At 50.8% G+C, this 72,089-nt stretch overlaps 1 pseudogene; it reads left to right on the forward strand.

Moving 5' to 3' along the window:
* The first annotated feature begins 34,288 nt into the window (after positions 1-34,288).
* On the forward strand, positions 34,289-55,242 carry LOC144947459 (tripartite motif-containing protein 14-like; annotated as a pseudogene).
* The last annotated feature ends 16,847 nt before the right edge of the window (positions 55,243-72,089 follow it).

Here is a 72,089-nt window from a genome sequence, read left to right on the forward strand (position 1 = left end):
GCTGCGTTCTGCTCCCTTCATGATGCCTTGGTGCGGGCTCCCCCCTTGTGTTACCCCGATTTCACGCAACCGTTTTTGCTCGACACGGATGCCAGTAACACGGGTATCGGGGGAGTGCTCTCACAGGTGGTCGGGGGGGTCGAACGGGTGGTCGCCTATGGTAGCAGAGTTCTGTCACCTGCGGAACAACGCTACTGCGTAACACGTCATGAATTGCTGGCGATTGTTTTTTTTATACAGCAATTCAGGCCGTATCTTTACGGCCGTCATTTTACGGTTCGTACGGACCATGCGGCTCTCCAATACGCTATGCGGGTGGCGCAACCCTCCAGCCAATTGTCCCGATGGTTGGAGGTCCTTCAGGACTACCAATTCACGACGATTTACCGTAAGGGATTGCGCCACTCGAATGCGGATGCCTTGTCGCGATTGCCGCCACGCACGGAATGCGCTTGTCTGCTGGGATCGGCGCGGTGTAAACCCCCTGTCGCCATCCCCGCGGAAGTTTTTCTCGCCGCCACTGACACTACGGGGGTCGACGCTCCCACGGGGAGGGACTCGTTACTAGCGTTGCCTCTCATCGAGTGGGGCCGTCTCCAAATGGCCGACAGCTCTCTACTCACGCTACGTCGGAAGGTTGACGCTCCCGGGGAGGGGGAAACGCGGGTCGGATCCTGGGTGTGCAGACAGGGCCTCTTGATGAAGTGGGACAGCATGTCTCGGCGTCATGCACTCGTTGTGCCAGTTGCTATGCGGGGTAGGGTCGTTCTGGCTGCTCACGAACGACTCATGCATCTGGCTTTTCACAAAACGCTCGCCCTAATCCAGCGAGACTATTATTGGCCGAGGATGGGCAACGACGTGGCAAACATCCTTAAGGGATGTGTAGGGTGCGCCCAAAGGAAACCGCCACCAATAGCGGCTAATCCACCGCTACAATCCATTCAGGTTTCGCGCATAAACGAACTGGTTGCGCTCGACATCTTGGGGCCCTTTCCCGCTACACCTAGGGGTAATAAGTACCTGCTGGTTGGCGTACAGTACTTCACCCGTTGGCCCATGGCATGGCCACTCGCCAACCAGTCGGCGGCGGCAGTGGCGGACGCCTTTGTCCAAGGCTATGTTTTGGACAAGGGCGCCCCCGAACGCTCGCTGACGGACCAAGGGAAGAATTTTTCGAGCGTTTTGTTGCGCGAAGTGTGCGACCTGTTGGGTTCAAAGAAAGTGCGTACCTCCCCGTACCACCCGCAGACTGACGGAATGGTTGAACGTCTGAACAGGACGATTACGTCTATGCTGTGCCAACAGGTCTGTGACGATCAGGTTGATTGGGACTTACAGGTATCGGGGGTACTCGCGGCCTATCGAATGGCCCCTCACGCGGCTACGGGGTTTTCCCCATTTTTTCTTATGTATGGGCGGGAGGCCGATCCGGCCATGGACGTCCAACTGGGGATTTCCCAGCCACGTGCAAAATCTAAATTGGCAGACCACATCAAATTTAATATCGCCAAACTGGCTGAAGCGTGAGAGGCTGCGAGATTGAATTCGCGGTCTCGGCAGATCGCGAACGAAAGATTGCATGGACGAAGGGTGCATATGCACGATTGGAAACCAGGCGATAAGGCCTGGCTGCATTGTCCACATGCACCGTTGGCTACGTCCCCTAAATTGTTGAGACCATGGAGGGGACCAGTGGAAATTGTGCGTGTTGCACGACCCCAGAGTATACAGATTAAATGGGAAAAACGCCGTTGGTACGTGCACCCCTCCCGACTGAAACCCTTCGCGGCACCGCGTGACCCCACTTTGTGCCGTAACGACCGAGCGTGTGATGTGACCGTCGACTCGGGGAGGGATGTGTCGCAGGCTGATCCTCACGTGTCTCCACCTGACCCACCCCCAGGTGTCTCGGACCTGACGGCTGTTGACCGTCGGGAACCGGAACCTCGCGGCATGCGCGGATCTCCGATGCCTGGCCCGTGCCTTCCTGAACTGCCGGCACCACCGGACGGTCAACCGCGTCCGGTGCCGTACGACGGACCGGCAAGGCGGACTCGTGCCAGGATACAACACTTTTCGTGAAAAAAAAAAAAAAAATGTTTCAAACCCGAGCTCGCCGCCGCGTTCCCCCTCTGCCGGGGTAATGTCCCGTTCAAGGGGCGCTCGGAAAGAATGGGACGCTGCACGAGTCGGAATTTTTTTTTTTTTCCCTTGCATACATGTGTAGGGGTGTCAGGGGAAGGATTCCCACCAATAGATGGGTTAGGGGGAGGGGTGATCGAGGTGATATAAGGAGAGAACGGGCGGGAAAGAGGGGCCTTTGGCGGGAACGGGATTGGGACGGCTGGCGACAGGTGTGAATGGAAGGAAAGGAATAAAGGACGAGACCCCTGCAATCTCGTGTCGGCTCCTCTCTACATTTGGTGGCAGCGGTGGGATCCTAATGGCTACAAAGAAGAATCCTCGCGGGAGGGAGCCGAGGGAGGAGGAAGCAGGGGCCGGGGATCCTTCACATCCTGGGCAACAAGGGGGCCTGCTGTCAGAAGCAGCAGAAGGGGGCCCGGATCGCCTGGAGGATCGCATGGAGGACCGCATGGCCCGCGTGGAGAGGGCGCTCCAGGAGCTCTTGCAGAGGCTCCCTATGGGGGGCCCGCCGGCACCGGGACCCCCACCCCCACGCGTACTACGAGAGGAGAGGCCACGGGAACCGGACGCCGACCAGCCGGCCGGGCAGGAGCCGCAACCAACCTCGTCACGCCAGCCGCCGCCGCTCCCGCCAAAACCCCCAGGGCTAAACACCCAACACGGAGAGCAGGTGGCCGGACGGCCGCGTCGGCTGGGGCCCGTCGACAAGTTTGTGGCTGAGGAAGAAGATTGGGAGGAGTTTGTCCGCCGATTCGAGGCTGCCTTCCACGCTCTCGAGTGGACAGACGAAGAGGCCCTACGAGCGCTGCCATCTGTTCTGGGCAAAGAAGCACTCTCCTCTTACACCTCCCTTCCCTCGCACAGCAAGTCCACGCTACAGGCGGCCTACGAGGCTTTGGGGGAGATCTATTGCCCGGCGGAAGGAGCCTTTAAACGGTTCCAGGATCGCCAGCGAGGGGCTAAAGAATCCCCTTTAGCCTACAGGGGGGCGCTGCTCGTGTTGGCGAGGAGAGCTTTCCCTCGCCTGGCTGAAGAAGCGCTCGAGGACCTCGTGGTCGAGCACCTCATCGCCTACGCTTGCCGCGCCGGCGTTGTAATGCCCGTAGTGACGCCGGAAGAACGCACCTCGCTGTGGGCTGCCCGGACCATCCAAGCCCACGAGCAGGTCATGGGCCGGGCGCCACCCGTGGGCCCGGTGGCTGGCGCGGCGGGGGGGAACAGCCGAGCCGTTGCCGCGGCGCTACTTGGTCCAGCGACACTAACCGCCGAACCTGCACCGTCACCACAGGCTGCCGGTGGGGCATCTGGGGACGGACCGCCGACGTCTGAGACGGAGCCATCGCTGCGGGAGGTGTACGCGGCGATCCGGGGACTGGCGGAGCAGAGGGACCAGCCGCCGCGTCGCTGGCAGCCGCCTCTACAACATCGCGCCGAGCCCCCCCGACGCAACGCCCCGTGGGTCTGCCACCGTTGTGGTCGCGAGGGGCATGTGGCGAGGGGGTGCCGCACGGAGCCGGAGGCCGCCAACGTCACCTGGAACCTGCCGGGGCCGAACGCCGACAGGAGCCAGGCGAGTGACGCCGTCCCACCCGGCCTCTCGGGCGGGCCGGGTAATTACAATTCCGACGCCGCGAACTCACCGGGAGTCTCCTCGGGGTGGGCGCCGGTGGTGTCGTTTCCCGGTCCCCGCTGTTCTGGTCGGGGGAAGGGGATAGCGCCGGGGCCTGTGGTCGCATCGCGACCCGGAGTGGCGTCGCGAACGGACGTGACGTTGCGTCCGGAAGTGACGTCGCGGTCGGAAGTGGTGTCGCGGATCGCGCCGGGAATTGCGCCGGGGCCGTGGACCGCGCCTGGAATCGCGCCGGGGCCAGGGACCGCGTCGGGGATCGCGCCGAGGCCGGGGACCGCGCCGGGAGTCGCGCCGACGCCGGGAGGGACGTCGCGGACGGAGGTGACGTCGCGGGCGGAGGTGACGTCGCGGGCGGAAGTGACGTCGCGGCCGGCAGCGACGTCGATGCCGGGCGTGACGTCGCGCGCGGGCGGGGTTTCGCGGGCGGGCGTGACGTCGCGGGCGGGCGTGGTTTCGCGGGCGGGCGTGGGTTCGCGGGCGGGCGTGACGTCGCGGGTGGGCGTGGTTTCGCGGGCGGGCGGGGTTTCGCGGGCGGGCGTGACGTCGCGGGTGGGCGTGGTTTCGCGGGCGGGCGTGGGTTCGCGGGCGGGCGTGACGTCACCGGCGGGCGTGACGTCGCCGGCGGGCGTGACGTCACCAGTTACCTGCAACGCCGGCGAGTTGCCAGGGGCAACGGCCCGGGGGCGGAGGCAGCCCACACGATTGACATTGCGCCCTGGAGCAATTCCACGACCCGCCTCACCACCGCTTTGCGACAGAGCGAGACGGAACCAGGGGGACCACGCCCCCGTGACAAAGGAAAGGGAGGGGCTCACGGGAAGGCCCACCCCCCAGTCCCCACCGCCCCCTACAATGGGGGGGCCCCCCCACACCACAAGGGGGGCCCATCCTACGTCACCTAGGGGGGGCAATTTGCACTACATAGAGAGCCCAGCCCGCAACCCAGGGGTAAGCCCACACTATGTAACAAGGGCGTGTTCACCCTGCTGTGACGCACTCCAAAGGGAGGAACCCCATCTTCAGTCCATCCACACCCATCCCCCATCATTTCACCATGCACCACAGGATAACGAGACGCCGCCTGGTCAGTGGCCGGACTCAGCCACACAATGGAGGAAGCTGGCAAGGCGGGTGGTAGCGGCCACGTCAGGAACCTCGGTCCTGGTCGGTGAAATCGCGGGAGTGTCGGCACGTATCTTGGTCGATACGGGGGCATCAGCCACGATCATCTCGAGCACCATGCATGAGATGCTGCCGGATAAAATCCGACCTTTAGTCCCCGTCAAGACAACGTTCATTGCAGCAAATGGAGGCAGCATGGGCTTCCTGGGCCAGGTTGAAGCCCCGATACAGATTGGGCAGCTTTCGGTAGCAGGACCCATCCTTGTCTCCGCAACGTTGCCCGTACCCTGCCTGTTGGGGACGGACTTTCTGAGGCGGATGCCAATGAAAATCGATCTGGCCAATGGGCGGGTGGAAGTCCAGGGAACACATCTCCATTTCCTAAAGGCGGAGGGGGCCAGCCGGGGTGTACCCTACGTGCAGGCTCTGGTCAGTAAGTCTGTCTCCATTCCCCCGGCAGCCCAGATGCTGGTTCCGCTGCAATATCGGTCCCCCCTCGTGACAGCCCGACCAGACTCACCCATCCTGGTGTCTCCGGCGTCAGCGGCCATGGATCGTCATGCGCTGGTGGGGGCCGAAACTATTGTACAGAGGAACCAGCATCTGTTCATTCAGGTGCTGAACACCTCCGATAGAACAGCGACGGTGCAGGAGGGAACAGTTCTGGCCCACGTTAGTCCCTTGTCACTAGGAGCCCCAGGGACAGAGCCCGAGCTTGTAGGCAGCATCAGCCAGTCCGAGGACAGAGGGGCCAAATCGTGGATGGACCAGCTGGCGGGGCCTGAGCCGGGATTGCCGCCCGACCAGAAACAGCAGCTGCACTCGTTATTGCAGGAGTTCTCGGACGTGTTCAGCCGGGGACCGTTCGACCTAGGGCGCACAAATCTGTCACAGCACCACATCAACACGGGAGATGCCGCACCCCTGCGCCAAAACACATATAGAATGAGCCCAATGGGCATTGTATGGTTGTGGGGGGGGGTAAGGGCTGTCGTCACTGTCAGTGGTGGGAGGCATGGGGAGACTTAAATGGTCCATGGGGGAGGCAGAACCGAGGACGGTTATTTTTTCTCCGGGGGGGGGGGGGTGATGTAGGGGTGTCAGGGGAAGGATTCCCACCAATAGATGGGTTAGGGGGAGGGGTGATCGAGGTGATATAAGGAGAGAACGGGCGGGAAAGAGGGGCCTTTGGCGGGAACGGGATTGGGACGGCTGGCGACAGGTGTGAATGGAAGGAAAGGAATAAAGGACGAGACCCCTGCAATCTCGTGTCGGCTCCTCTCTACACATGTTTATTGTTGTCACTCGCAGGATTGTACATGTTGTTCTTGTTGTTGCAGTGGCATTTGCTGATTTTTGCGGATGGCGGTGTTCTTGTTGTGTTGTGTTGCGTTGTGTTGTTATGATTGTTGTTGTGTTACGGGGCACACATGGAAGGGGGGGAGTGATATCCTTTTATAGCAGCCGGGGTGGCTGCGAGCTATGTGGTAGGGGGTGATGTAGTGGTGGTGTTGACGTGCGCCGACAGTGATGGATCACGGGGCGGCACGGGGTGCGGGGTTGGGCACGCGATGTGGGCGTGCTGTGGACGCGCACGCCGGGAGTGAGAGAGCACGGGGCGGCGCGGCGTGGGTGGGGAGGCGCGCTGACACGAGGTGGGAAAAGAGGATCGTGGGCAGCGCGCAGGGATTGGTCAAATGGGATGGGTGCTCTCAGCGACGTCCGCAGGATGGACATAAAAGGGGGACGCGCGGGAGCACTCGGGGTTGTGGTTGTTAACCAGTTGAAGATCGAAGACGGAGTTGGAGAAGGAGTGCCCTGAGACCCCTAGTCCCGCTGTCCTTGTCAGGACCGGGGCCCTGTGTGGCTCGGAGGCGAGACTGTGGGACCCGTGGTCCGACGCCCATGTGGGTCGGGACTGTGGGACCCAGAGTCGAGACGGACACCCCGGCTGGGTGTGTTCCGAGAGGCTACGGGGCGTAAGAGCCCGTGTTGGTGTAGCCAGGAGAACCGTGTGGGTTAGGCTGGTGTTAGCCACCCGTGTAACTAAGTGGGTGTTAGTCACCCGAGTAACTAAGTGGGTGTTAGTCACCCGAGTAACTATAGTGGGTGTTAGTCACCCGTGTAACGAAGTTGGTGAATAAAAGAGTGTGCTACCCGTGAAGTCGTCTCCCGCCGAGTTACTACATTACACATCCAAGCACACCTACATTGCGATGAGGACACGACCATCGCTGCCTGCGCAGGCCCACCTGATGCACAAGCCTATGACGTGCATTCGGGGCCTCATCAGGTCTTCGCGGCAACAGAAAATCGCGGATCGTCCAACTTGCGATCCCAGCGAGATCACCACCAGCGGGACCGGCCAATCTCGCGCCAGGACGGGGCGTCCATCGTCTGCCACAACTGTGGCCTTCGGGGCCATGTGGCGTCCGGCTGCCGGGTCCCCCGACGCCTGACTTCAGGACCTCCGGCGCCTCGGCCACCACCATATCCTCGGCATACCCAGGCGAGTCACGACACCTCGCACTCTCGGCCCCCACTTACAACAAGCACACACCTTCACACCACACAGGGGGGTCATGCTTCGGAAGAGGGGGATTCGGGCCCATCATTGAACAACCGGGCGCTCGGACCAGGTCAATGGTCCGAGTTGGCCCATAGGGTCGTTGCCACGGCGGCAGGGTCCTCTGCCGTAGTGGGTTCCATCGAGGGCGTTGATGTTCGTATGTTGATCGATACGGGTGCATCGGCGACCATCATTTCAGACATAATTTATAACATTCTGCCCGATACATGCCGTCCCTTGCAGCCAGTTGACGTGCCATGCTATGCCGCAAATGGGGGTTCGTTGGGCATCACCGGACGGATCAATGCTCAGATCCGCATTGCTGACGTCCAATTAGTGGGGCCCATTTTGGTCTCATCAACCCTCACCGTTCCGTGCCTCCTCGGAACAGATTTATTGGAGAAGATGCCCATTAAAATTCTCATTAATAAAGGGTGTATTGAGCTCCCCTCCGGCCGACGCATGGCCTTCCTACCCACACCCACTCGGTTGCACTCCGCATCTACGACGGTGCAGGCGTTGGCGGCGTGCACAATTCACATTCCTCCCGGCTCTCAGATGTTAGTTCCCCTCCGGTTTCGTAAACCCCTTGATTACGACGCGTTCATGGGGGGTGCTGTGATCGGGCGTTCGCGTTCAGCTGAGCGGGTGTCGGACCTCGTGTGTGCACAAACACTCGTGCGAAGCGACCATGACCCCTTTATCCAGGTCCTTAACGCGGGATTGGAAATGGCCGTTATCTGTCAGGGAATGGTGCTTGCTCACGCGACGCCAGCCCCGCCAGAAGATGTGATCATGGGTCACGTAGGGGGCGAGTCCTCTTCCGTTGCCAAGCCAGGTCCTGACACAGGATGGCTCGACGCGCTTTGCTCCACTTCTGCCGATTTGTCACCATTACAGCATGCTAAATTACGCACGCTGCTGAGCGATTTCGCCGACGTTTTAAATCAAAGCAAATTCCACATTGGCTGCACTAAATTGCTAAGCCACCACATCGACACGGGTGATGCCGCTCCAATTCGTCAAAACCCATTCCGGTTGAGCCCGGCCGAAAAGGAACATGTACGGGTGGCTGTCAACGATATGTTGGCGGCCAATGTCATTGCGCCATCAAATAGCCCATGGGGGGCGCCGATCGTTCTTGTTAAGAAGCACGACGGGAGCCTCCGCTTTTGTGTTGACTTCAGGAAACTTAATAAGATTTCTGTGGCCGACGCCTACCCGCTTCCCAGGATGGACGAGTCGCTCGATGCCTTAGCAGGTGCGCACTACTTCTCCACCTTGGATCTCCTCTCGGGGTTTTGGCAGCTACCCCTCGATGATGCATCCAAACTAAAGACGGCCTTTCGCACGCCGCAGGGACTGTTCCAATTCAACAGACTTCCCATGGGTCTTCACTCGGCCCCGGTGACGTTCCAGCGCCTGAAGGAGCTGGTCCTCGCTAGGCTCCAGTGGGATTCTTGCCTAATCTACCTCGACGATGTAATCGTGTTCAGCAAAACTTTTGATGAACACCTCACGCGATTGAAGGCAGTTTTCCTTAAAATGCGAGCAGATAACCTCAAATTCAAACCACAAAAGTGTCACCTCATGAGGGATTCGGTTCGTTATTTGGGCCATATTGTCAGCCGCTCGGAAATTGCCACGGACCCCGAAAAGACAAATTGCGTGCGCCCATGGCCAACTCCTACCTCTGTTGGGGAGGTGCGGAGTTTTATCGGCTTCGCCTCATATTATCGACGATTTGTTGCGGGATTCGCATCCATCGCGAAGCCCCTCCATGCATTAACAGCCAAAGGGGTAAAATTCCGTTGGGGAGAGTTAGAACAGGCATCGTTCAATGCCATCCGAAAAGCACTGGTCGATGCTCCTACCCTGTCTTATCCAGATTTTACCACTCCATTCATTCTGGATACAGACGCCAGCAACACCGGAATTGGAGGGGTGCTGTCGCAAATTGTTAATGGAGTGGAGAGCGTCGTCGCCTATGGCAGCAGGGTGCTGTCGCCCGCGGAGCAACGTTACTGCATGACGCGCCGCGAATTGCTTGCTATCGTTTTTTTCATAAAGCAGTACAGGCCATATGTGTATGGCAGGCATTTCACAGTACGCTCCGACCACGTGGCGCTACAATACGCCTTGCGAGTGGACCAACCATCTGGACAGCTCTCGCGTTGGCTCGAGATCCTCCAGGACTTTGCGTTCACTGTCATTTACCGCAAGGGGATTCAACACGGGAACGCCGACGGGTTGTCGCAACTGCCGAACAATGGGCGCTGTGCTTGTTTTTTGGGTGCGGGGCGTTGTAGGCAGCCTGACGGGGTACCGCCCCCATCCCTTGCGGCCGCGGCCGAGGATGGGGTCGGGGACCACGGGGCTCCCTCGACGCAAGTTCTGCAGGACGCATTGCTGGGCCTCGGGTTGGACGACTGGGGACGTCTTCAGATGGAAGACGTCTCCCTCCTCAAATTGAGACGCCGCGCTAGGGATGCCGAGGGTCACAGGGGCCAGAGGTGCCCCGTATCATATGTCATCCGGGAAGGCGTCCTCATGCATTGGGATGGGGGGTCCCAATCCCACACATTGGTGGTGCCCACCTCCCTGCGGGGGCGACTTGTGTGGGAAACCCACAGTCGCCTATTGCACTTGGGTGTTCAGAAAACACTAGCTAAAATTCAATTGGAATTTTTCTGGCTGGGCATGTCAAACGATGCGGCTGACCTTGTGCAAGGTTGCACAGAATGTGCACGGCGGAAACCACCTGCTAGGCCGTCCTGCCCGCCGCTCCAATCCATTAAGGTTTCCCGGGTCAATGAGATCGTCGCATTGGATATTTTGGGTCCGTTTCCCGCTACTCCTCGGGGTAGTAAGTACCTTTTGGTTGGGGTCGAATATTTTACCCAAAGGGCCATGGCCTGGCCACGCCCCAACCAGTCTGCAGCAGCCATTACAGAAGCCTTTTTCCAGGGCTACGTCCTCGATAAGGGTGCTCCCGAACGCCTGCTGACCGACCAAGGGAAAAATTTCTCTTCCACCCTGTTGCGGGATGTGTGCAACCTGCTAGGGACACACAAAATTCGCACCTCGCCATATCACCCCCAGACTGACGGTATGGTCGAGCGATTACATAGGACACTTACCTCCATGCTAAGCCACCAGGTGTCTGAGTCACAGACTGATTGGGATCTCCACATACCTGTTGTCTTGGCCGCCTATAGAATGGCGCCCCATGCTGCCACGGGGTACTCGCCATTCTATCTTATGTATGGTAGGGAGGTTTGCCCCCCAATCGACGTACAATTGCACATTAAACAGCCCGCACCTAAGGCTAAGATTACCGACCACATCCGTGCTAATGTGCGTCGTCTCGTGGATGCCCGGGAGGCTGCTCAAAATAACTCAGAAGCCCGTCAGCTTGCCAACGAGCGGTTGCGGAATCTCCGCACGTCCCGCCACGTTTGGGTAGTAGGGGACCGCGCCTGGCTCCACTGCCCGCAAGTACCATTGCCTACTTCCTCAAAACTGCTTAAGCCTTGGAGAGGCCCGGTTGTTATTATTCGCGTTCTCCGCCCGCAGTGTGTCAGGATCCAGCATGGCAAGCGACGTTGGTTCGTGCACCCGTCACGTCTAAAACCTTACATTCAACCCTACACACCTCCTTCACTTCTCCGGGGCCGAGAGCGCGACATGTCTGACGAGCCGCGCCGCAATGATGCTGCTTCTAACTCTCGGGCAGGTCCCGCTGTCCCGCCCTCAGGTGCCTTGGGAATGAAACCCGCCACGGCCGACCCAGCGGGAACAAGCTTGCCCGCGGGATCAGCGACCCAGGACACAAGCGCAACAGCGGGTCGTCGGTCCCCTCCCGCCTCCGTCGCGACCGATGGACCTGCCACTCGGACTCGCTCAAAACTCAAACGATTTTCATGACCCCCGCCCACGAACTCTCATCCCAATGCGACGCCACTCACCTTGCCATCATGTATAGTGGGCGATTGGGGCGTGCGTTCATCCTGCATATATGTGTTTATACAGTGTTGTTCTGCATCGGTGACCACAGGAGGGGGAGAGGCGCTTTCTTCTAATTTTTTTTTCTTGATTTGTCACACACTCATTCTGATGGTTAACAAATAATTTATTGTACAATTGTATTTTTTTTGACAGCTGGGTCGGCTGGAGGCTACATAGAGGGGGGTAATGTAGTGACATAAGAAGGGAGGGGCTGCTGGGGGCTCTGGGTTCCCGGGCGGGTCCAGACGCTTAAGCCTCTGGGCGCCAGGCGTTGGGTTCCCAGGCGCTTAAGCCTTTTGGCGCCGCCAACGGGGGGGGGGGGGGGCTGTGTGTGCTCTGTGGGATGTCTGGTGGTGCACACGGCCCCACCCCTCGTTGGACTAGGCATAAAAAGGGGAGCTCCCTAGACGATCGGGGCCAGTTGTAACTCAAGACCCAAGACCCACGACCAACCATCTGAAGACCCTGGGATGTTGTGAGAGCGAGTGGTGGGACTCTGGAACTCCCGACTCTACGACCTTGTGAGGGCGAGTTCCAGAGCGTAGCCAGAGTAGAGTATCTAGGCTGTGTACCTAGGCTGTGTACCTAGTCTGTAACAGAGTATCAGGACTGTTGGAGTGTTGTGTTGTAATAAAGAAGTTACCTCTACAAGTGTATCTGGAACCCGTTACACATGTCAAGTGCTTCAGAAAATGCAGAGGTGTCCGGACTGTCTTAGATACAGGGCACTCTGAAGTATCCCAGTTGATTTTATTTAAAAAAACAACCCCAAAGGTCATATCAGTTTACCATTGTTAATAACGAGACGTAAGACATGTTATGTGTGTCCATGTGTCCTAAGCCGTGGTGGTGATATTATCTACCTCGCCTGATATGCAGGAGGTTGTGGGTTTGATCCCGACCCTGACGCCTGAATATTTAGAGTTTGCATGTTCTCCACGTGGTCGTGTGGCTTTTTCTCTGGGCTCTCCGGTGTGTGCCTCAAACATTTAGAAACATGCGTTTAGAGTAATTTGGCTGCTATAAATGTCTTCATGATGAGTCACCTCGTTGAGTTATCATTTGTGGATAGGTAGCTTCTGTAAAATATCTGCATAGCTTATTGGGCTTTACCTGGTAAAGTGAAAAGAGTTTTGTCATCGTTTTATGTTGCCACTTGTGTTGAGGACTGACTGTAAAAAAAGATTCCTGAGTGGCAGCCTCGGAATTAATTTCATCCCAAGAGAATGCCGGCCAAGGAGTTGAGATGAAATTAGTTCGTGTATAGCTCGGCGGATTATTACATTGCAAGTGTGTGAGAGTTGGCTGCTGATAAAATCGGGCTTCATCCAGCGGTAGATTAAACATCCGATGATAATGAATGTGAACTGAAAGCATATCTTCTTATCTTGTATTTATGAAGAGTGTATAGACATGAATTGCCTCAATCTTCCTTCTATTTAAAACGTGGTGACATAAGTGATGTAAATAATCTCACACGTTACAGTCGGTGTTCATTACGTGTGCTTAAATATATACGTGGAAGACTTAGAAATTAGAACTGAGCTAGGGTGAATTATATGCGAGAAATGTATTTGTAGAGTAAAAAATAACCGCAAAATTTAATATTAATCAATACTGTGTAAAGAAGCTCCTTGGAGACGTCCATTTGTAGAGGAGTAGAGGAGAGTGGTGGCGTCGTGTGCGCTGTCCGGTGCGGTGACATCACGGGACGTGGGGTCGCGCGCGCTGGGCAGTGCACGTGACGTCACCCCTCCTAGGGTATTTAAGGGAGACCCCGTGACGTAAGCGGGGTCACTGGAGAAACGGGGATAGTAGAAGGGGTAAAGAGGGAACCAGGGATAGTGATATGTGTTAATAAACCCTGGCGGAAGCCCCTAACTCACCTCCGTCTCTGAGTACCTCCGTCTACAACCACAACAACTACTTAACAACTGGTGTCAGAAGTTTACACCGTCGCCAACATGTCAAAAGCGGGCACACGGCGTAAGAACCCACCGGCACATGACTTGGAGGGTGCCGAAGGCGGAGAGGAGGCTCCAGCAGTGACCCCGGAGCCCGGGAACCCGGTGACGGTCCCCATGGAGACGAGCGGGCCGGAGCGGGAGGAGTCGGCTGCGGGGAGTGCCAGCTCACCGCTGCCGCCAGAGACGGAGAGCGGCCCCGCAGCTCTGCTGCACCAGCTCCTGCAGGCGGTAGGGCAGCTGACCGTCAGGTTGGCCGAGGTGGAGGCACGGACGCAGCCAACCGCCCCGCACTCGGGACGGAAGCAACTGTCAACTGACAACGTTGAAAGCGCCGCCGTTTTCCCAGCGACCGCTCCACCGGAAATGGCCGCCATGTTGGCTGCGACGCAATCCGCGGCGGCCATGTTGGCTCGGGAGCCGTATGCGGCCGCTACTACGGCTGCGACGCGGCGGCCGGCGGACATTGTTGCTGCGACGCCGCAAGGCTGCCATGGCGACCGCGACGCCGCATCTCTCCACCGACGCGGCCGGGGTTTCTCGGCACGCCGCTCCTGCGGGACCAGCCGCCGGCGACGATGCGGCTCTACATCAAGTTGCGCCCGCCGGGGGGGGCCCCGGGTAAGTACGCGCGTGCCGTCCTCGCCGGGCCGCCGGGGTGGGCAGCGGCGGCTGCCGCTGCCCCGTACATTGCCGTGCCGCCGGAATGAGCCGCGGGTGCTGCCGCGGCTCCACCTGTCGCCGCGCTCACGGGGCCGGCCACCGGCGATGCCGCGGCTCTGCACCTCGCCGCGCCTGCGTCCCTTGTCATGGATGACGCCGCGGCTCCGTGTTATACCGCCGCGTCTTCGGCGTGGCCCATGGAGGCTGCAACGCCGTGGTGCCTCGCCGCGTCGCGAGAGGTTGCCGCGGCTGCGGCCGCTGTCCCACACCTCGCTGCGCCGGCGGGGTGGGCCGCGGGGGCCGCCGCGGCTCCGTGTTATACCACCGCGTCTTCGGCGTGGCCCAGGGAGGCCGCAACGCCGTGGTGCCTCGCCGCGTCGCGAGAGGTTGCCGCGGTTACGGCCGCTGTCCCGCACCTCGCTGCGCCGGCGGGGTGGGCCGTGGGGGCCGCTGCAGGCCCGAATTATACCGCCGCGTCTTCGGCAACGCCGTGGTCCCTCGCCGCGTCGCGGGACGACGCCGTGGCTTCGTACGCCGCCGCTGACAGGTGGGTCGCGAAAGCGCAGGTGCCTTCACACCTCGCTGTGTCTACGGCGTGGCCCATGGGGGCCGCAACTCAGCCGCACTTTGCTGCGTCTACGGCGTGGCCCATGGGGGCCGCAACTCAGCCACACTTCGCTGCGCCTACGGCGTGGCCCATGGGGGCCGCAGCACCACCGCACCTTTCCACGTCTTCGCGTGGCCCGCGGGAGCTGCAATGCTGCCACCGCCGCACCACGTCGCGTCCGCCGGGTGGCCCGCAGGTGCCGCTTGGCTTCCACACCTCGCGGCGCCGCGCGGCCAATGGCAGCGCCGGTTACCCGACGTTGCGCCGTTTGTCGCGCAAGGGGGCGACTGGTCGGCCTTCCAGGACCGGTTCGACGCGGCATACATGTCGGTCGGCTGGTCCATGGAGAAGGCCTTGCCGGCGCTTCCGACCTGCTTGGACGAAAGGGCTCTGCAGGCCTTCAAGTCCATCCATCCGGCCAATCGGGCTACACTCCCGGCGGCCTATATCCAAATGGCCAACGTTTTTGAGCCGCCGTCCACCGCGCAGCTAAAGTTTTCATTGCGGCGGCGGGAGGAGGGGGAACTGCCGCTGGCCTTCCGCTGCTCGCTCCTCGTCCTGGCACAGGCTGCATACCCTGACCTGTACGGCAGGGCACTTGATTCTATGGCCTTGGGGAAGCTGCTTGACCTGGCAAGGGAGCTAGGAATTGCTCTGTCGATCAACAATGATCGGCAGATCACATCCTTGGCGGTCGCCGAAAACATTCAGGCGCACCTCTCCCTCCGTCAACGGCCTCAGATGGCGGCGTGTGCGGGGGTCCCGGCGCCGGACGGGGGGGTCACCTCTCAGGGGGTGGACACCCTCGCGGCCCTGGCGATGCCCGATCGTCGAGGAAGGGGGGCGGATGGTCGCCGTCCGGAGCAGCGGGGGCGGCCGGGACCTTCCCGTCCACAGGAGGCGGACACGGTGGCCTGCTTCCGCTGTGGTCAGCGGGGCCACATTGAGCGGGGCTGCCGGAATGCCCCGGGGGCCTTTGGAAAAGGGACTCCACCTTCTCCCAGACCCTCCTTGGCATCGGGTCCGGGGCCCCAGGCCCCTCCCGAGTGAGGCCGACAGAGACCCCCCGGTCACCGGAGACCACGGCGGTGGGCCTGTTGCCTGCTGACGGGCCACCTGCACGGGTGGCGGACACCATACAGGGGAGCGGGCCAGCAGCGCATACCCGCTCGAGGGGGATGCGGCTCCGGTGACGGCCCTGATGGCCGTTCAGCGGGCCCAGCCCCTGGCGCCCGTTCGGCGCTATCCGGCGGATGAGGCTTTCGGGGTCTATTTGTTTTGTTTTTTTGTTGTTGCTGTTCTGCTTGAGGGGCCGTGCTGCCCTAAGGTTTAGTTTTCTAGCAGCCGGTTATACCTTCAGGCACACGAACTCGTGAATATTCGGTCTTCGGTCCGGTGTGGGGCCCCGCTTGCGGGGTGATTGCAGCCGGGTCGGCTGTTTTTTTTTCACGGGGGGGGGGGGGGGTGATGTAGAGGAGTAGAGGAGAGTGGTGGCGTCGTGTGCGCTGTCCGGTGCGGTGACATCATGGGACGTGGGGTCGCGCGCGCTGGGCAGTGCACGTGACGTCACCCCTCCTAGGGTATTTAAGGGAGACCCCGTGACGTAAGCGGGGTCACTGGAGGACCGGGAATAGTAGAAGGGGTAAAGAGGGAACCAGGGATAGTGATATGTGTTAATAAACCCTGGCGGAAGCCCCTAACTCACCTCCGTCTCCGAGTACCTCCGTCTACAACCACAACAACTACTTAACACATTTATAAAAATCTAAGTAATTACGCCCGAGGCAATCGCCCCGACTGGGGGCCTCGCTCCAGTTTAATACCCTTTCGGCATGCGCTTAATCGGACAGTGACCTCCACCTGACTGTGCCTCCAGTCTTTAATTATTTAAAAGTGTGTATTTTATTATTTATCTATACAGTCCCCTACAACTGTAAAGGTTTCTCATTTATTATTGATGTAAGACACTGATAAAGTCAACCAACGTCCCCATTTTTGTTTTATCATAGAGAACTGTAACCTTTGTACCCAGAGTAATTGCTTGGTGGCGACATCACGTACAGCAATCCCTTGCCCATCGCTTTGGTTAGGTTGTTAAAATAAGTGGCACATCCGCGATATGCAAACTTAAAGCAATGAGAAAACTAGGGGTTGGTTCATGCTTCGCAATATGAAATCCCGTCATTTCACTTAATAGTATCAAACCAAACAATACATTTGAAGTATTTCGAATGTAAAATATGATACACATTGTATGGTAAATGTATAGAATGAATAAAACAATGTAGTGTATACAATAATGCACATGTATAAGTGTACTGTATTGTGTACACGACAGGAAGAACAATATTGGGTGGCTGAACCTCACTGGAGGCATCTCACTGGAGACTGGGAACACTGCGTGGCTTGGGAGCCGCGATGGGCCTCTTCATACTCCCATTACATGACTATCACTCATTTCCCAATCATTCAATCCATTCAATATCATAATTTACTATAATAAATTTCGCTTTTACCAAATCCGCGCATCACCGATTCGCCCATTGCTTTTGTGGAGGCTGCTCGCCTCTGTCTCCATCATCCCCTCCGTATCATTACCCCCTTGCTGTCTGGTGGGGTCCGGACTTTCGTCCCCCATCTGCTCCCTATCCTGTACCCCCGTGAGTGCTGCGGATCGTGTGTGCATGCTCGCCCTGCGCTGATGTTGGCCGCGGAGCGCAAGTTGCCGCCGCCGTGCGCGCGAGATAAACAGCACAACACTGCGCAGCCGATTACGCGCTCGAGCCGCGGGGTTGGGGGTCAGGGGCCCACCACCGCGCCGCACTTACGCAAGTAACGAGCACACGCACGATCGTACAAAGCTAACAGCTTCAATGCGCACAGCGGTTTCGCACACGCGAGCGGGGCACACGCCGACACAACGACTCGTCCCCTCCCGCACTCGCCCAATCGTACAGAGACCACAGCCTTTACGCATACAACGACCACACACCTGCGAATGCAGCGCACGCTAATACCACGTGCAAAAATACCCAACAACACGGTTTTATTACTACGCTCGAGATTTTATTAGCGCTGGTTAACCAACCGAGCCACCCGTGTGTGTGTGCGGGCCAGCAAGGCGCTTCTAACCCACACTCTGGTGGCGTGCAGCCCTATTCTATGCTGCGCTCTCTGTTAAACTGCTTTCCTCTCGTCCTTACCCCGAACCAACCCTTCCCCTACGGATCCTACTCTCCACTCTGAGGTGTTGTAAGGCGCGTAATACGATACCGTCTGTAGTCCTTGGTGGCCTTGCGGCGCTCAGATCGTCCTGCAGACAATCTAGCGGCTCGCCCGATCTCTCCTTCGTCGCTGACCCCGTGTCCAAAACTCCAGAAGAAAAGAGACTTCCCTACTCTCCCTGCGGTTTTTTTTAAACTATCCACATCAAAGGCTAGGCACCCCCGTCCCAACCGCCTTGGTCTCTCGACCAATCCTGAACCTAGGATTTTTCGCACTTTTTCGATCCCGCCGGCTTTTGACCTTTCGACCAATCAGTAGCCCCGGGTCCGTCGCTCTCCGCCAACGCTGCTTCTTTTTTTGGTCCTGATCCCAGCTATCCGCCTTGCTGACCCGTGTTTGTGTTTGTATGCATTTCTAACTGCGGGGCTCTCTGAGCTCGCCGTGGTCGTGCGATCTCAAATCCGCCCACGGCGCCGCAATGTTACTTGGCCTGGGAAGGGTCCTGTCAAATTCTCTGGCCCTGAGAAACCGTGGGGTAACCCCCCGAGGGGGCCCTCGGGTGAAAACTCAGGGTAGGTGACCCGACCACGAGGCCCTACGTGGGTGCGGGTGCGTGCTTATGTGGGGGGGGGTGATGGGGGGCAGTGCGGTGGGGGAAGCCGGGCGGCTCCCTGGCTCGGCAGAGCGGCCCCGTCGCTGTGGCACCACATAGCCCCCCGGGGTGCCAGTCCCCGTCCCGGGTTGACTGGAGCACCTCGCCTGGGTTGCCCCCACGAGGTATCGCCGCGGGGTCCGCGGGATTCGCCCGGCCCTTGTGGCTGGCCTCGGGGGTGGCGGCTCCGTCTCCTGGGGCTCCGGCGGTGGTCTCCTCCTCCATTCCAACGGCTCCCCTCGGCCTCTGGCACCTGCGGGCTGGGGAACAAACTCAGAGGCGGTGGGGTATAAGGGTCGCCGTCCTCGTCGCCCCCGGCCCCGCCCGGGGCCCCTCGGAGCCCGGGGCTCCGTGGGGCCCATATACTGCGCGAGGCCCCCGGGCACGGGGGGTGGGGGGACCCCGGGGTTTCGGGGTACTTGGACGGCGGGGCTCCCCCCCTCGGGGGCTGCTCGCCACGGCTTCAGCCGGCGGATGTTGACCACCATCTCCCGGCCCCTCTCTCCTCCCTGAATCAGCACCGTCCATGGTGAGATCTGCCATCTCACAATCCAGGGTCCTCGCCAGTAGGTGGTCAGCTTCCCCACTTATCCGGCACCGACGCGGGGAGTGTACAGCCACACCTCGGAGCCCGCAGTGTAGAAGGGGGGCTCCATACGGGGTCGGGCGCCCTGCTCTTGCCGCTGGTGCGCGGCCTCTCCGTGTGGGTAGGCTCGGCCCCTGGCCCCTCGCAGGGTCTCCAGCAAGTGCTCCACGGGGTGGCTCCCTTCCTCCCGTTGCGGCGGAGGGACACCGAACAGCAGATCTGCGGGCAGGCGAGACTCGCGACTAAACATCATTAGGAACGGGGTCTGTCCTGTAGATGTGTGAACGGCGGTGGTGTAGGCGAACAGGGCACAGGGGAGGTGTTCGTCCCAGTCCTGTTAATTCGCAGCCGCCATGCGTTTAAGCTTCCCGGCCAGAGTCTGGTTCATCCTCTCTACCATCCCGTTCACCTGGGGGTGATACGCCGTGGTTCGGTCCTTCTGGATCCCGAACTCTCGGCACAGCGCCTGGAATAGTTCGGCCTCAAATTCACTACCCTGGTCGGTAATGACTCGTTCGGGGATCCTGCACTTAAGTACGTAGTTTTCCACGAAGGCCCGGGCCACTACGAGGGCTGTTTTATCCGGGATAGCCACCGCCACGGGGTAGCGGGTGAAGTACTCCACCGCTACGAGAATATATCGGTTGCCCCGGTGGGATCACGGAAAGGGCCCCTGCAGGTCGATTCCGACCAACTGATTCGTCCGACTGACTCGGAACGGCCTCAGGGGTACCTGGTACCTCGCCGGCTTTTGCCCACACTGCTGACAGGCCCGGCAGCCCTGCATCTAGGCGGCCATACTGGCGACGCAGAGTCTCCCGGGTGCGCCGTTCCCCATCATGGCCCCCGAGCGGGTGGTCGTGTACCAGTCGTAGTAGTTGGGGTCGCACATGGGCGGGAACGCAGATGCACCCCGGCTGCCCAGCGTCGGCCAGTTCCCTCACCACCCCGTTTTCTACACACAACCGGGCATACAAACCGCTCCAGGGCCCTGGTAGTGCATCCTTCTTCTCTCGCAGTACCGCCTCCACCGCCGCCAGATCCGAATCCCGCTGCTGGGTTTGTCGCAGCTGCTCGTCGTCCAAGCCCGGGAAGGCACAGCCAACATCCTCTTGGATCCGCCCGGTTGGGGTGGGATGATCCGTCTGTCCCCGGGCTCCTTCTGCAGGGGTTCCTGCGGTGCACACCGCACTCTCTCTCGGGGGGGGGGAGTTTAGTTTCCGCGCGCTCCTTGGGTTCTGCTGCCTGGGGGCAGCGTCCCCCCGTGAAGCACGGGCAGGCGTCTCCCTCCCTCGTCTCAGCGCGCACCGCGGGCCGTCTTGACAAGGCGTCCGCGTTCGCGTGTGTCCGCCCCGCTCAGTACTCGATCTGCAGGTTGTACTCCTGCAGCTGCGCCAGCCATCGAGCCATCTGCCCCCGCGGTTCCTTGAATGTAAGGAGGAACTGCAGTGCATAATGATCGGTGCGCACACGACATCTCCTGCCGTACAAGTACGGTCGGAACTGTTTACACGCGAAAATCACGGCATACAGTTCCTGACGGGTTACGCAATAGTTCAGCTCGGCCCCGCTCAGGGTCCGACTGGCGTACGCGATGACCCGCTCCGTCCCACCCTGCACTTGCGACAGCACCGCGCCCAGCTCACTGCTGCAGGCGTCAGTGTCCAAAATAAAATCGGTGGTGAAATCTGGGAAAGCCAAGGTGGGGGTGTGGGTGAGGTGGTCTTTGAGTGTGGTGAAAGCCGTCTGGCAGGCCTCCGACCACTGATAGGGGTTCTTAGGGGAGGTGAGTTGGGTGAGGGGGCGTGCAATCTCACTGAATCCCTTTACAAATCGACGGTAATAAGTGGCGAGTCCCAAGAATGACCTGATCTCCGCCAGGTTCCTCGGCCGCGGCCAATCCACTACGGCACGCACCTTCTCGGGATTGGTGCTCACCCCTGCCTCGCTGACTCGGTGTCCGAGGTACCCCACCTCGCGCTGCGCAATGTAACACTTACGCGGCTTGAGCTTGAGATGGGCTGCTCGCAGTCGCCGGAATACTTCCCGCAGCCTGGACCAGTGTTCGGACAGCGACCTACTGAACACTATTACGTCGTCCAGGTAAATCAGGCACTGTTCCCACTGCAAGCCCCGCATCACCAACTCCATCAACCGCTGGAACGTCGCGGGTGCGTTAGTGAGTCCGAACGGCAACACTCGAAACTCAAACAGGCCCATCGGGGTGGTGAATGCTGTTTTTAGCCGATCCTCCTCCGTCATCTCCACCTGCTAGTAACCGGACGCCAGATCGAGGGTGGAAAAATACCGCGCTCCTGCGAGACTGTCGAAGGTGTCATCGATGCGTGGGATGGGAAAAGCGTCGCCGAGGGTGACTGCGTTCAATTTTCGGTAATCAACGCAGAACCGAGTCGATCCGTCCTTTTTCGTTACCAGTACCACCGGGGCAGACCAAGGGCTCGCGGAGGGCTGGATTATGTTATCGCGTAGCATATCCGTGACTGCCTCTTTGATCTGGGTCCGTTCAGGCGCGCCCACTCGGTATGCGGGGAGTTTGATGGGTCGGGCTGCACCTGTGTCAATTTGGTGCTTGACCAGGTCGGTCCGGCCCACGTCCGAATCGTGCTCACTGAACACGTCGGCGTACTCCCGCAATAACGCATCCTGCAGGGGAACAATCTCGGCTCGGGGGGTCGGGCCGACCCGCCAGGCCAGATCCTGGCTGTCCTCGGGGCGGCCAGGGTCCTCCGCCCAGAGTGCGAACACCGAATCGTTCGAGTGGCGAGCGTGCAGGGGGTGTACGGTGGCTACCGGGGTGCGTCGTCGTATCATTGCCGGGGTACTGTGTGGGTTAAACACACGTATAAACAGCCGGCCCCCATCTGCGTTTACCAGTGTGGCTGACCCTACCACCCCGTATCGCGATGCCAACTCCGGGTGAGGAGTCAGCATTACCTCACCCGATGGTCGGTGGGTTGGGTCGGTGGAGAGGGTTGCCACTGGCACCAGCATCTCGGCGAGAGGCCCGATGGTGACGGCCGACACCAGCGTAGCGGCCACGGGTGTGAAGCGTGGGCGATTCGGCTCCTGTCCTAGGAACGGAATCCGCTCCCCGCTGCCCTCCACTGTAGCGCATCGTTGCCGGGGCTGTACGTTAAGTCCCAACTTTTCCAGGAGGTCCGTTCCTGCAATGCACTCGTGACACAACACACTCGAAACGTAGAATTCCTGTGTGCACACCTGGTTTCCTAGACGGACCTCGAGGGAGACCTTCCCCAGCAACCCCATCCCGGCTCCGCTTGCCGTGTGCAGCGCGCGATCCGGGGCCTGCAGGCGGCCCACGTCCACCCCGAGCATGCTGCAGTGCGCGGCGCTCATGAGAGAGGCCACGGCGCCCGTGTCCAGCAGGATCCGGGTGCGCTGCCCGTTCACCTGGCCTTCCACCAGCGACGTGGCTCCCGTTATCTCTGCCACCAGCTCCCGCAGCCAATCGCCCGAGGTCCCCGCGCCCTTGGGTGTTGTCATTGTAACCTGTTTATGGATCACTCGCTCGCCATTATTACCGTCTTTTTGCATCGGGACCGCTTCGATTGCACCCCCAGATGGTCCACTCTCTAGGGGGCGTTGGGGTTTAACCCCGGCGCGTTTCTAGCACGGGCGATCTGCGGACAGTCTCTCACGAGATGCCCTCGCCGATCGCACATATAACATGCCCGGGGAGGGGGGGCGGTTCCGTAGCGGGTCCCCTGTCCGCTCCCTCTCCCTCCCCCAGTACGCAGTTGTCCCAAATCGGACTCTAATTGGGACACCCTCCCGGCCAGCCCCCCTACGGTCGAGCGTAATTCCCCCATCTCAGTCTCAATGGTAGACTGTAGCTTGGCCATATTTCGGCTCATTTTATCGTCTACTTGGGTTATCATATCTCCCATGCCAGCCTGTAACCCGGCTAACCATCCCGGGGTTGTCTCGCGGGACACTGGAGGCTCTCTTTCCCGGCCCCTTACCGTCCTCGCGAGCTCCTGTTCCTCCTCCTCGTCTTCCGAGAGCAGGCTCGCAATGGCGCGCTCTCGTCCGGCACAGCCTTACCAAAACTTACTTCATCTGGAATGGTACATTCTACACACAAAATGAAGGTACCTTTATGGGTTCTCCCTTATCACCTGTGGTAGCGAAAATTTTCACGTAGAAATTTGAAACAGATACCATCCTGACATCCACCCTACGTCATTCCCTGTGGAAGAGATATGTAGATCACACTTTCGTCATCTGGCCACATGGCCAGCCAGCACTGAACCAATTTTTCAAACACATTCATTCCATACACCTATCCATCAAATTCACCATGGAAGTGGAAAATGATGGCAAGCTACCATTCCTGGATGTTTTGATCGAGAAGGGGCCTCATGGCTCGTTGGGACATTCCGTCCACAGGAAAGCCACCCACACGGATTCCTATCTAAAGCCTGATTCCCACCACCATCTGGCCCAGAAGAACTCCCTCATAAAAACACTACACCATAGGGCCCGCTGCATCTCCGACCAGCGCCACCTTGCCAGTGCACGTACACTAACCCCTCAAGATGAATGGATACTCAGACCGCACAATCTGCAAAGCTGTATCCCCAACCATGGGAAGACAACCATCTGAGGACCCAATCAAAACCATCACCTTGCCATAAATATCAGGTGTTATCAAAAATATTTCCAAAATCTTAAACAAACACAAGATCCAGGTCCGATTCAATACAGTACACAAAATCCGTGATTTGATCCCATCTGTGAAGGATGTCTTTCCTGACATGCAATACCCTGGTTGTCTACAAACGAAGTTGTTTTTGCAGCAGCAGTTACATTGGGGAAACGAAACGACATGTCTCGGACCGTGTTCGCCAACACAAGGCAGATTTGAAAAATGTCTCACACGATATTGTTTTTTTTCCGAGACCAAGGTACTCTGCAAACCTTCGAGCTACCTTCAAAGATTTGTTCATGAAGCCATCCAGATATATAAACACAGAGACAATTTCAACCGAGAAGAAGGGTATAAGCTGAGCAATCATTGGAAGGACGTTATTAACCAAGCAAAGTCGTAACTTGCTATGGTGCTTCCATTCTTCCCTGCCGTCTGGCTGTTATCTCCGACTCTCTGAGTTGCATTGCCCTGTTAGGTGGCTCTGCATTAACGGGCTGGGGTCTCGCTAACATGGCCACCTTTGCTCCCTTAGCCTCGATGGTTCTGGCTGTGTGATGGCCTGCGTGTCTTACTGGCGCGATCACCGTTACAGTGGTTCTCTTACGTGGACGTGCTTGCCTCTCACAGTACAGTTGGCAGCGCCACAGCTTGTGTTACACATAGACATGACATTAACTTTCCAATCCCCCTAATCTCTGCCTATTCTCTGCCATTAACATAGTGCTAATCTCCCATTAACACTACTGTTGTGCGCATATGCGGGGACGATACTATTATGCGGTGATGGAGGCTCATTTAATGCTAATCTCTCTCCCTAATCTCTCTCTTCCTAATCTTCCCCATAAACACAACTGACGTGCTTGCGTGTGGGGATGGAATTCCTTTCCAGCTCAGACCTTGCCTGCTTGCCCTTCGCCACAAAGATAACTTCTTGTTGTAACAGCTCTCTCACTGTGTTCTTCCTGGTTCAGCAGTTCCACTGCTGGATTAATTGTTTTCCACCTGAGGACGACCGCTCGTGTTGTGATCAAAACGTCGTGATATATTATTATTTTTCTACCTACGTGACTTTACCGAAAGAACCAAAGAGTAACAAGTAAATATACAAACTATACTATAAACCACACTCGGTTACAAATTAACAGAACCAACCCAACTACAATATGTTTATATATGTAACCTGACAAGTAACCATAAAATAACATAGTCCGATAACACTATGGAAAACTATTTTTGTTCTTGGTAGTGTTACTTCGTAATTGCTTATACCTAAAAAGTATAGAAAATGGCTATTATTCCCAACAAACTTTACTTTTGTAACCAGGACAGTGATATTTTGAAAATATTCTATTTACAATGAGAAAACGGGCGAATTTGTGTCTTCATTCACATAAAGTCCGAAAAAACATTTCAATCAAGATTAACATGTATCTATACTAAAGGAATACAGTTAAGAGACAAACAGCATTTTATATATATACTATTAAAAAGGTAGAATTAAAACAACATAATTGGGCAAATATTTTATCATTACATTGGTCACGTATCAATAGCATCTTTTCAAATGTGGCATCTTGCTGGGTTGTAGAGATGTTCGATTAGGCTTGGGTATTATGGGATCCTCTTAGCTCGCATTGGTGAACTTTTTGAGGGAGGTTTTATTGCGACTTCACATAGCGTGGCCACACTAATGCCAGTTTGTCGGCAAACAAGTCCAGGCCACGTGTTCCGTGCAGTTCAGGTCAGGTTTAGAGTCCAACTCAGGTGTAAAGGTCATTGGCATCCTTTTTCTGCCTTTAACAACTTCTTGAACAACTTACCTATACATATCAATAGTACACCTATGAATAATAAATGTAGACTAAATTGAAGACGTTATTTTTAGATTGCTTATGATAACTCAAATTATGTAGCCAAAAAAACATAGAGTGGTCTCAAATATGCTGTTTTTGTTAATTTACGTTTATTGGTGTACACTATACACGATTGTTTTTAACATCGTATGTTAGCTTATCACTTCCTTTCTCGGTAAATATCTCAACTACCTGTTTGTTCTGCCACCTCGAGATGTATTTCATGGGAGGTGCAATATTAGAGACATACAGAAGCATGTACAGTTCTACACACATACTAGACACATAGAAGCATATACCGTACAGTACCACACACAGAGATACACATAGACTGGAGGCACACAAGCATGAACAGTTCTACACACACAGACAAGACACAAGCATACAGTACTACATACAGAGACACGCAAAGATGAGAGGCATCCAGAAGCTGGACACACAATCTTCTTCTTATATATAAAAGTCTCCACGCGCTCGCGCTTGCGGGGGATTTGGCTCTCGGACGGTGGGCTTCACGTAGAAAAAAAATTGCCCGGCAGCATGTCCTAAGCCCCGCGGTGGGAATAGGCTATTCCGTTTACCCATCCGTAAACTTTAAAGTAGTTTAATTAACACATTTATGCCGTTTCTATTATTAATTATTTACTTATTGCGCGACATCGACTGTACCAACTGACGCATATTGCCTGGGGGGGTGGGGCGGACCCTGCCAAGTGATGCGCGTTCACTCCAGCTCACGAGGGACATTTTATTTTACGCGTTTAACTGGCAATACATACACACATGACGCTGCGGATATTTCTTCACAGTGTGATGTCCTCTTGCCCAAACCCCAACACGATGCGTCTAGTTTATACTGCAGACTCCATGGATAATATTTTTTTACTGCTTACATAACATTATTCTTGCACGGGCGGGGATCCTCGGGGGGGGAGGGTAGCGGTCCAATCCCTAGCCTGGCAACGTGCCAACTCCACTGCCTCGCCAATGTAGGCCAGGACGGGGGCTACGCATGGCACAAGGCCTCAACATGCCTATGGTAATTACAAATTTCCTTGCTTCTTACGCTAACAACTCAAGTGCATTGTTTACTATTATTAAACACATTCATTGACAAACATTACAATAATAATATTTGTGTGCACATAACTACTCTGGTTCATTGTTTACTATTGTTAAACTAATCAGTTGGCAAATCTTACTATAATAATGTGTGTGTGCAGATAAGAACTCATGTTCATTGCTTACTATTATGAAATATATAAGTTGGCAGATATTACAATAATAATGTTTGTGGGCACAAAACACTTTTTTGATTTTTAGCTTGCTAAATTTTCCCTTTTTTTCCTGCGCTTTTATCACGCTGCCGCGGTCTATTGCCAGTCTGTGATGTCGCCTGCTGCCTGCTCATTAATTAACGTCAGTGCACTGCCAACCTATTATCTACACTGCTCATTTTCCTTTTCACCATTATGAGTGTATGCCAGTATATAATCGGTTGCCTGCTTCTTTACTTCACTCAGTGTGCACTGCTAGCCTTTCATGTCGACTATAGCAATTCTTATGTCATTGAGTCGGCGTACTGGCAGTCTATAATCTCAACTGTAGCCTGCTTCTCAACTTACCTGTGCGTACTGCTGCTCTTTCATTGACACTTATTTCTGCTTATTTCTTCTATGCATTTCTATTGTTTCCATCGCTCACGTCACGCTATTTACTCACACGTAGTACTGCGATACTGATAGCTGTGCCATCATCGGGGATTGCTGTGCCTGTCGATGTGTGTGTGCATTAGTCGATGTGTGTGCATGGCTCCATCTGTGTGTAAGTCAATGTGCGTTTGTGTGTCTGTGTGTCAGTCGATGTGTGCATGTACGTCGATGTGTATGTGTGTGTCAACCCATATGTGTGTGTGTTACTCCACATGTGTGTGTAAGTCTATACATGTGTGTGTCACCATTGGAACCTCATTTGCCAGTAAAAATATGATAATTGTTTTTTTACCCTTCTATCTGGCAACAAAACTGACACCTTTTTTACAAGGAGTCATGTTTGCATCGACCATAATACCTGCAGCCATAATGCAAATAAAAAAACATAACTCTGATAATATATGCACTGTCCTTGAATTTGATTGGTCCAAACCCGAGACAGCTTTCCTTAGAGCCTAGTCTCACATGGGTTGGACCAGATGACGCCAAAGGGCGCACAACTCAAGGACAATGCACCATCAGAGTATGAGAGCTCGGGGTAAGCATTTACACCATTGGAACCTCATTTGCCAGTAAAAAATATGATCATTGGTTTTTTACCCTTCTATCTGGCAACAAAACTGACACCTTTTTTACAAGGAGTCAAGTTTGCATAGACCACAATACCTACAGCCATAATGCAAACAAAAAAAACATAACTCTGATAATATATGCACTGTCCTTGAAGTTGATCCACACCCGAGACAGCTTTCCTTAGAGCCTAGTCTCACATGGGTTGGACCAGATGACGCCAAAGGCGCAAATGAGGTTCCAATGGTGTAAATGCTTACCCCGAGCTCTCATACTCTGATGGTACATTGTCCTTGAGTTGTGCGCCTTTTGGCGTCATCTGGTCCAACCCATGTGAGACTAGGCTCTAAGGAAAGCTGTCTCGGGTGTGGACCAATTAACTTCAAGGACAGTGCATATATTATCAGAGTTATGTTTTTTTTGTTTGCATAATGGCTGCAGGTATTGTGGTCTATGCAAACATGACTCCTTGTAAAAAGGTGTCAGTTTTGTTGCCAGATAGAAGGGTAAAAAAACCATTATCATGTGTGTGTCACTCGATGTGTGTAAGTCAATGCGTGTGTGTGAGTCGATATGTGTATGTTAATCTATGTGTTTGTATCTGAAGTAGATGTCTGTGTCACAGTCCATATGTGTATGTGTGTGTAGGGCTATGTGTGTGTCAGTCTATGAATGTGTTTTTTTTAGTCCATGTGTGTGTCTTAGTCCATATGTGTGTGTGTAACACACATATGTGTGTTTACGTCAATGTGTGTGTGTGAGTCCACGTATGTCTGTGTGTGAGTCGGTGTATGTGTGTGTGAGTCGCTCTATGTGTGTACGTCGATATGTGGGTGTAACTCCATGTGTGTATATATCAAGTGGATGTCTATGTGTGTGTGAGTCCATATGTGTGTGAGTGTGTAAGTCTATGTGTTTGTGTGAGTCGATATGTGTGTGTGTGTGTGTCTCAGTCCATGTGCGTGTGTGTCTCTCGTCCATGTGCGTGTGTGTTAGTCGCTGTGTGTGCATGCCTCCATGTTAGTCAGTATAAGTCCATGTTTTTGCGTGTCTGTAGGTCCATGTGTGCGTCTTAGCCCACCACCCCAATGCGTGCAGTTACTGCTATAAAGTTCTTAGATATTAACTTAATATTCTTAAAGCGCTTACATAGTATTATTCTGCCTCGGGCGGGGGCATGGTGGGGGGAGGGGGTAGCGGCCCAGCCAGCAGCCTGGCAATATCTCACCTCCTCTGGCTTGCCAATCTAGGCGAGGCCGCGGGCTCTGCATGGGACGAGGTGTCACCACGTCAATGTAAAGTACAATTTTATTGCATCTTTCGCTAAGAACTGAGGTTTATTGTTTACTATTATTAAACAAAGAAGTTTACAAATATTACAATGATAATGTTTGTGTGCACATAGCAACTCTGCTTAATCGTTTACTATTATGAAACTAATAAGTTGCCTAATATTACAATTATAATGTTCGTGTGCAGAAACTGCATGTGTCCCTAAAGTCGATGTCTGTGTGTGTGTGAGTCCATATGTGTTTGTGTGCGTGTAAGTCGATGGGTTTCTACGTGTGTGGGTCCATGTCTGTGTGCTAGTCCATGTGTGTGTCTGTCTTTTTTAAACGGACAACGCCCCATGTGTGTATGTGTACGTACAAGTGTGTGTGTGTGTCAGTCCATTTGTGTGCGTATCAGTCGCTGTGTGTGTGTAAGTCAATGCGTGTGTGTGAGTCTATGTGCCTGTTAATCCATGTGTATCTAAAGTACATGTCCGTGTGTCACAGTCCATATGTGCATGTGTGTGTAGGGCAATGTGTGGGTCAGTCTATGTATGTGTGTGTAAGTCCATGTGTGTGTGTCTTAGTCGATGTGTGTGTGTAAGTACATGTGTGTTTACGTCAATGTGTGTGAATCCACGTATGTCTGTGTGTGAGTCGATGTATGTATGTATGTATGTGAGTCGCTGTATGTGTGTACGTCGATATGTGTGTGTAACTCCATGTGTGTGTATCTCAAGTGGAAGTCTATGTGTGTGTGAGTCGATATGTGTGTGTGTCAGTCCATGTGCGTGTGTATTAGTCGCTGTGTGTGCATGCCTCCATGTTAGTCAGTGTAAGTCAATTTTTTCGCGTGTCTGTAAGTCCATGTGTGCGTCTTAGTCCATCTGTGTGCGTTATTGACCTGCTCAAGGCCTATGATACCATCAGTAGGCCTAGGCTCTGGGTTGTTCTTCGTGCTTTCTGAGTCCCTCGCCCTTTGCTTACGATCCTTAAGGACCTTCACGATGGTGAGCAGCCCCACGTCAAACTACGTGGCCGTCAGTCAGAGCCATTCCCTCTACACCTTGGGGTGTGACAGGGATGTCCACTGGCTCCCACATTATTTAACCCATTTTTGACCACGTAGTTCGTGAAGACTTCAATGGCTGTACCGGAGGAATTATCATATGGTACAGATACAATGGGAGGCTGATCGATGCCCGGGTGCGGTCAAGGGATGGCTCCCTATTGCTCAACCATGTTATGTATGCTGATGCTCTGGTGATTGCTGCTCACCGCTGCTGAACCTGGAGCTCGCCACTAAGAGGTGGGGCCTTACCATCAGCCCCACCAAAACTAAGCACCTGCATGGGTATTTTGTACCATTGGACACTCCACCCCCACAACTCCCAATCGGTGATGGGGCAGTTGTGGAGAGAGTGGAGAGTTTCCCATACCTGGGCAGTGTGCTTATGACCGGCTCCAGTTTATCAGCAGAGGTCTCACTCCGAATCAGTCGAGCGGCAATATATTTGCATCGGTTGCGTAACGCTGTGTGGAAGCTACCTGGTCTGTCACTCCACACGAAGCTTCAGGTCTTCTCGGCCCCGGTCATTCCCTCCCTTCTCTACGCTTGCGAAACGTGGACCCCCCTAATGGAGCATTTTCGCCGGTTGGAAACATTTAGGCTGGCCTGCCTACGATCCATCCTGGGTTTAACCAGGCTGGATTGTGTGAGGAGCTCACAAGTCCTTGAAAGATCTGGGCAAATTCCCATCAGTGAGCTCCTCCGGCAGGCAAGGCTGCGTTGGCTGGGTCATGTAACCCGCATGCCCAGCCACCGCATGCCTAAAAAGCTTTTGTTCGGCCGGATTGAGGGGGCTAAACGGGCGCGGCACGGGCTAGAGAAGAGATGGAGTGATGTGGTACGGGAGGACGTGGAGCTGAGTGGACTTGCCGATGACTGGTACCAGCGGTGTCAAGATCGGCCTCAGTGGAGGAGGCTCGTGAAGGATGCTACTGGGCAGTTGGAGGCAGTCGCCCTCCAACAACAACGGAGGGCGGAGGAGCGACGCTCACAACAACGAGCGGAGTGCCGGGTGGCTAAAGCACAGCAAGTTGGTACAGTAGGGGGCACAGGTGGTGCATCAGCCAGTCATCTCGGTCATCTCGGTCAGTCGACTCGTGGCACCTGGGTCTGCCCCGTGACCTCCTGCCAGTGGGCGTTCGACACTTCACGTGGCCTCAAGGTGCACTTGGCCTGGCACAAGCGTCGTGGTGACGTCACCACCACTTAGTGGCGAATGGCGGTTGTTGTTGTTGTTGTTGTTGTGTGTGAGTCGCTGTATGTGTGTATATCCATATATGTGTGTGTAACTCCATGTGTGTATATCTCAAGTCGATGTTTATGTGTGATAGGCCACATGTGTATGTGTGTGTACGGCAATGTGTGTGTCACTCTATGTATGTGTGTAAGTCCCTGTATGTGTGTACGTCGATATGTGTGTGTAACTCCATGTGTGTGTATCTCAAGTGCATGGCTATGTGTGTGTGAGTCCATATGTGTGTGTGTGTCTGTAAGTCGATGTGTTTGTGTGTGTGACTCGATGTGTGTGTGTGTGTCTCAGTCCATGTGTGTGTGTGTTAGTCGCTGTGTGTGCATGCCTCCATGATAGTCAGTGTAACTCCATTTCTTTGCGTGTCTGTAGGTCCATGTGTGCATCTTAGTCCATGCGTGTGCTTTATTGACCTGCTCAAGGCCTATGATACCATCAGTAGGCCTGGCCTCTGGGTTGCTCTTCGTGCTTTCCGAGTCCCTGACCCACTAATCACCATCCTTAAGGACCTTCATAATGGTGAGCGGCCCCACGTCTAACTACGTGGCCGTGAGTCAGAGGCATTCCCTTTACACCTTGGGGTGCAACAGGGATGTCCTCTGGCTCCCACATTATTTTATATATATTTGGACCGCGTAGTTCGTCAAGCCTTCAATGCCTGTACCGGAACAATTCCCATCTGCTACAGATACAATGGGAGGCTGATCGATGCCCGGGTGCGGTCAAGGGATGGCTCCCTATTGCTCAACCACGTTATGTATGCCAATTATCTGCTAATTGCTGCTCACTCGGAGGAGGAGTTCGAGGTGCTGCTGCTGAACCTGGAGCTTGCCACCAACAGGTGGGGCCTTACCATCAGCCCCACCAAAACTAAGCACCTGCCTGGCTATTTTGTACCATCGGACACTTCACCCCCACAACTCCCAATTGGTGATGGGGTTGTTGTGGAGACAGTGAAGAGTTTCCCATACCTTGCCAGTGTGCTAATGACCGGCTCCGGTTTAACAGCAAAGGTCTCACTCCAAATAAGTCGAGCTGCATTATCTTTTCATTGGCTGCGTAATGCTGTGTGGAAGCTACCTGCTCTATCACTCCATACGAAGCTTCAGGTCTTCTCGGCCACCATGGTGATTCCCTCCGAACTCTATGCTTGCGAAACTTGGACCCCCCTAATGGAACATCTTCGCCGGTTAGAAACATTTAGGATGGCCTGCCTACGATCCATCCTGAGTTTAACCTGGCTGCATTGTGTAAGGAGCTCACAAATCCTTGAAAGATGTGGACCAAGTCCCATCGGTGACCTCCGGGAGGAAAGGCTGCGTTGCTTGAGTCATGTAGCCCGCATGGCCAGCCACCACATGCTTAAACAGCTTTTGTTCGGCCGGATCCAGGGGGCTGGAGAAGACATGGAGTTATGTGGTACAGGAGGATTTGTAGCTGAGTCCACTTGCGGATGACTGCTACCAGCCGTGTCAAGATCGGCCTCTGTGGAGGAGGCTCCTGAAGGACGCTACTGGGCAGTTGGAGGCAGTCACCCTCCAACAACAACGGAGGGCGGAGGAGCGACGCTCACACCAATGAGCGGAGCGCCGCGTGGCTAACGCATAGAAAGTTGCCACAGTAGGGGCCACAGGTGGTGCATCAGCCAGTCGTCTCAGTCAGTCGACCTGTGCCATCTGGGTTTGCCCCGTGACCTCCTGCCAGCGGGCATTCGACACTTCACGTGGCCTCAAGGTGCACATAGCCTGGCACAAGCGTTGTCATGACGTCACCGCCACTTAGTGGCGAATGGCGGTTGTTGTTGTTCAGTCTATGTATGTATGTGTGAGTCCATTTGTGCGTGTAACTCTATGTGTGCGTGTCAGTCGATTTGCGTGTGTAACTACATGTGTGGCTGCCTTTTTTGCCCGGGCAACGCCGGGTACTAACCGCTAGTCGGCATATAAATACACAGACTCACACTGACTGGAGGCATGAACAAACATGTACAGTTCTACGCATAGAGACACTGACTGGAGACACAGCAGTATATACTGTACAGTAATAGACACAGACTAGCGACACACATCCACACATACAACACAAAGACAAATATCCCCCGTATAGGCTGAACAGGCTTTAGGGGCAAGTGCTGAAAGCGAGCACCTATGAAGGCTGAAACAGCACACGCGGGGGGTAGGTCGCCAACACCACGCCTCTTGTCTCCCCAGTGGCGATGTTTACCACACACCACCCAACGTACACATTTTGAGGCTGAGTGGACCTTGGGGATGAGGCCCAGGACTGGGTCAGATAATCGCTACCACTGATGGTGGTGGCCGTGAGTGGGAATCGAACTTGGGTCGTAGTGCAGAGCTAACTGCAAAGACACCGCGCCCAAAGCTGTGGAAGAATTAGGTTTTCTCTATACTCGCCTCACAACAGAGCCATCACAGCTCAGTCTTTCTGATGTATATGGACAACTAAGCTCTGATTTAGATCTAGAGAGTTGTGTACAGTATCCGTGTAAATCATGAGGCTGCTGTTTGTGCACCAAGGACGCAGGTTCAAATTCCAGGCAGTGTCTCGTGAAGTCAATGATGACAATAAAAATGTTTAAGTATTTTACTTCCTTCTTCACCATCGCTATAAGAGAGAGGTCCTGATCCAGCCTCTCACTGAGCCTAACAGCGAGCGTTCCGAGCGAAGCTATGATTCATGGCGAGCGCGACTAACAGTGAGAGTGTGGCTCGTTAGCTGTGCTGCTCCATCTGCTTGGACAAGTGCTTCTGATCCTCCACGCTAATCTGCGGACACTCGTTCTATCCTCTGGTGTCTGGAGGCTGCCTGGGAGACAATGAGCTACTTAAGCTGCCCGCAGTGCCGAGCAGCTTTCCCTGTGCGACGCTAGCTGAGGAGGAACGTGGCCCTTCACCAATATCTCGGAGCAGCTAAAAGTTGGCGACAGGATGGCCACGGCCGTCGTTTGTGACATCTGCGGTGACGGCCAGACCCCTGCAGTGAAGACTTGCCTGAGATGCGAAATGTCCTACTGTTTTTCACACTTCAGACCTCACGTGGAGAATCCCAGGTTGAGATATCATGCCATGGTGGATCCTACTGCGAGTTGGGACGAGCGAAGATGCCCTAAGCACAGTGAGGAGCTGAAATTCTACTGCACAATAGACAGCAGCCTGGTCTGCTCAACTTGCACCATCGCAGGTGAACACAAAGGACATGATGTCACTATGCTGAAGAAGGAGCACGAGACACGGAAGGTGAGGCCCTCAGAATAAGACACCGCAACACGATCTGACCAATGCTGTCACTGGGCTGCACAATATCTAAAAAAACATTATTGAGTGTTAATTCTCTCTCATGAATCTCTGTCTCCATTGCTAATCTGGTTAGCATTTTAGGAACAGCCTTAGGATATATTGAATCCTAGGCTCTCCATAAGCATAATATCTGTATAAGGAATTAACTGGACAGATATATGGGACCGATATTACAGCCACCTGATAGACAATTCTATTAGATGTATCTTCTAAACTATAGACAGCTGTGGGCACATGGGCTCTTGAGTCCGATTCGGTACTACAGTAATACCAAGCCAGTGCAGCTCCCACCGGCCGCTTTACATCAGCTTTCCCACTCCCTGTTCTCCCCATCTCAGTTGCGAAACAGGGGCAGCATGGAGATGACGGCCTTCATTATGGAGGGATTGCTATGGAGGGAAGGGCAATGTGAGGGGTGGCTCAGGGCCTCGAGTTTCCCGTGGTGACATCTCATCTCTTACAGATACACGTAAGAGAGGAAACGCGAGCGGTGGAGGAGAAGAGGAAGGAGGCGGAGGAGTCTGTGAAGCGGTTGGAGGCTGGTCGCAGGGAGGCGCAGGTTACCATTTCCGGCTCTGGCTCTCTGGTTCCCATGACCCCGTCGTGGAGGTCACAATTCAAGCGAGTTCCGTGCAACATTATAACGTTGATGGCTCTATAATTTAACATTAACTGCAAGTGGGTTGCATATGTATTGCATTCAATAACTGCAGTGGTGAGTCTGCTATGAGCTCGGGTAACTCGGCATCGCGTGTTCCACTGCTGTGGAAAAAAAAGATGGAGAGAATGCATGGATTCTCAAGAGGGAGTGTGGTGCAGCTGAAGTGTGGTGCAGCTGTTTTGCTGTACGGGAGGTTGCACACCGGCACTGACGCAGATGCATGAACACCACACAGCCACATCTCACACAACCCTAATCGCGTCCCCGGAGTCTGACCCACGGGGGGCCCCCTCCTGACTCCGAGTCCCAAAGTCTGAATTTCCACGACCCAGCGCCCTCTTATGCAGAAAGAGGAAAAGAGCCACACCACTCTTGCCTCCTTGGGATTGATCTACAGTAAGGGGAGAAAGGATTTGATCCCCTGCTGATTTTGTACGTTTGTCCACTGACAAAGAAATGATCATTCTATAATTTTAATGGTAGGTTTATTTGAACAGTGAGAGACAGAATAACAACAAAACAAATCCAGAAAAACGCATGTCAAAAATGTCCCATGGGTCCCTCGTTCCCGTATGCATGATTCACGACTAGGAACTATATTTTATCTTACCAGGTAAGGACCAATGAAGCAATCTGGCTATCACAAATGATAGATCAATGAAGTGGCTGGTCACGAGGGAATGTATAGCAGCTAAATAATCTAAATGCTTGTTAATTCTGAATGTAGAGGAAAAAACTGGAGGACCTGGAGACAAATCCATGCGACCACAGAGATAACACACAAACTCCTAATATACAGGCGACAGGATCGAACTAATGACCTTCTGTATACCAGGCAAAGGCGATAAGATCTCGCCACTGCGGTGCCCACACAAACATTCGAAGTGGATCATGGCTCCGAGAGACAACCGTAGTCCCTGTTTCTCTGCAGCAATTGGTGGCTGGGATCAGGGGTCGCATCATAGGCAAGTTCGCTCACCTAAGAAAGGCTCTGGACGAGGACGAGAGGGAAGCTCTACGTCGCGTGGCCATGAAGGAGCGCGAGCTGCTATCCCGGATCGAGGAGAACATCGCTCATCACAAGGGGGAGATCGCCGAGCTCCAGGCAGCGGCCACTCGCCTGCGCACTCTTCAGCTTGAGAAGGACTCGCTCACCTTCCTGCAGGTGGGGAGCGCCTCTGTAGAGATACGGCGCGGGTGTCCAGAATAACAAAGCTGGCAGCAGCAGAGGGACTCGTGGTCCAAGGGTAGAGACTTCACTCATGATCTCTCTCTCTTCTACAGGGGCACCTGGAGGAGACGCACAGGTACAAATATTTAACGTTTTACAGTTAAATACTCAACACGGGGCTGTGAGTGTGTGAGACACTGGCTGTGTGTGAGACACTGACTGTGTGTGAGACACTGACTGTTTGTGAGACACTAGCTGTGTGTGAGATACGGGCTGTGTGTGAGACACGGGCTGTGTGTGAGGCTATGGCTGTGTGTGAGACACTTGCTGTGCGTTAGACACTTGCTGTGTGTGAGACACTTGCTGTGTGTGCTGTCGATGCTGAGTGTTCCAACGCTGTGGTGAAATGAGGCTGCGTGTGATGCTGTTGGTGGTTCTCTCAGGAGAGAGATCCAAAAGGAATCCGCACCTCCACCTCCCACTTCACTGGACGCCACCACGATCCGCTCCCTTGAAAGAGGGATGCGCAGACTCCTGCCTCTCGTCTGTAAGTACCTCAGTTTTGCACCCGAGTGTCCCGCTGTGTTGCACTCCACTTCTGTGCTCACCACCTTCGTCAACTGTGTTTAAACGGCTAAAGTCCACTAAGCGATGTAGTTATTTTCAGAAGCAAAGTGGCTTCACAAATGATAACTCAAATAAGCGGGCTCTGGTGTGGGAATTTATAGCAGCAGCCAAATTCTCTGAACGCGTGATGTTGATTCTAAATGTGGAGGGGAAAACCAGAGGACTCGGGGAAAAATCCACACGACCACGAAAAGAGAGACGAAAACTCCAAATATATAGCAGGCGTCAGCGTCAGGATCGAACCCACAACCTCTGAAGAAAGGCAGTCCAACACGATCTACAGACGGATAGAAAAGGAGACGTACCTACAGAGACAAAGATCCCTCGTGTAGCCTCAGCAGACTGTTGGGGCAAGTGCTGTTAGCTAGCAGCACATATAAAGCCCGGTATGGCACACGAGGGGGTGGGTGGCAAGCACCACGCCTGGCTGCCTTCATCTTCCTCGCAGCAAATGTTCCCACATCACACCAGCAGAGGGTAATGCAGCATACACCATTATACTGTACCTCTACGCTTCTACGTTTATGATCCCCATCCTTCACCAACGTGCAATAACAAGAGTGGTGAAGTATGACCAAATAACCCCCATGACTCACACGGCGTGGGGATGCCCTTATCCAGCATTGGAGAGACAAAATGTCTGTGCGTTGATGTTACTGTGCAAGGCTGCGTGGACAATTTGCACACGTGTTGTGTTTATAGATAAATGCAAACAGTGGCATTAACATCGTGGTGCTGGCATCATCACCAATATTCATTACCACTGCACCCACACCCATGGTGCTATTATAATCCATTAGTACACATACTAGGATTCGTTGGTATTTGTTTACACATACTAGTATGTGTTCGTATGTGTGCATGTATACTCGTATTCGTTAGTATTTGTGTACATATACTAGTATTCACCAGTATTTGTGTACACATACCAGTGCAGTGACTCCGACACACGTTATTGGTTTGTTAAGAGCCTTTAGTTTGGACACGACTCTATTCCTAGGCCTGGACTTTGGCTCTTGATGCTCGAACTTCGTCTTCTCTCCAACCATCCATTCCCCTTGTGCTCTCCCCTGTTATATTCCCCGAGTCCCTTTTCTTGAAGGTTCGCTCACCCCATTTCCCTCAGCCAATCCTCGTCCTCCTCAACTGGTTGGCAACCATTGCTTTGACAGTCCACTCTCATTTTCCCGCCTTTTACGTTCGGATTTCTCAACCAATCAGTTACATTTTCTGTCCGTGACCAATCCTCTTTGAGGCCTTTCCTGCACCAATCAGAGGCCTGTAACGCACTTCTTGATTGTCCGTCTGTGTACTTACCCTGCCAGACAAGTGGTCTATTGTTTCGGTCTTCACATCACTCCCGCACCCCTTAAAAAAAGAGCCATCCTGGCTAACACCAGAGAAGGGAATGACAAAGAGCAACAGACCACGGGAAGCCTAGGAGAATTTCACTCAAAAAATGTATGACATCAAAAGGGCCTCATGTTTCCAGAACCCACGTGAGGCCCTGTGGCATGGCCCAACAATAATGTGCTTATGTGTCCAATTATGGCAATAAACATGTTCATGACCAAAATGAACCTTTTGTCTATGTAGATGTGAATAAATGAGTGTATTTTCGGCACGCAGTTTTTGCAAATCCCACAATTAGTTAACAACAAGACCGTGGGAACAATAAGGTGCAACAATCCCCTGCTCCATCCAGGAACAGTGGTAATGCAATTGTGCACATCTTGCACTGGTCCTCGTTGCTGGACCGGCATACGCTGCAGTGTCCAGCAGTGAGTCGTCCTACATTAGGCTCGGTCCTGTGGGAGGCACAGGAGCATGCACAGGAGACATCGGTCCTCTGGGCGGCTGCTGTGGCTTGTCGAACACCCCAGATTCCGGAGGGAGAGGACATGGAAATGAGGTGCTTTGTTGATGATGAAGGTAGGGTTTCAGGCACGACGGGTGAACATACCAATGGTGACGTCCTGACTGTATATGCACGCATTGTGGCCGATTCACCTCGATAGATTCGACCGGGCCCTGCCATAGCCGATGCAATTTGTGAGAGGTACATAATGGACATTCGGGCAATGTAACCATGCATTGTAGCCTACTGTCTAGGGAAGTGTGTGAACCTGTCGCCTTGTATTTCGCTCGTTAGTGGCCTGTGCTTTTGCCGTGCTCGCCATTGCCGCTGTGTGTGCTTCGAGCAATCAGTTGAACGTGACATGCAGATATGCAAATCGATTGGACGAACCTGTAGAGGTTTTTATCCAACTGTGTTTCTATGGTAGGATCCAGTTCACGGCCGTACATGAGGAAAAAGGGGGGAAATCCCATGGAGGCATGTGGAACATGGAGATCCCAGTCGGTTTGTGCCTCATCTACAGACCATAGATGTTATAGTTCTAGAATTGAAGCTTTCGTGACTGCAGAAATTACTATACTCATTGGTTATTTCGGTAAAGTCATGTATCTGATGATGAGCGCTTGTGTTGCGTTCGAAACGTCGTGATAATTTTTTATTTTATTTGTGATTTATTAAAATTATATTTTATTTCTACATACGTGACTTTACTGAAAGAACCAATGAGTATGTTATCGTTCTGTTGAGCCATTCCACCATACCATCCATCTGAGGGTAGTACGGGGAAGTGTGAATCTTTTTCATGCCCAGTGCTTCACATACCTCCTGCAGGAGTTGATGAAAAATGTCATCCCTGATCAGTGTGGAGCTGTTCTGGGTGGCCATTATCCATCATGTTTCCATTGAGGAGCACATCAGCAATTCATGTGGCTGTTTAATCAGGTAGTGGCCAGGCCATTTGGCAATCTCATAAAGTATTCGACTCCCACAAAGAAAAATAGATTTTTTCTTGGTGGGCATGGGAGGGCCCGATAATAGCAAGGGCTACTAGCTCATTGACCCTGTAGACTGTGATAGACTGCAAGGGAGGCTGTGACCTTTAAGCTGGTGGTATACGACACGCACACTCCATGCAACCCGCAACCAAATGGTACACGTCAGCAGACATATGTGGCCAGTAATAGTCGCATTGTAGAGTTAACAACATATTTTGACACCCCAGATGTAGTAGTTTGCGTGCACCTCCCACAATACCCTGCCCCGCAGGGATGTGGGCACCACCAGACAACGTCATCGAGCGATCCCGTTCCACCACATCAAAAATCCTTCATACAGCACAAACCGGGACCCTACCAGGGAGATTGATGCCGATTGGTCTATTTTTACCCGCCGTTGCAGGGGCAGCAGGCTGGCATCATCAACTTGTAGCTGCCCCCATTCTATATAGGTGAGACCCAATGTATTTTATTTGCGTGGTTTGTCCACCGGTGGCTTTGCAGGCTGTACTGATGCTACCATTGACGGCATTTCCGGAATAGTAGGTTTGCATCAGCCAGCAACCGAAACACATGCACACGGTTCCTCGCAAGGTAACCGAGACCCTTGCGGTGTATGAGTATTCTTCTATTTTTTCTAGCCAATGCGCCAACTGGCCCGACGGCTGATCGATCCACAGGGAGTATTGCAGGGCAGCGTGATCAGTGCGAACCGTGAACTTCCTGCCATATAGGTAGGGTCTATATTGCTGCACGAAGTATACAATAGCCAGCAACTCTCTATGGGTTACACAGTAACACTGCTTCGCTGGAGAAAGGATGCGACTACCATAGGCAATCACGACCTCGACCCCGCCCTTTACCTGAAAAAGGACAGCCCCTATTCGCAAATCACTTGCGTCTGTGTCAAGGATGAAGGGCAGGGAGTAGTTGGGGTATGCCAGAGGTGGAGCATTTGTCAGCCAATATGCGTAGTATGACAAATGAAGTTTCCTTCTCCTTCCCCCAGTGAAACTTTACATTTTTACCTGCCAACGCGTGCAAGGGCTTAGCAATTGTTGCAAATTGTAGAATGAACCGGTGGTGATACGAGGTAAAACCGAAAAAACTCCGCACTTCACCTACAGATTTGGAGGTTGGCCAATTATGCACGCAAGCTGTTTTCTCGGAATCCATGGCAAATTTCGATACGCTCTCTACATGACCAAAATATCGCTTGGACGTTTGAATCAAGTTACATATAGATGGTTTTAATTTAAAGTTGACTGTATATCCTGGGTAATACCGTGCGCAGTCACTGTAAATGTTCTTCAAACGTGCGACCGAAAATGATGACGTCATCCAGATAGATAAGGCATGAGTCCCATTCTAATTCTGCTAAAACCAATCACGTAAACTTTTGAAATGTGGCGGACACTGCTAGAAGGCCCGTCAAAAGACAGTTAAAGTGGGTAGAGCCCTTGAGGTGTACGGGACACTGTTTTAGGATTCGAGGCCTTGCAAAAGGCAGTTGCCAAAATCGAGAGAGCAAGTCTAACATAGAAAGAATTTTGGTCTGAATAATGCGTCTAATGGTTCGTAAATGCACGTGAGCGGATATGCATCATAAGGCAGAAAAATCGATGCAAAAACGCAGTCTGCCATTATGCTTTTTAACAAGCACAACAGGAGCCCCCCAAGGGCTAGTAGATAGATAAATTATCTCCGCCACTAGCATTTCACCCACCACCTGTTGTACATGCACTTTCTCAACCGGGTTCATACAATATTAATTTAACCGAATAGGGGGCAAATTTTCCATGTCAATGTGTTGTATATGTCGGGTCTTGAAAATTTTATAAAAAAAAAGTTATATAAAAGAAATGAAAATGAAAAAACGCGCAGTTTTCTGAAATTATGTTAACAAATGTAAGTATGCGTATACATTATGCTAATTAGGAAAATGTTATTGGGTTATGTTATGCAAATGTATGTGATTATGCTAATGTGTGTCGTTATGATAATTAGGCTCTGCCTCGTTGTCCTAGGGTCGTATTATCAATCGGGATAATAAATTATTCTCGCTTTAACCGTTACTGATTATGTCTTAGTGTTTTTATGTCAGGTCTCCAAATTCAAATCTCACCGCAGGATACAGTTCTCATAATTAAGATTATTATGCATGAACTTAGGAAGGCACCACTCAAACACTTCTGGGTTAAGCAATTTAAATTTCTAACCAAAAACATAACACTCTAATATGCGAACTCTTATGCTGGGAATTGTCAACACAGTACTCCAGGAGATGTTCTCCTCATTGATCCGTACATTTTACCCTCGATGATTACGTTTGATAAACTGGGTAACAGAACAATCGTTATTCCTCAGAGTAACGCGAGCGATAGGAAAAAGTCCTTAAAAATTTATGTAACAATATTCCTACAAACAGTAATGAAGGATCATGTTCCTAAAGCAAGAGTAGTTATCGATTAATTCATTGGCAAGATTATGCAATTAACGAAAACAAATGACTGAAATACTTCTAAACAATCGTATTCATGTAACTCGACGGGCAGCAATGCTTTTCACGATCAGTTGATATTTAACGCACCACCTTGGAATGTCATCCCTTCTTGAAACACAAAGATAACTTTTTGTAACAATTTTATTAGTCCCGATATGCGTGTTGTGTGCGTGTGTCTTCTTTGCCACTTGTTGACTTTGTGGCTTACGCGGTACGGCGTTCCTTGTGCTGAAAATACCTCGGGTTCCCAGCAGGGCCGCTGGGATGGCGTGTGTGTGTAATAGTGTTCCAGGAGACTGGATGCCGGAGTTTGGAGGCACACGTATTTATTCCGTGTCGGTACAGCACAACACTGACATACAACACTGGAGGGGGTATCGGCCCCCTCACCCGTCTAACTGGGGATACACTCTCTAGCTACGCCTAGCCTACCTCTGGGTCCTCCACTAACGGGCTAGGGGAGGCTAGCTAGCCCGACACTGGTAAGTCGGGCTCACGGTACCCGGAGTCCCAGACCAGCTCTTACAAGAGCACCGGCTCTGGCTCTCGGGACCACGCCGCTGGCTCGATCCTGTTCGGCCCTGATAAGGGCGGCGATCCAGGGGAGTCCAGGGCTCTATCTATGACGATCTTCAGCCTTCACTGGTTAGCTTCAACATCTCTCCCTGAGCCCTCCGGCTCATCCCCTTTTATACCAAAACCCCCGCTGAGGGGTGGGGCCCCGGGGGATCCCAGCTCCGAGTCAGCCCCCCAGGCTGCCCGATGCGGACGTCGCTGGGAGCACCTTCCCGTGCACCGACATAGCCACGCCCACTGTGTTCCTTTCCCATCTGATCCCATTCTATAACAGCCCCTCCGTAACACCCCTACATGTGTATTGAACACACGGCGCTCTTGCCTGCGCCAACACTCTTCCTCTTGGCGTTGCAGCTCTCTCCACTGCTGGTTGAGTTGGCGCGATGCTCGCCGTCGGCGGTGCACGATGATTCCGTCGTCAGATAGCGCTCGTAGCTCGTCTGCTGGTCGCCGTTCCTCACTCTTGTCTTGATTCCCAGCTGGTGCTGGTCGGTGTGTGTGGGTCGGACCCACGGCGCTCTCGCCGCCGCTGACACTCTTGCTCACGGGCGGCTGGTCAGGCTCTTTCCCCAGCTCCGTGCTTTCTCCTTTATCGTGCAGCTGCCAGCTTCACACGGACACCCGCCCTTACTTCAGGGCTGTGCTGGCTCCAGCTCTTTCCACTGCTCCGTGCTCTCTGGCGATGCGCGACGGCTCTCGCAGCTCGTCCACTGCTGCTGGTCCTATGCAATGCTCGCTTGGTCAATGCTTTGCGCTTTTTGCCCTTTCTCCAGGTTTATTGCTTGTCGTCGATCGTCCCTCTTTCTCTCTCTTTTTCTCTTGCTATCTCCTTGATCGTGCAGCTGCCAGCTTCACAAGAACACCCACCCTTACTTCAGAGCTGCGCTGGCTCAGGCTCTTTCCACTGCTCTCTGCCCTTCCTTCAGGGCTTCGCCTTGTTGTTGCTCAACTTTCGTGCTCTCTGCCCTTCGTCCAAGAGTGCTCTTGCTGTGAGCTACTCGTCGCTGGCTGGATCACTCACTCTCAAAACTTGTAAATTGTATTAGTACACCTCTTATACAACTCTGATAGCTAGTACAATGCAACTTATCGCAATCCTCGATTCTGCAAGCGACTCAATACAGCAGGATAAATTCTTGATTTGAAGTTTTCGTGACTGCAAGGATTCATACTCTTTGGTTTTTTCGGTAAAGTCACGTAGGTAAAAAATAAATAAATGAAAAAACAACTAAATTAAATCACGAAGTTTCGGAGGCAACATAAGCTTCCGTTTTCAGGTGGAACCGTTAGAGCCAAATTCACTGTAATAAGTGAAGAGAGCTAATAGAGAAACGCGACTATAGGGTAAGAGGGGGGGAGGAGCCAAGGTAGGGGAGAGGGGGGGGGTTGCTGTTAAGGGGTCGGGAGGGGGCAAGTGCTACGCTGAGTTAAGCCGATTGATAACATCTATTTATCATGCGGGAGTGGGGGGAATGTGAGTATTGGAGAACAAAGGGGGGCGGAAGTTAAGCTGATTAATATGGACGCTAAGTTAAGCTGATAGATAACATCTATTCATTATGCAGGAGAGGGAGGGGGTGAGTTAATACAAAAGCTATTAGATAAATGTAGAATAAACTTTCAGCGATACTCTGTCAGTTCATGCCGAACTCAGCTCTTACCAACACATCGTCCCTTCTCTCTGTGAGACATGACACCCATGGCTGATTTTGAGGCCATGCCCCGGAGCCTGCCCCTTTGCAAAACTGACTTGAATTGATCTGTGTCTCGGTTATATGTGAAATTCTCTCCCCTCTCTGCGCGTCTCTTGCGAGAGAGAATAAAAACAGATGCCCTGTCACCGTCCTCGAGGTTGCAGCCGCCTGGTTGACCCCCCCCCCCCCCATTTTGACCTTTGACAGTTTATGTTTTTGTTTGCTTTCCCAACCCCTCTCTTCGTGGTGTCTGCTAAAAGGGAGGGGAGGCACACTTCATACGTATTTTATGGCTACCATGTGTTTGTGTGAAATTGTCGGAAGACAAAACGTGGCCGGGGAGGCTCTGATTCCATGGAATACATATTATCTGGTCTTGTGTGTTTGACCTATTTTTCTGGTATCTATTTTGAGTTACCCCCGGTCTAATATCTCGTGGTTATTATTTGGTTCATGTTTAACCAAGATTCGTAATGCCCCTCGTTCTTACCACCATTATTCCGAGGCTTTTGCCAAGCTTTGTTATAAGTCTGTGTCGCCAGGGATCGGTGTTTTATTCTAGAGTTATATTTTGATATCCCGAGGCTGGAGATATAACCAAGCCCTCACTTTATTGACTGCCAAAATTCACATTCCTTGATTCTCTTGGTGAAGTTACATAGATAGTAAGATACAATACAGAATAAAATAAGTAATACTGCAGTCTAAAATGTCGTCTTATTCTTATAGTCAAGCTTCGAACTTCTACCGCATTAAATATATATATACATCAGTTATAATGTCCGTTTGCCCCTGCTATGTGCCTGTGTTTTACGGCTCTGGAGATTTGTTTGTGAACTGTCCAAAATGTCCGTGGGGAGGTCATGGCATGTAGTCCTTTGACAATCTGGAGATTTTGCAGATCGTCGTTAACCTCCCTTTGTCCCGGAGTTTATTATGTAATGGCCTTTTACGACCTCCAGATGCTTGGTGCTTGTGGGAGGTAGTGGGGTTGAGGGTGTTTGTTTAATTTTTATTTTTTATCGATTATTATTATTTTAAAAAATATTTTCAGAATAATTTTTAACATCAATTTTTGGAAAAAGGCCCATATATACAACAAATGTGATGTGACTTTAAAGATGTGCAACCTATATCATACTGCCTACTGTTGAATACATCGGAGAACTGCAGAGGTAATGATCTTAGTTGGCACCGTTGCATGTCTGACAGCTCCGCATCCTCTCCACAAAGCTTTTCTAATAAAGTTTTTTTCGGCTGATGGATTATCATTAGCCACTTCTGCAACTACTGTTTCCATCAGGTTCTCTGATTCAAGAGACACGGGCATCAGAAGGTCTAATACAGTCTCTGCCTGAACGGTTATCGGACCCTCCCCAACATTTAGCACCTGCAAGAACGTTTTTTGGTCCACTCTCAAAACTGTGCCCCGGCCAACGTTAACCTGCAGGTCTTTGTGTTTGATGGAGCGACCACATTCAGCAAGTCAGCATACGTCGTCACTATTTGTTTTCGATATCGTAATGGTATAAACATTTGCATGCCAGGAGGTACAATCACAGACTCACTGACCAGTGCCTGCACCGAAACCCCTGTTTCCGTCCATTTTTTCACCGGTTACAAAAAAATGCGGGTTCCCGATGGCATTTATAGGCAATCCTCGTCAGTGAGTATCCAGAGCCATTTTTTAAAGAAACCGGTTCTCGGCAAGCATGGAACTGGAAACGTGCTGGGAACCCATATGGCTCCCGACAAAGTGAGCTCCCAATTTTTACCTGTGTCTCGATTTGCCATTTGATTCCCATTTTACCCCCATTTGCCACTACATACGTACTGGCTACTGGTGCTAAGCAGTGAATACTGAGCAGTAACAAATCGAATATTAATTTGGAGATGATAGTGACAGATGTCCCCGTATCAATCAGAATGCATGCCTCCACTCCTTTTATTGAGGCCACTACCACCGAGGTACCTGCAGCTGCCATTAAGACCCACCAAGCCAGCTTCCTCTACTGGTTCTCTGACTGGAGAAGCAAGTCCCGACCTTCCCCAGACGATTTTACTACTCCGTTATCACCAATGCCCTCCGATACAGATAGTACACGCGGAATGGCAATGGAGGCGGTGAAAGGCAATGAGTCCCTAAATGCGTGAAGTGGACTATCTAGCCGGGTGTCTGGGGTGTCACAACCTGCTTAGTTTTGTAGTGCAGCAGCCACTGATGAATAGATGGATGGTGCCAGCGCTGATGGCAGAAGATCACTCCTGCATTCCAATGCGATGTGCCTGGGCCTGCCGCAGCAATGATAGCTAATAGGTGGGCTACGCAGTGGAGTCACCATCTCCCCTCTTGGCTCCCATCCCCCGAGGTCGCCATGGAATTGTCCTGCTGGAACCTGTCCACCCGCGGACCGCTGCCATCACCTCTTCCCGTGGACCTCCACTGCCTTCCACTGTTGCCGCAATGAGCGAGCCCTCGCCGGCGGCACTCGTCATCCTGCAGTCCAGGCAGGAAGCACAGACAGTGGTCTCTGGTATTTCTTCTACTCGGGCCACAACCTGGGTCCATCGATTCATCTCGTCTTGGGCTCGCAGACACCGGGCTACCCACAAGGTCTGCGCCTCCTCCTCCACTATGGTCAGCACCACGGCCATCTCGTGACGAGCGTCAAATATCTCCTCCATCACCATGGAGTCCAGTGCTGCTTCTGCCAGCCGAAGGAAGAGCACCTGGCTGAACGCCATCAGGGCAATGTGGTAGGCAAGGGGTCACTCAGCTTCTTCTCACTTGCGCTGCTGCAATTTTATCTTTGCATTTGATGGTGGGTCGAAGACCTCCGCCATCTGGTGACAGGCTGTTTTCGGCGTGGTCCTCCGCTCTGCCAGTATAGCGTAGAAGATGTCGATGGCTACATCATTTAAGGCCGTAGGTAATGCCTTTAGTGCTTCCTCCTCTGTCCAATGCAAGGCCTGCTATGCGGTCTAGAACTGTCTGGTGAAGGCTCCCCAGTCACCACCGGCCGCCACAAACTCGCTGACCGGCCTCAGCCTGCGAGGTTCACACGGCTCCAGGGCTGGATTTTGCAATGGTGCCCCAGCTGCCGCTGCTGTCGCTGTGGACGCGCTGGACGGCCCTGGCTCCCCGCCTCCCGCCACAGTCGGCCGCACGATTCCAACTGCTGGCTCCCCAGCTACCGCCTCTGCAGCTCACGGCCTCGCCTCTTTTGCCGTGAGCTGCAGTACAAGCCGGGAGACCGTGTCTGTGAGGCGGTCAATCCGGCCCTCTAGCCACTCCCAGCCCTTGGCCACCAGTGGCCCTTTGGTGAGCAGTCTCTCCAGTGGCTGCAACTGTCGTAGTACTTGCCCTGCCGGTGGATCACCACCTCTTCAGCATACCGGAGGTTAGTCTCGGGGTCCTTTTCTCCCGGAATGTTCTGGAAAAAGACTTCTTCATCGTCGGTTGTAATAACGTCTGACACACGTTGTGTCTTCATTATTAAGAGTATTTATTTGTACTCAATATTATCTCTAGGTCCGGACGTCGGTTCTTGATGAACAAACTTCACCTTCTCTCCAATTATCCCCTCCCCTTGTGCTATCCCCTTTTATATCCTCTGAGCCCCCTTTCTGGAAGCTTCGCTCACCAAATTTCCCTCAGCCAATCCTTGTTCTCCTCCAATGGTTGTCAACCGTCACCCCTACAATCATTCCTCGTTTCCCACCTTTTATATTTGAATCTCTCATCCAATCCCTTTCAATCTCTCATGCTAACCAATTGTCTTTGATGCCTCCCGGCACAAATCAGAGGCCTTGATTGACTTTCTGACTGTCCATTTGCACATATGCTCATGTCAGGTAAGTGGTCTGTTGCCTCGGTCATTACACATGTTAAATAAGCAATGCATTTAATGGTTACAATGTTGCACTAATCAACAGGGAATTGAATGTCAAAACCAAATAAATAGCACAAGCGTTGAAACTAACCAAGCAGTTCAAACTCTTAAAATTCTGGACATTGCAGGAGTAACTGATAAACTAGCCAAATTTTTGGAAAAACAAAACATCCGAGTAAAATTTGGCACAGTACATAAAATACTGAAACTAATATCTGGTACTAACGATGTATTACCGAAGCTATCAACAGAAGGTGTGTACTGGATTAATGACTCTTGTGGAAAATTCTATGTTGTTCAGATAGGACGAATGATTAGCATGGCACTAAAATAACCTCATGGGGATATTAAATACTCCCAAATACAATGGTTGGCAGTGGCAGAACACGCGTGCCAAAAAGAACACTCAATTTATTTTTTATAATGTTGAAGTTTCGTGCAAAACTAGTTACTACTGGCCAAGACTAATTAGAGTTTAACACGTAGGCTTTCGCGACAAATATCATCCTTTGGAGGTTTTTTTTGGAGGGGGGGGGGTTAGATCGTGTAAATATATGAATGTGTCGTTACAACCCGCCACCACCCGACACTTCCAACTAGTAAGGGTTGTCACGTAAACAGAACATGCCAATTCGCCACTAGTACAGCACACCGGTGTGTTGGAGAGCCAAGCCAAAACATTTACAATCTGAGTACGACATTCCACATATCTAAACCGTAAATGAAACCAAGCACACTAAAACCATCTGCTTGGTTTAGATATGTGGATGACACATTAGTGGTCTGGCCACACGGCAAAGATACACTGAACACATTTCTAAATAATTTCAACTCGCAAAGCCCATCCATCCAGTTGACTATGGAAGTGGAAGCTGACAGAACTCTAACATGTCTGGATATTCTGCTCGGACGGGGTCGAAATGGTAAAATAACACAGTGTTTACCAAAAGAAAACGCATACTGACGCCTATCTGAATGCAGTCACACCATCACCCCACGTAGAAATCTCCTCTTATCAAGACGATCATTCATCGAGCTAATACAATATCAGATGGTGACAGTCTGAGAAGTGAAATTCAACATGTAAAAGAAGCGCTGCAAATTAATGGTTACATTGATGCACAAATCAACAGGGCATTGAATGGTAAAATCAAATAAAATAACACGAACATTGACACTGCCCAAGTAATTAAAACGATCAAAATACCGTACATTGCGGGAGTAACTGATAAACTAGCCAGATGTTTGGTAAAACAAAACATCCGAGTCAGATTTGGCACAGTACATAAAATACTGACATTTATATTTGGTGCAAAATATGCATTACCGAAGCTATCAACAGAAGGTGTGTACAGGATTAATTGCACGTGTGGTAAATGTTATTTTAACACGTAGGCAAACAGGACACATGATCAGCACGAGACTAAATTAATATCAGAGAAATATTAATGATCCCTAATACAACTGTCAGCAGTAGCAGAACATGCGTGCTAACAAGGACACTCAATTAATTTTGATAAAATTGAAGTTCTGTGCAAAACTAGCTACTACTGGCCAAGACTAATTAGGTAATTTATAGAAATTGAAGAAAAAAATAACTTTAACCGTTCTGATAGCTACTGCCTTAGTGCTGCATGGAAGCAAATAATCAAATAATACATTATTTAAATGTATGCCTACAAAGGGCAGCATACTTCACTAGGGATTACAGTTGGTACAGCTATTTTAATACACACAAAAGACAGGAAGGACAAGTACAAATGGCCCACATAATGCATAATGTACGCTGCCTCAGTAATCCCCTGCCCAACCCCCCCAACCACGTGGCACAAGAGCGCAGAAGCCTGGTCACACATCTACACCTCCATATAAGGAACAAAAGAGTTAGACTTCTCCACAAATCTGGCTGTCGCCTGATGAAGCTAGTTGTAATTACTGGCGAAACGTCATACTCAGATTGTAAAGTTGTGGCTTGACTCTCCAACAAACCGGTGTGCAGTAATTCTAGATTTGAAGTTTTCGTGACTGCAAGGATCCATACTCTTTGTTTTTTTCCGTAAAGTCACGTAGGCGAAAACAAAATAAAAATAAAACAACCAAATTAAATCATGACGTTTCAGAAGCAACACAAGCATCCGTCATCAGATGTGACCGCTCCAGCAAAATTACTGTAGCGTATGAAGAGAGCTATTTAGAGACACGTGTTTATATAGGGTACTAGGGGGGGGGGGGAGGAGTCAAGGGGTCGGGGGAGGGGCATGCGGCAGGCCGTGTGGGGTCGCGGGCGGTTGGGCAGGGGATTAGCATGAGTTAAGCCGATAGATAATCATATTTTTTCTTTTTGATGCCAGGGGAGGGGGGTGGTACTGTGACTGTAAGACGAAAGTGGTGGGGTAATGGATATCCATTGTAAATCAACCTGTTTGACTGAGACGTTACTAAATTACATTTTTCCATCTATTTCAGAATCAATCAGGATGATTTATCCACAAATCTGCCTGTCGCCTGATGGTGGTTGTTGTAATTACTGGTGGAAACATTGTACTACAATTGTAAATGTTGTGGCTCTACTCTCCAACACACCGGTGTCCTGTACAAGTCCTGTACAAGTAACGAATTTGAATGTTTTGTTTACGTGACAAACCTTCCAAATGGCTGTGTTGGGTGGTGGCGCTTTTAATTAAAACTAATGTTCGTTAGCATTTGTGTGCACATACTAATTGTGTACACTAGTATGTGTACACAAATACAAGTTTTGTTCTTCCACGCATTTGTCCCATTCATGTGGGTTCTGCTGTCCTTTCCAACCTTCTCCACCTGTACATTCTCACTTTACACTTCTTGGGCCACCATGTCCGATTGCACCACCTTTTATTTTTCCTTCCTCTTGTTCTCTTTGCTTCCACTTGCATCACTTGCACCTTCTTACCCACATAATTTTCCCATTGTCTCTCCACATGACCGAACCATACCAGCCTTTTTATCTTTCATCTTCTCTGTAATTTCTACCACCTTGAGTCTTCTTCTTACTTCTTCATGTATTACCCTATCCTTCCTTGTTACAACATTCACCGCAACATCCTCATCTCTGTGACTGCCATAGCTTGGTCCTCACTCTTTCTTCTGCCTCAGCACTCGGCCCCATACAACAGCACCGGCCTCACTACTGTCTTGTACACTTTTCCCTTCAACCAAACTGGGCGATCCTCTTATCATACACTACACCAGTCATCTATCGCAATTTCAGCCATCCAGCCCTTGCTCCTTCTAGTGATCCATCAGCACACATCGTTGCACCCAGGTGCTTAAACTCATCATTCTTCATTAACTGGTCACTTTATTTTATTATATTATATTATTTTATTATGTTTTATTTTTATTATTTTATTATTTCCCTACTATGTGACTTTACCGAAAGAACCAAGAAGATGGTCACTTCCAATTTGCAATCCTCCTTCTGCATTATTTTTGCTGAAATGTGCCACCATATACTCAGTCTTTGTCCGACTAATCCTCAACCCATTCCTTTCAATCTTTTGCACACAAATCTTTCAATCATCTTCCACTACCCCCCTGCTTCCACCAAATAGCACAACGTTGTCTGCAAACAGCTATACCTGGGGGGGCTTCCTCTCGTAAGTGTGTCCAGCACCAGGATGAAAAGGAAAGGGCTCAGGGCAGAACCTTGCTTCACTCTCGCTTTGACTTGAAAGCACTCCGAGACTCCACAGCTGCTTCGCACATCGACCAGGTTCCTCAGTCTCCTTTCTACGATCCTTTCACAGAGTTTCATGGCGTGAATCATCAATACTATTCATTTGTAGTTCCCACACTCTTGTATATAAGCTTTCCCTTTAAAGATGGGACCCAATGTACTCTCTCTCCACCCATCCGGCATTTTCTTCTCCATACAGATCTTCCCAAACAGCTCCATCAATAGTTCAACACCCTTTCCTCCCATTAATTTAAACATCAATTGGAATCTCAACTGGCCCCACTGCCTTTTGATGTTTCATGCTCCCCAGAGCATCCACCACCTCTTCTCTGGTTATAGTATCTGGTTATAGTCTATGGTTATAGAATCTGGTTATAGTAGCTGGTTATAGTATCTGGTTATAGTCTCTGGTTATAGTATATGGTTATAGTAGCTGGTTATAGTATCTGGTTATAGTCTATGGTTATAGTATCTGGTTATAGTAGCTGGTTATAGTATCTGGTTATAGTATCTGGTTATAGTCTCTGGTTATAGTATCTGGCTATAGTCTCTGCAACTACTTAAAATATTTGATGTTCCTCAACCATTTTTCGTCTTGGGTTTTCCAAATTTAGCAACTTCTCAAAGTACTCTTTCATCTCTCTCTATCTTTTATCTAATCCAAGATTGTTCGTCCTTGACTGTTCTTAACGAGATTTACATGGTTGATGTCCCTGGTCTTCTTCTCTCTGGCTTTTGCCAAACGGTATACCATATGCTCGCCTTCTTTGCTGTCAAGCTTCTGTTAGAGTTGTGTAAATGTATTTTTTTGCCAATACTACCACTCGCTTTGCATCTATTTTCACTGCCAGATATTCATTCAGATGGTCCTTCTCTCTCGTGTTCTGCCAGTTCTTAAACTTTGCCTTTTTCTCTCGTTGCCTTTTACACTTCATCACTCCACCACCATGTTTCCTTCAGTTGCATATCTTCCTTTGCTCACTCCCACTGTAATACCTGCTGCTTCCAGTTTTCCACTTGCTAGTTGTTGCCATATTTCATTCACGCTCCACCTAGGCCTTGTGGTTATTAAGTTCTCTATAGCTTGTCTGCAGACATTTTATCTCATTGTTTAGTCGCCACCACTTCACCCTATTACTTTTCTTTTGTCTCACCTTCCTCTTCCTAACTCCGTTCACCATGCAATCTGCCACAAATAGTCTATGTTGTCCAGTAAAACAATCTCGAGGGATCACTTTGCAGTTCTTCACTCTTTTCTGGTGCTTCCTCCTCACCAAAATAAAATCTATCTGTCTCTTCACCTATCCATCCTGCTAGGTCATCAAATGTCCATCCTGCTTTTGGAAGTAGGTTTTCATGGCTGCAAGATACATTGCTTGGGCGATTCGAAGAATGTCCTCTCCTCCCTCATTTCTACTGCCATATCTGCATCCTCCATGGCTCCTTTCATATCCCACTCTTCTATTTAATACTGTGCCCATTACAACTGCTTCATCTACCGGTAAGCTTATAAACTTCCGGTCTAAGTTCTCACAAAATGTATCATTCTCTTTCCCACTGCTACGCATCTGCGGGACATATGCACACACCACATTTACAACCCCACTGTCCAGTTCTAGTCTGACTATCATCAGTCTGTCAATCACTTGTATGACTTCCACCGCCTCTGTCTTCATCTTCTCACTCAGCACAACACCTTACTGACGTTCCATGATATAACAATTCAAAACTACAGCGACTCTCTTTGCTCTGCTGCCTTTCCACTTTATTTCCTGGATGCACGTGATTTCGACTTTCGTCCTTCTCAAGCAGTCCACTAATTCCTGTACACATACTAATGTTCCTCAGTATTTGTATACACATACTTGCCTTCATGAGTATGTGTGTACCCTTAACTATATGCATTTGTCATACACGTTATAATCATTGTGCGTTTGTTACATATTAATGTATTATGCATTTCTGTATCACTACAATAACATAAATAATAACACAACACACAGCGTGTGTGTGTACACGCGGTGTGCAATTCTCGTGATGTGACTGCTGCGTGAGCGTAATCACTGTCGTCACCACAGATGGACGCTCACCGACTCTGGACACAAACTCAGCCTGCGACTACATCCAAATTTCCTCGGATCTCAGGACGGTGACGTGGAGCGGTGTCTCCCAGGGTCGCCCCCAACACCCACACCGGTTTGATGTGAAGTTACAAGCCCTGTGCTCCGAGAGCTTCTCGTCGGGTCAGCACTACTGGGAGGTGGACGTGGGAGGCAGCACTGGGCAGTGTTGGATTGGAGTCGCGTATGGGACGATCCCACGGAGAGGGCGTGGTGCTGAGTGTGGCCTGGGATGCAGTGACGTCTCCTGGAGCCTAAGGAAAGTTGACGATAGCTTCTCAGTGTGGCATGGCGGAGTAGCAACCTCACTGTCGGTGCCGGAGCCTACACGAAGAGTCGGGGTTCATCTGGACTGGGACGCGGGGCTCCTGTCTTTTTACAGCGCCGACTCCATGGCACTGATACACTCGGTTCACCAAACCTTCGATCAGCCTCTATATCCAGGGTTGGGAGTGGGGGGATGGTATATCGGTAAATTTGGTGAGTCAGTGACGATTGTGGATCTGAGTCGTGCGTCCTAAGAGAGGTGAAGGTGAACACCATAGAGAGCAGACACTACGACGCATGGCGCTCACTACTGTCATCACTGTTACACGCAGTGCCACACTCTTGACTGGTTGGTGAGTATCAGTGGTTAGGAGTGCGTCGCTCTCCATTAGAATTAGGGGGTTGGGCCTAAATCCTCACGACCTTCTAAGGTAGGGGTCGGCAACCCAAAATAACAAGAAAAGATATTTTTAGTTCGAATTACGTAAAAACAACTCCATTTCAAGAGCCGCTACAATGCATGTGGTGAATATGAGACGGTGGTTCTTTAATAAAACAACGTTACGAAGCAGTTTCTTAAAGAGCCGCATGCGACTCCAGAGCCACAGGCTTTCAACCTCTGGTCTAGGGAGTGATACAATTTCAGTTTCATTTATTTGGTATAGCCCTGTGAGCCATTCAGCTCTTGAATCGGGTGCAACCGCAACAAACAAAACACAAAAACATGAAACAAAAACATGAACAAGAAAACATCTTAAAGTGACTATGTGCAAACAGAAAATCCAGGAAAAGACAGCAAAATATTCCACAAAAAGCAACGTACACCACCGCTGTGTGCAAAAATCCCAGGGGGATGCAAGTCAAACAACAACAACCACAAAACAAACTTACATTCAAGCCATCAGTCTAACTCCGTACTACAACAAACAAACATGGCCAAACCAAAAAGCTTTTCGCAGTCACCAAAATAAAGCCATAAAAGCAATGTAACAGTGATCATAGGAACTGTGACCGAATTTTCACAATAAACGACATAAACAACATATACCACCAGACCCTGCAGCCACTGAATAGCAGTGTCAGCTAGGGGTGTACAACTCCTCAAAGCAGTTTTTAGTGAAGATCTTATAGGTAGTGATTCAAGTTGCAGTTTATTGGCCATAGCATTCAAGACCCTGGGGGCATCAATAGCAAAGGCCCTTCCTCCAGTATTTGTGGACTGAGACACACACACCCACATATGGACTCACACACACAGACACATAGACATGCACTTGAGATACACACACATGGAGTTACACACACATATGGATGTAGACACATACAGCGACTCACACACACACACCGACTCACACCGACTCACACACAGCAATGCATGGACTCACACACACATTGACGTAAACACACATATGTACCTACACACACATATGGACGAAGACACACACACACATGGACTTACACACACACACAGCGACTGACACGCACACTTGGACTGACACACACACATAAACACTTTGACGTACACACACACATGGGGCGTTGTCCGTTCGAAAAAGACAGAAACACACATGGAGTTAAAGACACGCATGGCTCTACACGCACACACATATGGACTCAAAGACACACACATCGACGGGCACAGTAATCCCCGATGATGGCACAGCCATCAGTATGGCAGTACTACGTATGAGGAAATAGCGTGACGTTAGCGATGGAAACAATATAAATGTATTGAAGAAAAAATCAGAAATAACAGACTGGCAGTAGACCGTGGCAGCGTTATAAAAGCGCAGCAAAAAAAGAGAAAATTGAGCAACGTAATAATCCAAAAAGACTTTTGTGCACACAAAAATAATTATTGTAACATCTGTCAACTTGTTTCATAATGGTAAACAATGAACCTGAGTTGTTATCTGCACACAATATCTGGCAACGTATTTGTTTAATAATAATAATAAGCAATGAACGTGATTAATGATCTGCACACAAACATTATTATTGTAATGTTTGTGAACGAATGTGTTTAACAATAGTAAACAATGGACTTGAGTTGTTAGCGTAAGAAGCAAGGAACTTTGTATGTACCATAGCCATGTTGAGGCCTTGTGCCATGCGTAGCCCCCGTCCTGGCCTACATTGGCGAGGCGGTGGAGTTGGCACATTGCCAGGCTAGGGGCTGGGCCGCTACCCCCCCCCCAGCATTCCACACGCGTGCAAGAATAATGCTATGTAAGTGAAGTACCGTTGAGGACGCTTGACACCGAGGTTGAGGCACACGTATATTTATTTGTACAAGTGGTCACAACAGGACAGCACTAGAGGGGGTATCGGCCCCCTCACCCGGATAGCTGGGGATACTCCGCTAGCTACCCCTGACCTGCCTCTGAATCCTCCACTAATGGACTAGGGGAGGCTGTCTGGCCCGACACTGGTTAGTCGGGCTACGGTACCCGGAGTCCCAGAGACTAACTCTGGTTCACGGGACCACGCCGCTGGCTCGGTCCTGCGCGGCCCTGACAAGGGCGGCGTCCCAGGGGAGTCCAGGGCTTCTAGCTAGACGATCTTCAGTCTTCCTCCTTCATCCTAATACTGAGCCCCGATCTCTCCGGCTCATTCCCCTTTATACCCCTCAGAGGATCACAACTCCGGGCAACCCCCCAGGCTGCCCGGTGCGGACGTCGTTGCGGGCACCTCCCCGTTAGCACTCACGGAGCCCCGCCCCCTGTGCTTGTTTCTCGTGTGATCCCATGCATACAGCCCTACACATACAGCCCCTCCGTAACAGCCCTACATAAGCACTAAAATATTATTATCTACGGAGTCTGTACTATAAACTGGACGCATCGTGTTAGGGGGGGCGAAGAGGACATGACACTGTGAATAAATATCCGCAGCGTTATGTGTCTATGTGTTGTCTGTAAAATGCGTAAAAGGAAATGTCCCCCGTGAGGTCGAGCGAACGCGCAGCACTTGGCAGGGTCCGCCCACCCACGCAATTGTCGTCACTTGGTACGGTGGATGTCGCGCAATAAGTAAATAATGAATAATAGAAACGGCACAAATGTGTTAATTAAACTACTTTAACGTTTACGGATGGGAAAACGGAATAGCCTATTCCCACCGCGGGGCTTAGGGCGTGCTGCCTGTCAAATCTTTTTCTACGTAAAGCCCACCGTCCGAGAGCCAAATCCCCCGCAAGCGCGAGCACGCGGAGACTGTTATATATAAGAGAAGAAAAAAGAAAAGAAGAAGAAAGAAATATGTCACAGTAATCAAGTAGAGGCAGTATGGTAGCTTTTATCAATTCCAAACGGAACATAGGGGGGAAGCAGTGTTTGTGTCGATACAGAAAACCAATTTTATTTTTGTCTTTTTACCAATATAATCAATGTGATCTTCAAAATTCAGTTTTGAATGCAGGATGACCCCAAGATACTTATAGATCTTGACTCGCTCTATTTTTTAAAATTATTATTTAAGGAATGTAATTGGGGAAAAATAACTTCCTGCTTTAGTCCTGGTGAGCATTGCACCTTGGTTTTAGAGGTATTCAGGATTAGTTTAAGAGCAACTAGCTGATGTTGTATTTCGTTGAAATCACCCTGAATATAACTACCAGTATGAAAAATAATAATAGGTTTGACTCCTTTCTGGCATTAAAATAGGTTGTTAAGATGTTCAAACATTAAATAAATACCTTTTACAAGGAATGAAGTCAGCATTAACCACACATACTTGTAGCAAAACATGGAAACAGATGTGCTTTGATAATAATGTATGCACTGTCTTTGAAACTAATTGGCCTACACCAGAGACAGCCTTGTGTGTGAAGCCAACATGGATGTATTCACTCTGCCAGAGGAGTGTGATTATAGGAGTAGGAGTGCTATGATTATCAATGGTGAAATGGGATTTGTTTTTCCACTGTTAGTGTAATACATTGTGGGGAAGAGAGCCAATAAAAATATTCAGTTTAAAAAGTAGTAATGTACACTTACAAAAATGTAATTATAACGCTTGTATCGTTGATTCTGCAATAAAAATGATTGAATATAAATGTTAATAACAAGTTTTTTTTATAGCGTCGTTCATGCTAATTGCATTACATAATGATGTACATTAATTAAATATAACGACCAAATACTACATATAGCCAACATCAAGCAAATTAAATACAAAAATGAATAACCATATAAAGAAATGGCACCTAAACAAAAGACATCAGCAACAAAAATCTATTAATGTCCGAGTTTTTTTAATATATTATCTGGTGTTGTATGATAGGCGCGGCGACATCACCACGCAAGCTTCTGCCGCGGTGATATCAACCTTCAACGGCTCGGTCAAGCATTCTCAACCCCCTCACCCAGCCCCCCCTCCGTCTCCACCCGCTCCCTCGCCCAGCCCTCATTTCTTCATTCAGTCATCAAGCAGAATCAGTGACGGACCATTGCGCCAAATGCGTGACCTCTCGCGACATCATTCGCATAAACTGCTCTTGATGCTATACACCAGCGTCTCAAGTCATTTGTTTGATCCACGCAGCATGGCGAGGGGTGGCGGCCACATTACTTTGAGGGTCGCAGTCCACTTGGAACGTCGACTGCCTACTGAGGACATCGGGCAGCAAGCGGTGTCCCTAAAATCTGAGGCGGAAGAAGCCTCTCCCTGGTGTTGTATATATTGTGATAAAAACATAATAAAACACGGAAACATAATTAAATATTGCGAACCTTTTTTTTCATTCGATCCACAGCTGGAGTGTGCTCGAGACTCTCGAGTCAGCACCCTCGTGGTCAGCCGTTAGCTGCTCCCCTGCACGCTCGCTGGTTATCTGCACGCCAGCCTCGACCTGCAGCTGGCGCATACTCGCTGCTTTCGCTGCTCAGTACGTGTCTGTCAGTCGAGGTTCGCGAGCACCCTTGGTGCCCCCCCCCCCCCCCGGGGAGGTCTCCCACTGTGCCGCAGCGTGCACGTCTCGATAACTCACTCCCGGACTCTCCAAAACTCATAAAACATCAGTCACTTGACCAACATAACTTTTCCAGCCTATAGCTTGGACAATGTTTCATGCAAACTCGATATGGGTGGAAAACTCAAATTTCCACTTAACTTCTCACACGTCTTAGCTGATCATGATAAGAAAATTCCTTTGCGCACCTCTTTGCTTATCACAACTCATAGCTTAGTACAGTGCAACTTCTCGACGTCCTTGACTCTGTAAATGACTCAAAATATAAGGACAAACGTAGAATAAAACTTGCAGCTATACTTAGAGTTTGCCTTAGAAATAACTCAACACTTGCCAGTGATGGGGGCAACCCCGGAGTCTGTCACCGCAGAACTCAACACGATGGATGATTACTGTGGCCAGACCCAGGAGCTCTCCTCTGCAAGACTGGTTTGTACGATTTCGTGTGGTGTTTATCGATGCATTTCTAGCTTATATGATTAATTACCGAAGACATACTCTTTGTTTTTATCGGTAAAGTCACGTAGGTAGAAATAAAATAAAAAATCACGCCTTTTCGATCACAACACTAGCAATCCTCATCAGGTGGAACACCCACAGCAAGAAAATGCTGAGGTAGGCGGGAGAGCTGCCGTGGCAAGAGGTTATATAGGCAAGGGGGGCGAGAGAAAAAAAGGTGCTAGTAGACCGGCAGGTAGGATGGACATATTAAGGCCCGATGTTCCTCCCACCATTGCACATCCCTGGTTCTGGCTCGTCAGACATCTTGCATCTAATGGCATAACCCCTATCATGCTCCCTCCCTCCGAAGGTCATCCCAATATTTTTGTGAACACAGACCCACTTAATTGCCCCTTCATGTGGTGTGTGTATCTGTACCCCGGTTTGCCAAGTTCGAGTCCCACTCACAATCAACACAGTAGCAGTTATCTGAACTGGTTCCCCCTCCCCCTTAGGTCGACTCAGCCTTAATATGAACAATTGGTGCGGCATGTAAAATAGCCACTGGGAAGACAAAGATGGTGTGGCAGGCTCTGATTATATCCCTGGAATACATATTATATTTGATCGTGGAGAATTAACATAATTCATATTACGTATGTAGTGACATTGCTGGATGTCAACATGCTGTGGTTGCAGTACCGGCCCTAGAGGGGCAGGGTGTGCGCTGAATAATAGCGCTGGATGGCACCACGCTTTAAGTGCAGTGCCGACCCTACAGGACAGGGTGTGTGGGTGCCGACCAAATGTAAGGTTGTATGAGGCCATGGCACTCTGGTTGACCCGGTAGGACACGTGACCGGTTAAGTTGACAGAGGGGCCCCAAGAGGGGATTAGGGGGGGGTCACGTGATTGGGAAGGTGGACGTGGCCAAGCGCGGAGCCGACCACGCCACAGAGAGCGACCAGGGTTGTTGTTCATCCTGGAAGAAACCCTTCGTCTCCATTCTCCGTCCAACACGTGGACCCGGGCCGAAGTCATTGGTCCCGGTCCGCAGTAGCAGTTACGTTGTAACTAGTGTAGTTAGCCTGGTGGTCACCACCTTAGGTTGTTATTCTGTTAAGGAGAAGTTATCCCGTGTGTGGGAAATGAATAAATGTATTGCCTCCAAGTCAACATCAGCGACTTTGTTGAACCCATTACACGTATATTTTTCCGAATTATCAATACTTTAAAACCAAACTTCCATAATTCGTTATCAAGTTGACATGCTAAAACCATGGCACTTATGTATAAATTAGTGTACTGTATGTTAATTAAACATGCCACTAGTCATATTCAAAACCTTCTAACTAGGTGCTATATTGTCATTTAACAATATATTCTATCCCCCAAGTCAACGTTTAACACCAATATGTTTAAGAATATTTTAATGCAGTGGTTGCCATTTGAACGTTTTAACTTTTCAGGTACCAAGATTTGTTAATTCAGAGAGTGAAACGGCAAGGGACGGGCTCTGTCATTGTGCCCTGTATTTGCCCTCAGGTGGACAGGGAGTTTATTGTGTTTTGCCATGGGTCCTCTCTTGTGTACATTTCTCTCTCACATATTTCCCTGGGTCACTCCTTGCCCATGCAAGAGTTATTCCTCGATGGCCTATCATGAAGTTTTCCTCCATTGCGACATGAGTTAGGTTAATTCCTGGGAAGCAAAATATACTATGGCTTCAAGGCCTTCCTCAGCTCTGGTTATTCTAATCATACCCATCTGATCGATATATCTTGCATTGTTTCCCCACTTCTCATTCTAGTGCTGTTTTGGCTTTGTCATCTGATTGTCCCGACTTTCAGGATGCAGGGAACACATTCGTCTCCAAGGAGTTATGCTATTAAAATTAGAAATTATCTAAATTAATAAACATTTTTTGAAAAGGCATATATACATCAACTTGGATTTAGAGCGGCTGTGAAAACTTGAACGTTAAAACGTACGAATTGCTTTCTCATGAAAAAACAATAAAAGCATACAAATACAATCCGGGTTGGTGAAGTCGAGTCGTGGACCATTTAATAATAAACTCGTCAATGATGTTAGACATGGCCAGATATTGAACTCATATCACCAGATTAGCCTTGAAATCTCTTCACCATCGACACTGTTCGTCACGCTCCTTCTTGCATTGGCCTACAGCAATGTCACTTTATTCGCAGCAGCCTAGCCCTATGGTAGATGACATCTGACTGCTCAGGCAGCTGGAGTTTTTTCGGTCAAAGCGGGGAGTCTTTATCTGCGGAAACTAAGTTCCCATACAAAATCTCTCACGATTCTGACCTCGGCTTCGTGCTATTCACGGCCTACACGTCTCTGATTGGCTGCCTCACTAAGAACATTGGCGTCAAATAACATTGCTCGGCAGACGGCACCAGACTCCTCACCTCAGTTGAATACCGTTGTTTCACACGAAATAATCACGAGATTAGTTGTAGAGAATAAAAGTAACAATTTCGACAAACAGTCACTACGACTCCTTCATATATCTAACATTTAAGTAGCATTGATAATACAAGCAAATTCCGGATTATGTTTGTCATACAGTGTGTCATCAGCAGCCAAGTATACTTCAATCAATATTGGTGAACTATGCATTTGTGGTGGTCAGGATTGACACACACGCGCCACAACCAGGGGGAGGGGTAGAAACCGGTCCGGTCGGGCCAACAGCGGTTGAAACCCCTCTGAAGGGAGGGGGCTGGCAGGAGCTACGATCCCCCAGAACCCTGCCCCTCAGGGAGAAATAGTATATAAGGCGGGTCCCTGAGAGTGCGAGTCAGTCCGTCTCAAGCTGAAGCCAGAAGCCGCCTGAAGAAGAAGAAGACCCTGGACCCCAAGCCGCCGACGTCCTTCTAAGGGCCGGGGCTCAGCGCGGTGCCAGTGGTCGTGGGGTTAGGACCCTGAGGTTCCCTCGGCCTGATGCGCTTGTGAGGGCCAGGTCTGGACGGGCCAGTGGTCAGGGACCCACCGGGCCAGCGGTGGGTCAGCCTTCCCTAGGTTTAATTAGCCTGAGGGCTGAAGAAGGGAGAGTTGTAGGTACGATAGCCCGGAGGCTGTACCTCCCCAGGTTGTGGGTGAAAGGGGCCATTACCCCTTTGTGTTAGGGATTAGTGTAAACTGTTTGGTGAAATAAAGCGTGTTGCCTCTACGGAGACTCCGTCTCCCTCCAAGAACATTACAACTGGTGACAGAAGTGGCCAAGAACTTTGCATACATGGAGACCTGTTGTGTATATACCCCCTTTTTATTTATTTTTTATATTTTTTTTTTAAAGAATTATTCTGCAAACATATATAATATCGTTTTTTAATAGACACGGGGCAACGTGGAACGAACACGCCCCCACACTTCCACAGATGCACGCATACCTCACCTCAAAGGGCTAGAGGGCATGAAAGAGGGCAATAAAGGTCATAAAAACTCCCCTAATTTCACACAAGAGGAACAAGGGAGGGGGGAATGGCAGGCGGGGGGTCAGGATGACATCCTTTCGTTAAAAAGCCTTACAAAAAAACCCCTTTGATAAAGACAAAACCAGGCCACGAAATATATAATTATATTCTTAACAAAGGAAACAACATTGACGACAAAAGCACAGACGGGTTTTGAACCATGTTAGATAAACAAGTTACCAACTTAGCCATGAAGATTAAGCAAACGTTATCTATCCTCACTCCAATTGGAAACCAGACTACAGTCTGCACCAGAGTCGCGATTCATAAATTGTTAATTAAATACTGACCTTATTCAATTTAAATAATTTATACGCGGCCGGGCCGAAGCATCAAATAATAATTATGGCATCAGGGTCACTCCAAAACAAAATTCCTAGCCGGGATACCAAATTAAATAATCACAAGAAGTCAAATAATAAGTACGGAATTAAAGTGGATCTCCTAGGAGAATTAAGGGCGGAGAAGCCTCTCATAATCAACCAAACGCAACACCCCATGAGAAGCGAGCAACTCACGGCCATCTTTGTCTTCCCGAGAGGATCTCCACACTCACACACCAAAAGCCAGGAAATGACACCAATAAAGGTTGGGGCAATGGCTCAAAGGAAATTAACACACGCCTCCGAAATAAATAAATAAACACACGAACAGGGCGCTCCCACCGCAGCACGGACAGCAGGATTTGCACACGCGAGCAAATAACATTTCCATGGGAGATCGGGTCACGATGAAATACCGTGAACACGGTTACGGCATAACTCGGGTCGCTTGCAATCAACTCACAATGGAACCAAGCAGCAAATAAGTCGCATTTCAACTTCCAAACCAAAACAACTTGAGCTGTGCGAGACAAAAGATATGATTCCCGAGCAAGGAAGGGAATCATTAAGCTCGCTTAACGCGTAGGTTTTCGCGACAAATATTATTCAGAAACAAAAACATGGATTAGAATATTTTTTTTTAATATATAACTCGATGCGAACGCGAATCGTCGGTCTGGTTAATGGATAACTTAGGTGGCGCCGTCAGGAGGCCCCCACCCCTCCTTCCAGAATAATTACACAGCTGTGTCTTCAAAGCTAATAAACATACGGACTAACACACACGGACAAACACACACGGACGCATATGCGTTCACCCCCACAGGAATGTTTTATGACACAACCTTTTGAACAACTCAAAAAAAACTAGTGGTTTTTCCGATATAAGCAAAGGCAAAATCCATATACCATCTCGTCTCCGGGGCTTCAGCCCCCACCATCTCGTCTCCGGGGCTTCAGCCCCCACCAGATCGTCAAGGGCTCCGGCTCCACCACAGATCTTCACAAGCTTCAGCCTACATCTCATCTTGTCTCCGGGGCTTCAGCCCCCACCATCTCGTCTCCGGGGCTTCAGCCCCCACCAGATCATCAAGGGCTCCGGCTCCACCACAGATCTTCACGAGCTTCAGCCTACATCTCATCTCGTCTCCGGGGCTTCAGCCCCCAGCAGATCGTCAGGGGCTCTGGGCCTCATCTCTCGTCCGGGCCACGGCCCCCACCAGAGATCGTCCGGGCCACGGCCCCCACCAGAGATCGTCCGGGCCACGGCCCCCACCAGAGATCGTCCGGGCCACGGCCCCCACCAGAGATCGTCAGGGCTACAGCCCATCTCTCCTCGTCGCCGCCAATGAAGAAGCTCTCGTCATCCAGAAGGACGAGGCTCGTGGGGAGGCGACGTGCATCGCCTTGACGTGCATCGCCGAGGTGCTCGCCTGCCGCACACGAGTGAACGAGCCAGCTTCCTTGCCGCCACCACGCCGAGGTGCTCGCCTGACCACGCAAACGAGCGCGGCCGCGCCGTCAATCTTCGTACGGGCTCAGCCGAGGGAGGAGTCGGAAGCAGCCGATCACCGCAGCCGCGCCAGCCAGAGGGCCCTTCTCCGAAAGTCGTTCGTACCCACAACTTCCCTCACATAGGCTCACACGCGCTCGCGTCGACGCCCACCCCCCTGTGAGACTATCTATTTCGTCCTTACCATCATATCAACCCTACACAATTATCGGAAGACTGATTATCAATTACATGAACCATCAGCTGGCCATGAGGAATCGTGGCCCATCGAGTGATTAAGAGTCCGTCGGTTATAAGAGTGAGGTTATTTTCCGTGCCTTTTCCCTCATTTCGCTCATCACAGAGGCGATCAATAGACTCGTCGAAGCAAACTCAAACTCTCGAAATCCTCATTACGAATCGACCCGTACACAGAGAGAAAATATCTTGTCAAACCGGTTTCTTTGTCAGAGTCTCGCCGAAGAATGAATTAAAACAGAGCCAGATTCGCTCTCACACCACCACACACGCCCTCACCCACCATTATATCAAACATTCCGTTAAAAGGATTTTATACTTGCCGATGAATCTATTGACATAGACTTTCGCCTCTGGGATACAATAAGTGCTTTTATTACCGCCATATGAAGTGTGTCTTGCTGGTTTTCCAACTCGGCCAGTCGCCGATTGTGATCGATACATGGGGGAACTAATGAGATGCCTGGTGAAAGGTAGAGGTTAGAAGTGTTTTTAGTCATTCAATTTCGTAATTGCATAATCTCGCAAAGGCATACGTTTTTGTCATCCATTTTCGTTAATTGCATAATCTTGCTCATGAATTATTGACGCATGTTTGACCTGCATGATAGAATGTCACATGCTTGTTAGAATAAAATTGTTATCACAGAAGCATATCGAGTGTTCCTTCCAAGTCCATGCAAAACTGTCTTATTCTTGAGAACTGTAGCCTGTGATGAGATATGAAACTGGAGACCTAAAATATCATAACACACACTAGGATAATCGGTAAATGTTTAATCAATGATAATCGTGTTATTCCGATTGATATAACTCTGGATAAACGAAACTAAGCCTAATTATCATAACTGCTCACATTAACATAGTCGCAAGCATCCGCATAAATCACTACGATTATCTCCTTGATTATCATAATTTATGCATATAATCACATACATTATCATAATTTATGCATATTAATACAAACATTAACATAATTAATGCTATTTGCGCATTTTTCAGAAAATTATTATTTTTTATTATTTTTATCAAAATTTCATAACCCAACACATACAACATAATGGGGTGGCGTCGTCCGGGATCTCTCGCAGACAGTGTTTTGCATGGATGAAGGAATGAATCACTACATGTTAAATAGAATATCGTGATAGAACATTGCATGATGATTGTAAACGGGTGTAAAACAAAAAAAAAACGCCCTCTAAGGTTAAAACCCAGAATAGCAGGTTGAAACAGAGACAGTGGAATTAAGATAATATCGTATCGAACCAATTGCATCCTGTGATAAATGGTGTTAGAGGTACGCACACTGAATCGGAAAATAACAGAATAGCTCGAGTCAAACTGACTACACTCTGTGAGATAATTGTTTTATAAGTACTCTGAAAAGGAATGTCAGGGCAGCTGACGCCACACGAGAAATGTTAAGGCTAAGATAAATTCTCGAGTCCACGAAAACGGAATCCGACTCACAAGGTTCTAAGACTGACACCCAAATGAGTGACCCCAATAACGAGGATCAGTCCTCCCGAGGGACGATGGACTCACTAGAGGAAGATTACCGGGAAATTGCGCTGCAACGCACAGGCCGGACTGCCACAGAGCAGGATAGACATAGAGACGTATGGGAAGGGAGCTGTATCGACGACATTAAGATACACCGGGCAACACTTCTGAAGGATTTGATAAAATGTGCCAAAAGCGAACATGATGTGAAAATTACAGAAATAGCGAGATTAGACTCGTATCTCCTCCGACAAACAGACCGAGAAAGAGCCTGGAATGAGGAAAGATATGAAAGGGAAAAAAATGAAAGACGGAGCATGCAAAACGAGGTAGAACGCCTCCAAGCCCTCCTGGAAGAGCAGGAAACGGCACTAGAGACATTGGCAAAACCCACAAATGTTGACACACAGCACACAAGCGGGATCACCAGCCTGTCACACTTCGACCCACGGGGTTGCAATTCCGGGACAGACCGCACAAAAATTATGGATATCGAACAAAATATCCGTCACAAAGAATACCCCTCACAATTCGAGAGAAGGGAGGGAGAGATACAGACAAAACAAATTGAGACTGACGACCCCGAAGCTGGAGGGAGAGGAAAAATAAAAAAAATTGGCAGGATATGCAGTACAAATAAAAACAGAAAAAAAGAACGAGCAACACAAAGACAGAGATCACTCACCACAAAGACGCACACTGCGCAAATATGACCAACCGGGTAGTGCAGACAGCTCGCCAGAAACACACGCGACACGTACACACGACCAACGTAGAACCAACCACAGAGATCACTCACCACAAAGACGCACACTGCGCAAATATGACCAACCGAGTAGCGCAGACAGCTCGCCAGAAACACACGCGACACGTACACACGACCGACATAGAACCAACCACAGAGATCACTCACCACCAAGACGCACACTGCGCAAATATGACCAACCGGGTAGTGCAGACAGCTCGCCAGAAACACACGCGACACGTACACACGACCGACGTAGAACCAACCACAGAGATCACTCACCACCAAGACGCACACTGCGCAAATATGACCAACCGGGTAGTGCAGACAGCTCACCAGAGAAACACTGGCCACGCAAAACCCACAAAAAAAAAACCGACCCGCACCACAGATGACAGCCACAGTGATTACGATAGTCACGACGCACGACACCAACATAAATCAAATACCAGGCTAGGACATCGGAATATAAGCGCCTCGCCGAACAGACACCACACCCATGGTGGACGGCGTGAAGGCCGAGCTCAAAAACGCTCACCACACAAGCACGAGTCAAGAAGACCACGCACGCCAACACAGAGACACGGGTCACGAGACCAACATAAGAAGCATAAGAACAAGCCAAGAGACAGTCACGACTCGGCAGATAAAGCGAAACCACGACACAGACAAAGGAAACGCGATAGCAGCGATAGCAGAGACGACTCGAGTGAGCACTCCTCGGAAACCGACGCCACCGATGATGACCAACACTCTTTCAACAGTAAAACCCTCAAGCTAATGGACAAAGCGCTCGTGAGGATTCCCTATTTTGATCCACAGAACAAGAATCGAGACATACACATTCACATTGCTATTGTAAGACAGGAGGCCAAGATCCGGGGTCTGGGTAAGTCAGAGGAAAAAGCATGCTTATTGTCAAGAAGCTTGCATGAACATGCCAGACCATGGGTAGCCTCCCTGCCACACAGAGTCAAGAACGATTTCAAACAATTAAGCCAGGCAGTAATTAAAATATTTGGGGAATATTCCACTCTATCTGAAGGGTTGAACGCGGCAAAACTAATGACGCAACGTGCAGACGAAGACCCACGAGATTATCTCCTCCGACTCAAGAGAGCATATTACGCAGGCGATGTAGACAACGCCCAGGAAGAAGGGAAAATATTAAAAGTGATGTTCTTCCAATCACTCAGGCCAGAAATCATGAGAATAGTAGGAATGATGTTAGACCCCGAAACGGCCTCCCTACGCCAGATAGAAAGCAAGGCCCACACGGCATGGGTGAACGGCCGGAGGACAACCAACATAGTCAAAACACATATCGTCACCAAGGATAAAGAACGCCTCGACCTAGAGGGAAGCGAATCCCCTGAAAACAACAACAGCATCACACGGGACAAACATGAAACCCCCCAGGAGAGGGCGCCAAACCGACAAGAACCAACACCCACCGGTCAACCACTGAACAATGGATCTAGGGACGAGGCAAGAGCAAGCTGGCACCCGCGACAACCACCACCGGGGAATGCCGACACAAATGAATCCTGGAACAACCACGGGGGGTGGAGAGCGAACGATGGACCACCCACACTCCGGGGAGGCCGACGCCCACCAAACCAATCACCATACCGCCTCCCACTGCCATCTCCACTAGCCATAGAGCATAGACCATCACCAACCAACTGGAATCGATATGCTCACCACATCCGGATGGAAAGGGAACCCCTAGAGAATAGGAAGACTCCCATGCAAACAGCAAAGGCAAGGACATCAACAGAACACACGCAGGAAGAGGACGCATTCAACGCAAATATAGCCCAAGTGAACATCGGAAGCTCAAGAAACCCCGAAGCAGCCACTGAGGTGATACCCGAGGGTAGAGGTCACCATCTGGGAGAACTAATTCCTGTAGGACCGGGCGGACGAGTCCACCTGGAAGTAAGACTGCAAGACACTCTGACCAGCCAGGGCCTGTGTGATACCGGAGCAGAAATATCAATGATTTCCGATCACCTATTTGGTGAACTCCAGACTGCCCTCCAGCGGAAAAATGAAGCACTACAGATGATGCCAAGTAAACTGACCTACTCAGGATGCGAAGGGACCCACATGCGACCTTTGGGCAAAGTCATGATGAAGCTCACGTTCAACGGGATCAACATGAACCATCCACTATATGTCGTACCATACCCAGGAAAAGAGCTGATCATCGGGATCGAACTACTGAATCGGCTAAAACCCATTGTGAACCTTGGGTCCCGACAAATCTGGGCACAATCAATACCGGAATGGCATAGAGATCCAGAAGACGAAGAAGAAGAACGAAGCCCCACGGGAACCCAAGTGCTAGCACAAGAACTCAACGACCTACCACCGACAATCAAAGACAAAAACAGAATTCCGGCTGAAATACGTAACACTCAACTGATAACCAATGGACGGGGAAAGAACCTTGACGAAGCCAACCTACGGCCGGTTTTTCCGAAGGACCATCACTCCAGAGAATATCGACAGCCCACTAGTGGCCAAACAGGTGAACAGGAAACAAAGGGAGAGCCCAAGGGCAAGAGCTCATCCCCTTCGAGTGAAGCAACGGGGATCCAACCACCACTAACACAAGGAAAACACCAAACTGAGCCGCACGGAACCACAAAGGCCCTAGATCCAAACCAAGAGAAAAGAGTTCTTACTATAGAAGAACAAATAGAACAACAAATTGAAGCAGCAGACGCCCTAGAGAACGACACTCAACGAGACGAGCTACGACAACTGCTCCAAAAATACAACTCCCTGTTCTCCAAAGACTCCTATGATTGTGGCAAAACCGACCTACATGTGGTATCCATTCCCACACTGGAGGGGGCACCAGCGGTATACGTGAAACAATACAAGATTCCACTGGCCGCCTATGAATAGATCCAAGAAACCCTAGAGAACTTACTCAAAAAGAACATAATCCGGGAATGCAACTCGACCTACAACTCGCCCATTTGGCCAGTACTAAAACCCACGGGAAAATGGAGACTCACCATCGACTACCGGCAACTCAATAATACAGTTCCCCTATCTCGATGGCCAAGGGCAGAAATCGACCACGGTCTCAACCAAATAAAAGGCGCAAAGGTACTCACCACAATGGACCTAGCAAATGGCTTCTGGACCATGCCAGTAAAAGAAACCGATCAATACAAGTTGGCCTTCACCTTCGACGGAATACAGTATACTTGGAATCGCTGCCCGTTCGGATACTCGAACTCACCTGCAGACTTCAACATATTCCTACACAAGGCGATGGGCGACGCAAAAGAGCGAGGCACCATCGTCTACGTCGACGACATACTAGTCAAGGACTCCTCATGGCAAGAACATCTCAAGAGCCTCCAACATACCCTTGAACAATTAAAAGAAGCAGGAGCAAAAATCTCGATACAAAAAGGACAGTGGGCACGGAAAAGGGTTGACTATCTTGGGTTTCAGATTGGCACTGAGGGATTGCTACCCCAAACAAACAGAATTGAAGCCCTCCTCGCACTCAAGTCGCCCAACACAGTCACGACCCTCCGGAGTTTCTTGGGAATCTGCAACTACCTCCGACAGTTCGTGGACGACTATGCAGGGATCACTCGACCCTTAGTCAAACTACTACAAAAGGACGAGCCATGGGAGTGGGGACCAGAACAGGAAGCTGCAGAAAAATAATTGAAACAACAGATCACAAGAGCATCCTGCCTAGCCTTTCCCGAGAAAGGAAAGGAATACTACCTAGAGACTGCCTACTCAGACCACAGTATCAGCTCGGTACTGTACCAGAGACAAGAGACAGAGAAACAAAATATTGCCTATGCCAGTAAAGCACTC

This window comes from Lampetra fluviatilis, chromosome 45, assembly GCF_964198595.1.
Source record: "Lampetra fluviatilis chromosome 45, kcLamFluv1.1, whole genome shotgun sequence".
NCBI classification, from domain to species: Eukaryota; Metazoa; Chordata; class Hyperoartia; order Petromyzontiformes; family Petromyzontidae; genus Lampetra; species Lampetra fluviatilis.